Source organism: Osmerus eperlanus, chromosome 6 (genome assembly GCF_963692335.1).
Source record: "Osmerus eperlanus chromosome 6, fOsmEpe2.1, whole genome shotgun sequence".
In the NCBI taxonomy this organism is placed as follows: Eukaryota; Metazoa; Chordata; class Actinopteri; order Osmeriformes; family Osmeridae; genus Osmerus; species Osmerus eperlanus.
The window spans coordinates 14,454,729-14,523,377 of record NC_085023.1 but is presented as its reverse complement, the minus strand read 5'-3'; the positions used below and the strand labels follow the sequence as shown (position 1 = coordinate 14,523,377).

Sequence of the window (68,649 nt, the reverse complement as noted above, 5' to 3'; positions counted from 1 at the left end):
GGTACCTGTTCCTACCCGTGGAGGTGGGAGAGACGTGGCCGCGACGAGTGAGGAGACAGAAGGGGAGGATGTGGAAGAGAACGAGTCTTGTAGGTCCCGAGCAAAGTGGTAGTCATAGTGTTCCGGCATCTCCCAGGCCAGGACGTCTTGTCCACAACGCTCACAGGTGAGCAGGTCTTCAGAGACGAGGCTGGAGGGAAGCTGGGCGGGGGCGAGGGAAGCTGTGGGAGGGGAGGCGGGGCAGGACACAGGGGAGCCTGACCTCCTAGTGAGGCTGCCTAACAGATGACCCTGAGCGGTTTCCTCACTTAATGCTGTGCCATTCTTTGAAAGTGACCCACATTCCAGTGTGTCTCTGTCATTTACTGTCATGTCGTGTCCTGCCGTCTCACGGCCACCAATGTGCTCGTCTGTTCCAGAGTTGCTCTTCTCCAGCGTCTTCCTCTGGAAGAAGGAGGTGATCGAGGCCGAAGGGGGGGAAGGGATGGCGACTACAAGGGGAGGGGGAGAGGACGACCTGGAGGAGGAGATGGTAGAAGTGGAGGATGATTGCCCGGACACACAGCCCTCAACCCCAGAGGAAGGCATGAATGATGATTGGAGAGAAGTCCCAGAGCCTCCACCACCCTCCTCCACGTTCCCCTCCCCCTCTTCTTCTTCTTCTTCCTCCCTCTTCTTCCTTTGTTTCTCTGCAGCTCTTTGGAAGAAGGCTTGGATGGCACCTGGTCTACCAGGGCTGGAGTCCGAAGAGGCCTGGGTGGTTTGAGTGGAGGACAACTTACTCTGCGTGGATGTGACATCACTAGACAGGAAACCAGCGATTCCCCCAGACCCTGCAGAGGGCGCGTCATTGAACTTACTGGCGGAGAGGTGGAGCAAGGTGAGGGGCGGAGTCCTGATGATGGAGGGAGACAGAGATATAGAAAGAGAAGAGGGTGGTGTCAAAAACGTGACAGCTGAAAACTGCGTTTGCTTTACAGCACTGAGGAAGAGAGTTCATGTGTTACCATGCCGCCTGGTGATTTCCCGCCGTGTTCAGACTCTTGATGATGGCAAAGCTGTCGGTAGAGATCTTGGTAGCATCGTAGCGTGCTAACGCACAGCAGCGGGAGAAGCTGCTTGGCTTTTTGTCCCCCAACTGCCGAATACCCACTGTCAACTGTTTGGCCACTCGACCATTCTGTCATGAGTCACAGAGACAGAGTTCATTCTTCAGTTGTTCTGAGAGTGACACAGACACAGGGAGAGTTCAACCGAGAAAAGATCAGTTGGCGAGGTTCTCACCATGTCTTTATCCTTGGTCAGCCTCTCCTCCAACTCCAGAGCTAGCTGGTAGAGCCAGTGCTGCACCTGAACACACAGATCAAGATGAACAGCTGCAGACATCCACCACACATTTGCCAGGAATAAAAAGGAACAGGTGAGGCATGATGGGAAGCATGATGTATTCATGTACCTGCTCTTTGGTGACAAGCGATGTCCTCCCAGCAAAGTTCTTACTGCAGCCAATAGACTTTGGAAGCTGCCTGGGCTTGACTGCCTCAAAGTCGATCCCCCGACACATGTCATACAGCCATGGTCTGCACACAGGACACATCTCATTAGACTAGGGGATGATGATGGGTGTTTGTGTGGGTGGGTGGAGGGGGAAGGGTTTGGGAGAATGAGAGACTGTTAGGACAGTGGGGTAGTGAGGGAGTGGTTCCTACCCGGTCTTGTCCCCAAAGCTCTGTCCAAGCTGAGCCGGAGAGAAGCGGGTCAGATCTCCCATGTTTTCCACCTTCAGAGTCTCGGAGATGGAGGCCCCTAGTTTTCCTCCCAGATTACGACTGCACATAAACAACAGCACATACTACTGGTATCCATTCGATAACATAATACAACATAGTACAACACCACATAAGAACTCACATCTTGCCAATGGGGAGAGAGTTGAAGAGCTCAGGTACCGAGTCTAGAGGCAAGACAGTCTGGCGGTTGGGCTTGTTGAGGCCACAGGCTAGTTTAGCCAACACCTGGACAGAGATAAGATGGCAAACATAAACCAAAGGACCCCGTGGATGACTGTTCCTGACTACAAACATGCCCTCTCCATGTGTGGAGTGGCAGAGGGTGCACTAACCTTGTTGTGGGATATCCCAGCAGAGCAGCGGAAGCCTGTATGCTGCTCCACAGCTGCTCTCATCTCCTCCACGATCACAGCCCCCACCGCCAGCTGCAGCTCCGCACAGGGCAGCCCCAGGGCCCCAGCCGGAGGGACTGGGAGGGAGCCAAGCCACTGCTGCAGCCCTCTGGACCTCTTCGTCTCTGTGAACAAGAACCAGAGCGTTTTCAGTCGGCTTAAAGCTACTGTATGGGTGGGCATGGGTTGTCCCAGTTTGAGTCTACCCCAGCACAGCTAAGAGCACCACATTGCAACCTCCTATTTTCCACCTCTCCGCTAGTAAGTTTAAGTTTCGTTTCCTGTCCAGTGATGTCACATCCCCCCAAAAATCAGGTTCTTCATCAGTGCCAATCAGACAGTAGTTAATAGCCACAGATGTCAACATTTTTCCAACCCACCTTTATCTGTGCCAGTGTCCTCTGGGGCCCCCTCCTGGTCTGAAGGATCCTGTGGATAGCCCTGAACATGGGTGGCCTTCAGCAGGCCAGGGTCTACATGTAGATCTGTCATGTCCTTCAGCCTCTGCTGCACAGCAGCTGTCAGATCCATGTAGGCTTCGTCTATACTGGCCCTCTCGATTACAGCAAAACGAGACATCACCTCTATCACTTCCACACTGGCCTCACGGTAACTACGCAGAGAAAATAGCATTGAAGCACTTCTGAACATGCTATTGGGTCCTTTGATGGCAGACGGTAAGAGGATATTCAAATGAAGAGGTCTGTTCTGTTGGTTTAATTTACTAAACAAGCTACATTTAGTGAGACCCATTGGTGGGTTTAAGGCAACTTACTGAGTGAGGTCTGCTTTGCCATGAGACTCCCTAACCCGCGCCACCTGGAGATCTGGGCACAGTATTTTAGCATCATCAGCCCACATATTCCTTGTCACCCCATGAGCCCTGGCCTCATAACTCACCGCTATAATACTGGGGGAAAGGAACAGAAATATGATTTTCGAAAATGTGAAAGATTGTTCAGGACAAAAGAGATATGAAACGTGCTCCTTTTTGTTGGCCAATATTAGCTAGAGAGTAGGCAAGGTGGGTAAGTTGCCGACACAGAGATGCTGAATTATATGGTCCATGCAACTTGGAGAAATGCTTTTAGCTATGCCTATGTCTGACTTAAACATGTCCCCTTGTCCTGTGCATAGACCTGTGGTTCTCAATCCTGGTCCTTGTACTCCCCTGCCCTGCATGTTTTAGATGTGTTCCCTCTTCCAACACACTTGATTCAAGTGAATGGGTCAATCAGGTGTTTTGGGGCAGGGAAACATAAAAATAAAAAAAACATGCAGGGAAGGTGGCACACGGACCAAGATTGAGATCCACTGTCATAGGGTAAGATTATAGGGAAGGACCTTAACAAAAGGTAAAAACTGCTTTTATGCTAATGATAACCGCATTAACTGCAGTGGCCATAGAAATAGCATCTTTGTGTCAGAAACTCACCTGCCTCCCTTCCACGTCTTGTATTGGGCAACCACACATGGGGTGTTCTTCAAGGCTGGATTCAACCTCTGCTCCACCTGGACGTAGAAGCAGTCCATGTCTACCAGCGCCACAACCCTTTCCTTCCCGTACTCCATCCTTATTGGTATGGAACCAAGAGCTTGTACAGACTACAACAAAGCAATGCGTAAGAGATATTGTACTCAGATCAGCTGGCTAAATCGTCAGTGCAACAAGCTAGTAGAGCTAGCTAGTAGTTTGAGTTGCGGAACTCAGATCGTAAAAAGCCCGCTAGCTCTAGACTCAGCGTCACTAGATAACTTCTACCAGGTTTTAAATTATGTTTTTCTTTCGGTTAACTAAATCATATGCAATGTACGTGCCACTCGGATACTGTGAAAACGATGGCTTCCGTCTGTTAAGCTAACTTTCGCGGAAAATAATCAAACCTTTACGTCATCAGTAATCGACTGGGACTGTCTGGTCATAGACTTTATGGGTCTGATCCCGCTCGCTGTTTATCAATCCGAAGAACGTTCTTGCCAAGCGTCTTGCGAGAACGGTCTTGCAAGACCGCGAGGATGGAAACGAATTGAGATACGGGTTTTCTTGGCTATTGCGCAATACATACATGTATATATATATATATGACTCAAATCAGACAATTATGGAAACAAACAGAAGGGCACTGATAGCAGTGGCAGGGTCACTTTACTTGAAAGCTGAGGAGGAGGCAGCTGAGCTGAGGCGCCTGATCCAGAGGAGGAGGGCCAGAATGAGACGGAGGAGGATGGCGAGGCTTCGTCAAATGCTATCACTTATCTTTCTAAATGTAAGTGGTCGAATAGTAACAAAACCATTTACTTAGCCCTTGTGCTGCCTTCGGGTTACAATGACCCGATGGTTCACAACGACCCATTGTTGTGTTGCGACAACTTTATACCCAATACAAAAACAAATTATTTTATTTTAACCTTCGCGCTGTGGGGGGTGTGAGACAGCCCGACGGTTAAAAGAAAATGTTTCACTTAATTTTTGTATTAGGTAAAGTTGCTGCAACACGACGGTAGATCACAATGATTGATGGGTCACAATGACCCTAAGGTAACACAAACCTTAATGGAAACTCCAACCATCTAATTAACCCTCGTGCTGCCTTCGGGTCACATGACCCAAAGGTTCATAACGAACCATCGTTGTGTTTACCCAATTTTACCCAATACAAAAACAAATTAAAATAATTTTCTTTTAACCTTTGCAATGTGGGGGGTCTGAGACAGCCTAGCTGTTAAAAGAAAATGCTTCACTTTGTCTTTGTATGCGGTAAATCTGTCGCAATACGACGGTGGGTCACAATGACTGATGGGTCAGAATGACCCGAAGATAACACAAGGGTTAAGTAAATGTCTTACTGGATTCCAATTGGCAATTCCACGGGCGGATTCATAAAGTTGTAAAGGTTTGAATTATCTTGGACCAAATGTTACAAAGAAATGACAATCAACCACTTCACAATGAGTTAAGGTGTTTAATATTATCAGTAGTATTATCAGTTATGAATAAACAACACAATGTGGGATGTTCTAAAACCTTTTATTGAACAAAATTGTGAACTTTTATCTCTCATTTTATTTTTAAATAGGATGGAACTCCACAGAACTATGCTCAAGTAAATTACCAAGTGTCCATCATCAAGATAGTCTTCTCGGATGAAGACACCAAACCAGCCTTCAGGCTCGCCAGGGCCACCATCCAACTGCTGGTCCAGGTCCTGCCGAGAAAGAAAAGGCATGGTTGGAGCCACGAGATGGAAGTGTACATGTTTGTTTACTGGCTTGCATGTGGTGCTTCATACCGTGTGACATCCAATGCCTTTTCTATGCCAGTGGCTACAGTGTGCAGAGCTGTACACCACGTGGTAGAGGAAATGATGACAATCCTTCACCGCATCATCAATTTCCCCAAGGCCGATGAGATGGAGGGGGTGGGGGCAGGATTTGCTCACCTGGCCGGCCATGAAGCCTTCCGCTTCGCTGCAGGAGCCATTGATGGGTGCCACATCAGAATCGGTCCACCTGCTATGCCACAACAAAAGAGTCACTTGAACCGCAAGCCCTTTCCCATAGTTATCCTGCAGGGCATTTGTGACAGCCGTGGAAAGTTCATTGACGTGTACATTGGCAACACAAGTTCTGTCCACGATGCCCTTGTCCTGCGGAGATCCCCAATGTTCAAGGAGTCCCTTTATCCCCCGGCTGGTTATTTCCTCCTTGGAGATGGTGGATATCCATGCCTGCAGAATCCTGTGGCTGTCGTCACCCCGTTTCGACAGCCTATAGCTGGTAGGGATATTTACTGCACCTAAATCCAAAGTTGCCAACACCTGCACAAACACATAAATAACACAGTAAAAAACAACACTACCAAATAATGTAACCGTATAACATTTCTACACCATTATGTGTACCACCAGGACATGTTGAGGCCCGGTTCAACAGCCACCATGCCAAAGCAAGGTGCGTAATTGAGCGCACTTTTGGCATGCTGAAAACTCGCTGGAGATCCATCTTTCTGAGTGCTCTGGAAGTGCGTCCTCTGTTTGTCCCCAAGGTGGTTGCTGCCTGCTGCGTTCTCCACAACCTTTGTGTCTCTGTGGACGACATCTTTGAGGTGGACCATCCTCAGCATGAGGAAGAGGGTGACAATCCAGAGGACTGCGCAGAGGAACAGGAGGTGTCTGGCAACAACCTCCGGGCTAGACTGGCTGCACATCTTTCTGCTCCTACAGAACTACATGCATCTCTGCAGGAGCATGATTACATTCAGGGGATAAAAACACAAGACTGTGCCAAGTAGGGCGAGGGGTAAACTTTGAATGTGTCATATTTTCTATTATTTGGTTTGCTTTCATATATAGCCTATTTAATTATTGCTTCTTTACAATAAATGTTTGTAAATTAGTGTATTATCTTATTTACACTATTGAATGAAGTAATTTTTTATGCCAAATCCATTTTGAGACCCTTGGCATTGCTGTGGTGTTCCCTTCTCAGCAATACACATGTTCTGTCAGTGCTGAATGTAGGAGGTTATTAACTGTCTTGTGTAATAATCATAAACCTTACTAATCAGAAGTTTTTATTTATTATATTTTGTCAACCAATTTTTCAAAAAGTGAGAGGAATTTTTCGCTTCTGGCAGCTGCTGCCCTCTCCCTCTCCTCTTCCCTTTGAAGAGCCTGGCTCTCTCTCTCCTCTTCTTTCTCCGCCTGCATTCTCAAGAAATCCAGGAGTTCACATGCCCTCTTCCTTGGCACTGGCTTAGCTCTCTTCCTGGCAGGGGCAGAGGAGGCCACATCACCACCTGCAGCGGATGTCATGTTTGCAGCAACTACCAGAGGTGGATTAATAGAATGCTGTTCCCGGAGTGCTACATCCATTGAGGCAAACCACTGCCAGGTGGCAGCAGTGACCCCCCCTGTGACCCCCCCTGCCTCCGCCCCTTTCCCTGAGGGTGGGTCCCTCAGCTCCTTTAGGAAGAAGTCCAACAATTAAGTTGCAGAATTGTTAGGACCTTAGACATTTGTGTATATAATTTTAAATATGAAATCATGAGGATTTTATTTCTTATTTTTAACTAATGAAAGCACTAAGCTTGTCACAAATTGCCTGATATGTGGAGGTACTAAAACAACTGGTGTTGGAAACGGTACAACACTTTAATAAGAAACATCACATCTGAATTTACAATTATTTTAAATTACCTTGTATTTTTCTTTCAAGTTGTTCCATTTTTTCTTAGCTTGTTTGTCTGTAATTTGAAACTCTGCCTGATTCACAAAGGCTCTGGGAAAATCAAAGTGGAAGTCACATCAACAGTTCAATTCACATTCTCTTCCCTCTCTAAGAGCAATTCAGGGAAACTGATAAATATTAAGCAATTCTATCTATAACTATTTTGGTTACTTGTAAAAACTACTGAGCAAAAACTAGTAAGTAAGTAAGACTTTATTTATATAGCAGATTTCATACAAGAATTGTAGCTCAAGGTGCTTTACATAAAATCAATAAAAACAATAATACAAGTGATAAACAATTCAAACAAAAATAAAAATCCCAATAAGATCTCTGTTCAAGAGAGAAAACAACTTTAAAAAGTAGGAAAACCCTTTTGAGATAAAATTACTTAAATGCTTCGGTAAAAAGGTAGGTTTTAAGCTGTCTTTTAAAAATGTCTAGAGTGTTTGCTTCCCTAATATTTATGGGTAATTTGTTCCATAGTTTTGGGGCGTAATTGACAAAGGCCGAATCACCAATCTTCTTATGACTGCTTCTGGTGACCTCTAATAGGCCTGCATTTGATGATCGCAGTGTTCTAGCTGGTGTGTAGTTTATAAAGGAGTTAGCAATGTAGCTAGGTCCTTGTCCGTGTAGAGCTTTGTATGTGAGGAAAAGGACCTTAAAGTCAATTCTGAAGGTAACAGGGAGCCAGTGTAAAGTAGCTAGGACAGGACTAATGTGTTCTCTCCTTTTAGTTTTGGTTAATAATCTAGCTGCAGAATTTTGAATGAGCTGTAGTCTTTCAGTGGTTTTCTTGGGAAGACCAGTGAAAAGCGCGTTACAGTAGTCCAGCCGGCTGGATATAAAAGCATGAATTAACTTCTCTGCATCATTTTGGTTTATGAATGGTCGTACCTTCCTATTCCTCTATACCTCTATTCCTCTATACTTACTCCGCTATATTCCTCAGGTGAAAGAAAGCTGTTTTGGTCACTTTATTAATGTGAGAGTTGAAATTCAAATCTGAGTCCAGGATTACACCGAGACTCGTCACCTCTGGTTTAAGACAGGGGGTTAAGCCTCCAAGATTCTTAATAAGCATCTCTCTTTTGGATTTGGGGCCACATAGTAGAACTTCGGTTTTGTCTTCATTTAATTTAAGAAAGTTATCATTCATCCATTTGTTTATTGCCAACAGGCAGTTGGTAATGGAATTGATGGCCGTTGCATCGTTGGGTTCAGTGGATATATATAGTTGTGTGTCATCCGCATAGCTATGGAAATCTATGTTATGTTCTCTGATTATGTCGCCGAGTGGTAACATATAAAGAGAAAAAAGTAATGGACCTAAGCAGCTTCCTTGAGCAACCCCGTAGCAGTTCTCATGTTTCTTGGACCTATGGTCACCTAAACTAACATAAAACTTCCTTCCTGTGATATATGATTTCAGCCAGTTCAATACACTATCTGTGAACCCAATAAGCTTTTCCAGTCTATTGATTAGGATGTCGTGATCAATTGTATCAAATGCTGCACTGAGATCTAACAGGATAAGGATAGAGACTTTATTTGCATCAGAGTTTAGTCTGAGGTCGCTAATTATTTTGGTGAGAGCAGTTTCAGTACTGTGATATTTCCTGAAACCTGACTGCGAGACTTCCAGGATGTTATTTTCTTCAAGAAAAGAATTTAATTGGACTAAAACTATCTTTTCCAGTACTTTACTAATAAATGGAAGGTTTGATATTGGTCTGTAATTTGCAAGTAGACTGTTATCCAATTTGGGTTTCTTTAATAGGGGCTTTACAACAGCTGTTTTGAAGGCATCTGGGAAGACACCAGATCTAAGGGATGTGTTTATAATCTCTAGCACCGGACCTGAGACACTATCAAACACTCGCTTAAAGAATGTTGTGGGTATAGGATCAATATCTGAGGTTGTGGAGTTAGATTCGCTGACAATTTTGGAAAGTTCACTAAGTGTGATACAGGTAAATGTGCTCATGGTTATGTTGCAGAATCTACTGATGTCAGTTTCGACCCCACTATTAATAATACTCGCTCTGATCAAAGTTATTTTGTTCTTGAAGAACAAAGCAAGCTCTTCACATTTAACTGCTGAGGATGGAGGTGGGGCAGGGACAGTGTTTAGCAGCTGGTCAATGGTGGAGAAAAGAACTCTGGAATTTCTGGCATTTTCTGTAATAATGTTGGAGAAATATTCTCTCCTTGCTAGACGGATGGTTTTGTTATAGGTGGTTAGTGTATCTTTGTAGATATTGTAGTGGATAGTGATCTTTGTTTTCCTCCATTTTCTCTCTGCTGCACGGCATTTTCTTTCTTTCTTATTTTTATTTCTCAGCCATGGGGAGGTTCTGCTTGTGCACTTCTTTTTGGTTTTCAGTGGTGCAACAGAGTAGTGAAAGAGAAACTAATATGCTATCAGGTGCCTGTTTCCCATCTGCTACCGCAATGTACATCATGGCTAGGATGACTTTTTTGTATAAGTGAACCATGTTATATTTGCTAAAATTATAATCTTTAGAATCTCTACTCACTCCCATCCCGATTTTGATGAGTTTCTCTTCCCAGTGAAGAGAGACTCATTCGCCCCCCTCCACTCAATGAGGGCTGTAATCTCCTCAGCAGACCCTGAATAAAATATTCACGTGAATATATATCTGTATTCATTATATGATCGATATGACATTTGAGAAGGGAGAATCAACTACAAAAATTAGATAAAATCTAAAAAACGTACCTACCTGTAATTTTACGTTTTCTGTGGCCCATGCTAACTTAGGTAATGTAAACTAGATCTGCACTGCACTGAGATGCTAGCTAGGTTATCGTATAGTCGGAGCAAATTTACAAATGAGCCCTTTCATCAATAAAATAAGCACATTTTCGGCGACTACACTGACCATTTCTCTTCACATTTTAATTCAGATGCTGATTTACACGTACCATTTAGCTGAAATATGAATAGTAAAAACTTACAGTTATGTTTGTCCGCCTCTCCTGACATCTTGCAATGACTTCTGTGAAATCAGTTGCGTTCTCGCTGGCCAAGTTGGGCTGTTTATCAATGCTAACGTACTTGCGTTCTTGAGAAGAACGTTCTTGCTAGGCGTCTTGCGAGAACGGTCTAGCAAGAACGCGAGGACGGAGAAAGATTTGAGACGCGTGTTATTGCAATGACTTCTGGGAAATCATGCGTTCTCGCTAAGTCACCATCCGATGCATCCTCGATAAAAGTTGCGGATCAAGAACACTTCCGGGTATTTTTGGTGTTCTTGATGAGTTCAGAGAATGTCTAATAAGACATTATTATTAGTAAACGGGCTCTGGTGACTTGTGTCTTGTGTTCTTTGGATTGGAACGTACTTGGGTAATGAAAGATGACGTAAAACGAGTTCGCAAGAACACAAGAACGGAGAAAACGTGGATTGATAAAACGGTCGGTCCCATTGGTCGGTCCCTCAGGTCAAGGCGCAATGATATGACGACATAGTATATGCTAAAGATTGGTCAACGATTGACAGCAGAGTGTACAGAATATCGACGATGCTGATAAGTGGACTATCTCTGCAAACTACCAAAGGAACAACCTGCTTATGCAGCGAATCGAGCATTTAGAATTGTATCCCTTGTCAACAGAGTTTAACTTGGAGGTGTAATTTCAACATGAATGAGCCAGAAGGACTACGGTTCAGGAGGCTGAACAGACCACAAATTATCACTGACGAGCTACAGGAACCTCTCTACAAGGGCACCAGGTATGCTCTAGATGCCTTTAACTACATAAAAAAACATTTAATTGGTAGGAAACGGTAACCATCAAATCATACTTCAAACGCTCATAACAACATCACCCATTCTAGCGTAGCTAGACGCCACTTAACCAGGTAGGAGAGACAATGTGCGTGTATAGTGTGCGCGGTACATTCCAGTAATATTCCGTGTATCTAGGTCAGTTTTGTTTTGGCAGGGACGTGTCATATATGAAAAGATACTTGCAAAAAAGGTATATTTATTATTGTACGTTTTTTCTGCATTCACGTTGTTGGAAATTATTGTACAACCTTAGAGAACACGTAGCCTAATGTCGTTTGCTTTTGTGCCATAGCCCTTGTGAAATCACTATGTAAACTGTTCATATTACAACTAAATGCATAAATGTTTAGTTTTTTTCATCAAGCTCATGAAGCACATAGCCGAATTACTCTTTATAAATCGCTGGTTTGTCTTCCCACAGCACATACAGTGGAAAAGTCTTTCGTGTGACATTGCTGAGTCTTGGAGCGTTCCTGCTACTCCCACTGTTGGCAGTCATTCTTCTCCTAGAGTCCCCTATCCAACCAGAGTTGCTCAGGTGAGAAAAACGTAGCTGTCGGTAGCTAGCAGGGCTCCAGACTAACTTGTTGCCTTGGTTGCACTGGTGCGCCTAACTTTTTTATTTAGGTGCACCAGCACAAAATTTAGGTGCACCCAAATTTTTCCTTGCGTCGCCACAATTTCAAGGTCACCTTTTTATCACGCTCCATATACATTCATATATATTATGTAAATGATCTTAAACAAGAATAAGTTGTAGGTAAATATTTTTTTTATTTGAAGCACAATCATACTGTATATATATATATATATTTTAAGTGCTTCACTGAGCTACCAAACTAAAACATTTTAAGCAAAATAAAACATTTCAAAATAGAAAGTGCTACAGTTTAAAAGTGCTTCCCTGAACTGAGACCTAACATTTCATGGCTCAAAGTCTTATAGCGGGTCCCACCTTGCTGTCCCATGCCCTTCAGATGGCCAACACCTGTAATTTGGCCTTGTTGCCCTATGGCCTTGGCTAAATCATCTTGCCACACTCTCCCTAGCATCAAAATCCTAGCTCCATGGGTTAGCTCCATGGCCCAGCTTCGTAACTCAGGGGTTTTCATTTTTACAAGGGGCCACATGAGAAACCTGAAATGTGTTGGAGGGCCTCATCAATTTGCTCACTATTCATTTTCTCCCATTGTAAAAAGCAGTAAAGTATATATTTTGATTAGCTGCTACTGGTTATCAGAAGAATAAGGATATTCTGTAAATATTTATATAAATATTTTAGATTTTGGTGTAGGTCAAATAGGAAAGATTATAGAAGTAATAAACAGTATAAACAACAACAGTGTTTCATTTTATTTGTAACCAGTTAATCTTCACAAACACTGAAAAGTTGTTTTGCAGTATGTTAAAGATGTGGAATTGATCAACTTTATACAAAAAGCAATACGTTTTTTCAGTTCATTTTGTTCTGTGAGAGAAATCCACTGGGCTTAAACAAGCGCATCGAAATCTGTCTGAATGTCTGAGGTGGAAATGCGAAGGACAGCTGACAGGTAATGATCAGGGTCTGCAGTTCAACTAGCAAACCATCAGCCTGCGCCCACTGAATCAGTCAAGTTCTTATTATGTCCGCGTTAGTTTTTTTTTCTTCACAGCTTTCACTTTGACCTCAGTAAACAGATACTTAGAAGTCCATGTCTTGTTAAAAGTTAATCAGTGGCAAAGTTTTTCATTTTCGAGGGCTAACCAACAGCTAACTCTCCTGTCGGTGAGGTTGCGCAAGCGCACATATGTAAATCGCCTGATCACTGTAGTCTTTCAGGACTACATATTTACTACCGCTCAACACATTTTATTTATTTTAAATTTTTGATTTACCTCACGTGGGCCGGATTGAGACAGCCTGTGGCCGGTTATGGCCCGCGGGCCATGCAATGCCCAGGTCTGCTAAACTGACTCTCTGGTGCTCAGGTCGTAATTTCAATCACACAGCACGGAGCTACAGGAATATCTGGACCACAGCCAATCAGAGGCAAAGACCCGCCCCATCTCTGTCTCTGATTGGTTTAGACCACGATATGATCCAACCATGAGTGTCAGTTCCGTCTTAGGATAACAAACGCTTCGTTTGTGGAGAGACAGCGGATGCTGCGGACACCTAGGTGCACCGGTGCGACCTAGGAAAAAATTTAGTCGCACCCGTACACATTTTGGTCGCATAGTGCGACCAAATTGGTCCACCAAATTGGTCGCATAGTGCGACCAAATTGGTCCACCAAATTGGTCGCACTCTAGAGCCCTGGCTAGTCTGCCATCTTTCAGGTTTGAGCTTGCCTTACTGCAAGATTTAAAATAATTCATATTTACAATTCATGCTTACTCATCTACTGCCTAATGCATGAAAGCTGTGCTTCTGATTGGCAGCAAAGGCCCACTGGAGGTCTCTGCTGAAAATTATGACCCTTGAGAGAAATTGATGGAACTGATGAGTTGTTAATATGTCTCATTTACATGCCATTGTTTTAAATAGTTTTGATGAAAAAGTGCTAATACAGGACCAATATGATCACCATAAATTAACCAAATCTCAATTTGATATATAGCATCTGTTTGCTCCCATGTGACCTAACAACCCCTATCCTCACATAACCCTTTCTCTCCATTAATGCATTCTCTTTTAACAAAACACATGACTCGTACAAGGTCCTCAACTCGGTCTCAAAGATGATTTAATCAGATTTTATCCAGTGCCCTAGAACCAAGTAGTTTACTATGCATCTTCCCCTCCTCATTTAAATTCATTTCTCAGTGCTGCATCCCTGAGCCTAACGATCCATTTTGATGTCCTGATGCCAAGCGTCCCTTTCATGTTTCTCTGCTGCCCCGGGCGTCTGCGCTAGGGCAGCCCAGGACAGGGATTTAGTCTATTCATTGTCTACGTTTTTAAGGTATACATAACATAATAACATTGTAGGGTACAAACACACCTCATGCATATTACTCAAGTCGGCACAAATGAAAATGTCACACTGGACAAAAGGCAAACAGTACAACATTAAATGCACAGAAATATTTGAAACCACAAATAAGATCTGAAAAACTCATTGTCTCTAACCCCTGCATGGCCCATCCTGGGATAATTGTCTTGGATTACTGCCAAGTCATTCCCTGAGCAGAGGAGATGGGCCTGCAGCTTCCTTTAAATACACTTAAATATTTTAACACGTTGCTGTTCTATTCCTGTTTTCCTTAGTCTTAGTGAGCCACCCCTCATGGTGGGATGTTACGAGCCTAACTTTAAACTGAGAGAGGCACAACGGCTGTTTGAGGACCAGATCGTTGGCCCAGAGTCCATCGCTAACATTGGAGGTCAGTGTGCTTGGGATCTCAGGAGGGGCTGGCTTGTCCTGCTGGAGTCTGACCCGACAGTCTCTTTCACCTAGTTTGTTCTTGGCAAGAGCCGTGACATATCTCCGAAGCTAAAGTTGAGGAGGCTGGACTGTCTGAGTAGCTGGCATGCTTTGTTTGACTTTTTACACATTTTTTCTACCAATGCCTAGACTAGGCACACCAGCACTCTGCACCAGTGTTGCACCTGCCACTTAGTCACTCAGGCTTCAAAGTAAACCACAGTTTTATTCACCAGAAGAGCTGAAGATGTCTGTTTTGAAGGTTAAACATATAATCTTCGATCATCGAACATTTTTGTACCCCTAGTCCCAATTTGCTTAGTACATTTTTTTAAGGATTCATTTGAAACAGTCAATCATTTTTTTCATACCTCAACAACAATAGCCAATCAAACAGCCTTTAACCATAAAATATGGTTTCTGAATGTGTCAGTCGGTGTGTTTGTCTATAGATGTTCTGTACACTGGTACGTCTGATGGGAAGATACTGAAACTCGATGGTAAACGAAGCCATGTTGTGGCCAGGCTCGGAAATCCACCCTGTGGTGAGTAACTGATCACATGAACCCTCACTCTGTGTTGCTTGGATTTAATGTCAAAATGTTTTCATTTCACAACCTTATCTCTACTTGCTACAGACAGTGACATGCTTGTAGAGCAATATGACCCCACATTTTTTGTTGCCTAAGACTGGAATTGCAAATATGAAGTCATGAGGAAGTGTCAACACATTTACTTTATTTCCTTTAGTCAGCGAAGAGTCAATCTTTAGCAGGTGAACTTGTCTCGCAGGTGCACGAGTCAATGAAATTATGAGGACGGAACATTAACAAACCTGTATAACTGCTTGCTGCTCAGTCATAATTAAGGACTGGATAAGAACAAATAATAAATGTCTTCACAAATGCATGTATCAACGGCGCTTTGTACTACTGTACTAGCCTTCAAGCGCTAGTGAATTCATACGTCTGTTGTCCGATGTTAGGTTCCCGTGAGGAGGAACCCACCTGTGGAAGGCCTCTGGGTATACGAGTGGGTCCAAATGGGACCCTCTTTGTAGCGGATGCCTACCTGGGGCTGTTTGAGGTCAACCCAGTTACAGGTCAGTGGTGCCGGCTATTATCCTGGGTCATCATCACTGTACTGGGCTATTGTATTAACATGTTTAAATAAATAATGTAATTATAATGGGAAAATGTTTGAGGGTGTCAAAAATCATTCAATGTTTCAATCCTCACTCTGAGTCCATTAATTTCCTGTCAAAATGGTGGTTCCCATGCTCAGATCCCATGAACAGATTGTACTGCTTTCTGACACCAGTCCTTCTGTTTTATCTGTATCTGAAAAGGTGAGGTAACTACCTTGGTGCCAACTGGTCACATGGTCGGGGGTCGGAGGCTCTCATTTGTCAACGACCTGGACGTCACCCAGGACGGGAGGAAGGTGTACTTCACTGACTCCAGCAGCAAGTGGCAGCGCAGGGACTACCTGTACCTCATCATGGAGGCCACCGCTGATGGACGGTGAACTATTTGCTGAACTATTGCTTCATTTTTGCTAAGTCATGTCAAATGCAAAAATACAATCCTTCCAAAAAATGTGTTTGGATGCTTTTCACGATGGCTCTAATGTAATTTAGTAAAAGATAACTTTTGTCTTGTTATCCAGTGTGCTAGAGTATGACACAGAGACCAAGGAGGTGACGGTGCTGATGGAGAACCTCCGTTTCCCCAATGGCCTTCAGCTTCTCCCTGATGAGGAGTCTGTTCTAGTGGCTGAGACAACCATGGCAAGAATACGCAGGTACAGCATAGTCAATCCACATATGGAGGAAAGACCCAGTCCAAATATACAGTATGTAGATCAGATGCTTGGATTTGAAAGCATTCGAGCTGCTTTTATTTAATTTGGTGGGCCGAGGTTCAATTTCTATTGCTTTCATTCCCTAGCTAAATCAAGGACAGCCCATGTGATGAACGGTATTTAAAAGCATTTAAGTGTTTGACTCAGGTCAGATCCAGGGGGAGGTTTTCATAGGAACTGTTGAAGAATCACCCCTCGTTATCTCAACTCCATATAAAATGTCAGGCCCAAACACACTCATCTTATCTAAGATGAGCATCTTGGTACAACATCTCCTTGCTCTGCTCCTACTGGACGCCATACAAAGGCTAACTAGATTAAAAAACAGGGATTTCAGATGAAGCAATGTTTTTTGGGGGGGGCGGGGGGGATTCTGGCTCTTTTCTGTGTGTTGACAAATTCTGGTAGTTGTTTCATGTTGCGTCAGAGCGTGTGCAGTTGTTGTGCATCCTGTTTGATTTCTCTCCAAGTGCCGCCTGCAGGTGTTGTAGTTTTTCTCTTCAGTTTTGGTATTACTTCCTATACCCCTGTGATATTACACTTTTCCAAATCGGTAGGGGAGCACTGTCAATCCTCCCTGCCTCGCCTGCATGGATGATGCAAAGGCAGCGTTGCCAGGGTAACAGGGCCCTTCAGCAGGCCATTGAATGAGACCGATAAATTGCCTTGTTTTCTAATAGCAATGTCACTAGAGGGAGGGATATCAGATCTGTGTGTGTGTGTGTGGAATGTGGAAGCTGTTAACTGAGTGGGAGGTGTTCAATTATTTGTTCATTTCAAGCCTGTTTGGCCGTGAAACAGTTTGGGATTGTTTTCTGTTCACTCACGGGGCTAAATGGAAATTGATGGATTATTGATCATTGAGATAGAGCTTTATATTATATATAAAAAATAAAATAATATATATATAAAAAAATTGGCCTTTAGCTTCTTGCAGCTTGCAGTAATTCCTCCCCCCCAGAACTGGCATGGTACAGAGGTAAACTCCCCTGGTTTTTCAGGTTCTCCCAAATACTTAGGAACTAACCGGCATGTTAGATGGGTTTAGTTGTAGGCTTGCCAGTTAGACATTTATCCCCCGGTCTCCACCCCTTCTCGCAGGGTCCACGTGTCAGGCTTGAATAAAGGAGGCATGGACACCTTTATTGACAACCTGCCTGGTTTCCCTGACAACATCCGACGTAGTTCGTCAGGAGGTTACTGGGTTGCCATGTCAGCGGTGCGGCCCAACCCTGGATTCTCCATGTTGGACTTCCTCTCTCAAAGGCCCTGGATTAAGAAGCTCATCTTCAAGGTAGACCTGAACATGATCCGTTGTTATACCCTTATTGTCCAATTAGGTTGATTTTTTTAATGTTGTGTTGTGATCCTCTAGTCACATTAAGATGTCAGCATGTGTGCGTATGTAAGGAATATTATTGGTCAGCAGGGATTTGAGATAGGAATGTTTCCTTTTGCTTTCAGAACAGGAAGTAGAACGAAAGTTCTCCTTCACTGTCGTTTCTGATGGATTCCTTTCCGGGTCTCATGAACCGCGACTGAAATCTCCCCTCCCCCCTTTTCCTCTCCTCAGATCTTCAGTCAGGACGTGATGATGAAGTTCGTTCCTCGCTACAGCCTGGTGCTGGAGCTGAAGGACGGGGGCACGTGCGTGCGCAGCCTCCACGACCCCCACGGCGTGGTGGCGGCCTACATCAGTGAGGTCCACGAGCACGACGGACACCTCTACCTGGGCTCCTTCCGCTCCCCGTACATCTGCAAGCTGGACCTCAGCAAGGTGTGAGTCCAGAACAACCCGATAGTGTCCGAGAAACGGAGCCTGCGCCGTATGTATTCCTCACATCCACCGAGACTGCTCTATGCCTACCTAGACCCTCCTACTGTCTCGAGGGAGAGGTTTTACCTAATCAACAACCAGTAATCAAATCGGTCTGAATGGCTTAATGCTAGATATGCAACGTTGTATTGCTTCACACCAGCTTGTGGCACACAGGTGTTGGTAATCATTAATGCACCCATGAGGTGTTGGGTGGCCATATCTCGCCACTCATATCCGTTAGATATTCCCATGACCTATCAACCCCTCTTTCCCAGTTGAAAAGGAACCCTTTTTGAACTGGTTTAACTACTGTGTGGGCTAAATATTTAACCCAGAGATTTTTTGTGATTATTGTTCAAATTGTGTTCATGCTCTTGTTTTGAGTTTGTGTCACAAGATGCCAAAGTGGGCTGATGTTTGTTTTAGTTATTCATCTTTATTTGCACTGAGTTGTGTTGTTTTGCACAGACCTGTCCATCTGACCTTTAACTGCAGCATTCTGATACATATCAGATTTTCTGAGATCTAATTTTATCTGTTGAAAGGTGAGGTTTTAAAGAACATCCAAATCACGTATGTCAAGAGCCTCATTGAACAAATGTATAGTTTGATTTCTTTTTGACTCTCCCATTGCTTGTTCTACATGTAATGAAAAGTTTGAATTATGTGAATGCTTCCATTTGACAACTGAGGTCTGGTTTTGTATATATTGTCAGCTGTCTTATTTTTGCTCACTGTTGAATGCTTCCGAACCTCTGCTAAACAGACAATGTGATCTTCCTGAGCTTACTTTGAATAAAACTAGCTCTGTTTTAGACTAATATCTATTCTGAAACAAACCATTCAAAAAAAACAATGATGCGTTATGAAGATCGGCTTCTTGTAAGTGAACTGACAATAATTAGTTTGAGAAATAAATATCTAACGTGTCTCATTCGCCTATGTGACATGGATACCGAACTAGATTATGTATCTCTCTCCCTGTAGGTGAATTGCTCCTTTGCGTCAGTGCCTTCCTTCTGATCGACAGTACCTTAGACTGAGGGTACATACGGTATATAACTGCTTCAAAGAGCCTGCTGTGAGGAGCAGGAATGAAAGTGCAGGCTCCAAATCAGGGCCTCTTGGTGGAGCTGCAGGAGAAGGCTCCCTCCCTCTCCCCACTTACTGCAGTGCCAGTCCCTCTGCCCCTCTGCCTCTCCTCCAGATCAGACATTGCCCGCTGCGCTGGATTCTATGAATTATTAAGTCCCTTGTATCTCAGACGATTAGATACAAGCCCAGGCTTTTCAAAGGTTCAGTTCACCGAGTGCGAAGAAGAGTAAGATAATCCAGGAAATGAAAAGATCCTATGGAGCAGACATCTGCATGCTATGTCAGGGCAGTGAACAGAAGTTTTGTCGGAGGTCTGTAGTTGTGCAGTAGCCGGACAGACTCAAAACAACACAGGCTTAAGCTGACTGTTGGGCAGCCAATGTGACGATACTGACAACATTTTGAAATGGTGACATTTTGTTTAAACACGCATACATGGTATTTCGAAAGAACACGTGAAACAGGATAAAGAGCAGTCAGGTTGTTCCTGTCTTAGGTCGACACAGGAAATAGGTGGTCTTCATCAGGTGCAGCCAGGGTGTAACCCAAACCTCGAAATGGCAGTCAAAGGTCTGGAAAACAGCAATGTTTACTCAATAATATCATCTGTTCTGATCTTCCAAATCATTGGTATTTACACGGTTGCCAAGATGCGCTGCTGTTAAATATAAAACGGAGACTGTACCTGATATAATGAGCCATCTGGTTGGAAGTCACAGTTGACTAGATCCTCGTCATGTTCATTTTTGCGGCACACAGTGCGGGTGACCTCTACATCGGCAATGTACCGGATCCCTTTTACAATCTACAACAGGAGGTCCGGTTTGTAGAGTACAAAATACAGAGCTGTATGCAGTGAATCTGTCAGAGAATGATCATCCCATACCTGTCTTTGTGCAGCATCTATAGCAGAAGGTTTGAACAGGAAAAGATCATTGGACTGGTTGTTAAATGCGTAGGTCCCAGCAAGCACAGCCTTCTTAAGGCCTGTGTCGTTCTTGCTGATGTTACTGGGGTGGCCGGGAATGAGTCGAGTTGTATGACCGAGTGTTACACTTTCTAGTAAGAAAAAAAGTTGTAAATAATGTGACAAAAATGTTTAGTGTGACACTTCAGTAAACATGTTGACAGTGCTTATGTAAAATCAATTGACTTCTTCTTACAAGGCTTGTGCCTCAACAAAAACTAAAAGCTATACTGTATTTACTTGAATGTGAAATATGTGAGACCAACTCACTGAGAAGTGTAGATTTTACCACCTAGAGTCACACAGAAATTTGACTTCCCATCTACAAAGCTTAACGTGCCGTAGTTCAGAAATTGAAACTAAGCTAGGCAATAAGTGAATACCAGAAATACAGCCCGCAGCAGATGAGATGTATTTGATTCGAGAAAAAAGTAAAAGACAACTCAAATGTGTCAAATACTTACTGCATGGAATAAGAACTTGTTCACAATCATGCATGGTTCCACCATAATACACACTGATTCAGTTGCAATCTAGTTAAAACTGACTTGACAACCAACTGACCAATACCAAACCAAGGGGTCACACCCTCAAACTGAATAGAATTTACACATAATCTATATTCAACATAGCCAGTTCCATATTATTCAGATGAGTTTGGAAGTAAAACTTACCCAGTACATTCCAGCCAGCACAGAAGAAAAGGACAAGCAACATGTCCCTTGTTAACCCCATCACTCTTAAAGTTGCCTCAACACTGCTGACTGACTTCCTGTAAGGCAACACTTTAGCCACACCAACAGGCCATCTAAAACTCGGTAGCAGAACCTCCCATCCACATACACACACATACAATGCTTGGTGGTCTCAACCAATTAACTTACAGGTGCAACCAATAAAGTTCACGAAACAAAAGAAGTTGGCTTGGAAGGTCTGACACAACGTTCCAAAATGTTGGAAATAATTTTGCTTTGGAATTTTGTGGCACAGACCTTCCAGGCCAACTTCTTTGTTTATATAGATATTGTTCTTAGTAAGTGAAATTAAGACGTGTTAGCAGTAAGCTCCAGCCGCAACATTCAGATTATTTGAAAGAAACATGAAGAGCACACACCAAAGACAATTTTGTGTGTGTTTATTAAAACTGCTTTCACAGTAATGTTTATCTGATAGATAAAGTAGTTTAAAGATTGCAGAAAGGCTGCATAGAGGCTGGGGTTTTGTCACACCACTTCCTGTGTTCAACTGAAAGCCACAAAAGTAGTTTCAATGAGACCAGTTCAAGGTACCACTTCAGCTTTTAATTTCTTTGAAGTGCCCTTTAAAATAAGTACATTTTCTATCCCATCTTAAAAATTAGATGGGGATATCTGGACACTGCACTATAAAACCCATAGTATGCATTGCAGTTCTTAAACATACCTACATTTACTATAAAAACATAAATTATGTTGAAACCAAATCAAATGATAGCTTGAAGAGCTTGACGGTAATTTCCAGTTAATAATGTCTGCTTTTCTGGTTTGTTCTAGTACCGTCGATAAGACAGGGAAGCATCTGTAGGATCACTGTTTGAAGTACCGCTAACGGCCAGCAGGTGGTACTGGTTTATCTCTTGGAGAAACTCTGTAGCCGACTGGTTTGAATATCTACACCACAGTACATTTAGTCATTTAGCAGACGCTCTTATCCAGAGCGACTTACAGTGAGTACAAGGACATTCCCCCGAGGCAAGTAGGGTGAAGTGCCTTGCCCAAGGACACAACATAATTTGGCACGGCCGGGAATCGAACAAGACAGTATATTGGCATTGTCTAGTGGAAATGCATCTAATGCATACTCTGCATGCATTTATACATATGGAAATCTGAAGACCAAACATAGTCGCTTTGTTCAGACATATTACCCTATAATAACCAATTTTCCACGATTGTCTAATGTTGTACTTTGACTGGAAGGTTCTTGTAACCTCTGAATATGAGTGTATTCTTCCCTACATCACCAGCTATCTTTAGAATGTGTATATAAAAGGTCTTCAATGGGAAAGTTAAGACTTTGGCCTTAATCAATTCTTTACAATTCGTCTCCTCCGCAGGGATGTAGATGTTGCCAGATGTGGAATCCAGAGGTTGTTAATAATGGATTATGTTTACGGAAACTGCATCCGCTAAGATGATTCTGCAGTGGGGGGTATAGTAGACACAGGATCAACACATTTTAGCCTACCTATATTAGCATGATAGTTCAAATGTGACCAAATACCTAATTTACCATTGTGAATATCTAAATACCTCCACAATGTTGTGTAATGAAGAAACTGTCTAAACATTGAATATGTCTTCACAGCCATGTCTCATGTCACCAACTAATCCTCTCTCAACTTGGTGTTTCAATTTTCCTTTTAAAGTTTCCTTTAGCTGTAGATGGATGTGGATTTGTATGGACTATGACTAGTACTATGTAACAAACTACATTTATAACACTCAAACTGTCCCTGCCCAATGAGGAACAATGAAGACCTTGAACAACCCTTCACAGAGCTAATGACCCAGTCTTCAGGTTCAGGACAGGAGTGCACAAAAGCTTTGAAGGACCCTTTGTTCCACTGTAAACAGCTATTCTGTGGTAAAAGCCTGTGTACATCATTCTTGTGTACGTCAGTTGGGAGAGGAGGGTTGCTGTTTTGCTGGTGCACTCATGTTGAAGCCCTGTCATCAAAGTCCCTGCCCATCTGTTGTTGCGTACACACTGACTTGAACTTTGTCTTATTTTGTTTTTCACAGCTACCCCCTCCTGGGAAAATCCAGGGTTTGTCCGCATGCTGCGATGCTACGAAACTAGTTACAACTATGCTACTGCAGCCACTGAGCATTATTCACACGCTTCACTAGCTGTGGATTTAAATCTGTACCCTAAGTACTTACTACAATTTTTTGCCAACTAGAGGTTTCATTCAGTGTAATTGCAGACGAAATAACCAAAATAATATTTAACAGGGTTTAAATGTTTGACTTGTTATGTTCTTGTTACGTAGACATGTTCTGACTTGCAAATGACTGATGACGAAACTCTAAACAGTTAAATAGAGTATTTCTTTCCCTTTTTTACCCCAAACGTTTTTTTTTGACTGAGTATGTCACACATATCACACATAGTCTAAGTATAATACACCACTTGCTTATCTGCCTCTAGTGGAATTAAACTGAAATTGAGAAGTTACCTGGGATAACCCATAAAGCACTGTTGTCATGAATTGATTAGCTTGATGGATCGGCCCTTGTCCTGCTAATGTGGAGCATACAGTAATGCTTTGATCTTGAACAATTCTTGAAATGTTGAAATTACTGAACCAATGTGCACATCATGTTGTCACTGATGTATTTCTGGGAGACTGAGCGTTGTCCTGTCTCACATGCCCTTACTAGTGGCTGAGGTGAGTGGGCAGGCGTGGCACCTCTCAGTGGTATAGTATGTATACAGGAGCGTGTGACACTGTGACAGGAGAGGGAAGCAGCAGAGTGATGGGGACCCAGGAAATGTGTGTGATTAGTTCCAAGGTCATACTATACACTTGAAGACCTGCCAGAACCTCCGAACAGTTACTGCTCGGATGAGTGGTCACAGTTTAGTGTCTCAAAATGTTTTACACTGTCACCAAATTCACTCAAAAGACACAAATATTTAGGATGAGCGACTGCATGTTGTGTTACATTTGCTCTGAGTCAACAGGATTAATCTGACAAGGGGAGGATTTATGTCACACCTCTATAAATAAGGGCTCTCACCAGAATCCTTGTAATAGCCTATTTTAAATACTTGGAAACCATTTATTTTACAGAGAAAGACTCAGAACAACATACTGTACAGTAAACAGTTTTGTGTTTTTGCTCAGGTTGTGCAGAAAACAGCAATGCCTTTACATCTACTTCATCATTCAAGTTGACATCAGACAATGGTTGAATCAAATCTCTTCAAGCCACGTTAATTAATGTTCAATAGTCCCTGGTTAACAAAATACCATTATCAAATCACGTTGTTTTTCTTCTTTCAACCACAGCTTTAATCATAGCCTGTAGTTATGAGACCTCATCACCAACGTCATACATCACTGTGTGCCCTTTGAAATCCACATCATAGCGGGAGTCTGTTCATTTTGTTCCTTTTAAAAGCATTATGCTGCATTTAAGGCTGTTGGCATTTATATTCTTGTTTAAAAGGCTTTCTTGTACCCTGTGATTCCTGATACTCTGTCTACCATTTATGTCTGCTTTACGCTCACTCAGGAAGCTTTTTCTATCAATAATTGTGTGCAAGGTGCATGTGGATAATCAAATTACCCAGACATTAAGGATTTGGCATTTTGGAAACTTTACCTGCAGGGGCTTTGTCAACGTCACAGTTACAAAGTCCCTAGAAAATTATCAATGGTGTCTAGGCAACATCTTATAGTGGGGACTGAAACATGCTCTGTCTTGTGCCATGACTTGTGTTTAACATCATCGTTCAACAACTGCTGACATATTCAAATTTTCTTGAGATCCACCACAATCTTGGTGGACACTGTCTGCATGTATGTGATGCCATTGTTGCACATTTATACATTTTAAGAGTATTTGAAAAATTCAGGACTGAAATACCACCAATTGTGTTCTGTTTCTTGGCGTACAAATTGTGTATGTCAATGGAGTGGCTTTCTGGAGTGTCCTTGACTGACTGTGTGTCTGTTTGTGTGGTTGACGTTTGTCATTGACGTTTTCTGGATAATGGGAAATTAAATTCCAGCTATAATACAATTTCATAATACAATGTCTTCTAGTCATTTCTCTGTATGAAATAAAATTTAAATTTAATATGATAATTTGTTATTTATTACAGGTTTAATCTACAAATACAAGACCTTAAAACCAACGTCAATGACCAAGCTTCAACAGTTCGATTTGACGGCTATCAAATAAAACACTCCCCTCCACCCAGCCTCAATGTCATATAAAGGTTCCTCCCCTATTCTGAAACTGTCCCTCACATTGGCCGATGACAAGAAACGCTGAGGTGCATGTCGTCCCTGCCTCTCAGAGATCAGCCCACACAGCTCTCTGCATCTCTCACGCACTAAACCTTTCAGAAAAATATATAACTGCTCAGAAATGTCATTTTTCTGTGTATTGATTGGAGCAGGTTTTTACTGCAGGTTGGGCTGTGAGATTCACTTCAGGCTCTCTATAATGTCCCATAAAATCCTTCATTGGAACTAAAAGAAAAATGACATAATAATGTGTTTTAGGGGTTAAAAGAAGATAATACTTGTTGTGAGACATTGTATGACAGTCTCCCTTCCTTGGTTTAAAATAAAATTGACCTCCACCCACATAGCCCACGCAAACATAAAAGCACATGCACCCTGGCTGATGCACCCTTTCCTTCTTTGTTCTATTTTTACCCCCGAAGCACCTGAGTCATGGGCTTTGGGTAAAGGTAGTATGCATAGGCACACTGCCAGACAGGGCTGGTGCTTGGTTACCAATTGCTCCCCTGTGGCTGTATTTTCGATGTATTTTTAACCCCCAAACTGTAGATCATCGTTACATTATCATATTAATATATATATGATATATCATATCCTTACTTCTTCTGAGTTGTTTGCCCATTACTCTATACTGTGTTCATCCTCTGAACACTCCTTTGAGACACTGACAGCATTGTGATGTCAGTGCAACACTGAGCTGTTGTGCACACACGTAAACACGGTAAACAGTGTTTTATTTCTGTGTGGAGGGAGGCCATCTGTGTTCACACTGAGGGCTCACCATATTGTTCCTTTGCACACACAAACACACACACACACACACACTTCATGTAGACCCTGCTGTGAAATGTGTGAAAACACCATGGCAATAATATGTTCATCATGCACCAAATTAACTTTTGATTGCCGCCAGGATCATTAGCACAAGTGGATCAGACATAATGGCAGTTTAACTCATTGGAACATCTTTCGGTAGGTAGATTATAAGTCAGCTCAAGTAAATAATGTTGCTCCCAAATGTCTGAGTAGTTCGACAAACACGATGTTACAGTACACTTAGCTAACTGCAAAAAATCATTGTAAGTGAAAAGATGTTGAATGCAGTTCAATCTTTCCCCTGCAGATATAATCATTTCCATTTAGACAGCCCTTTGGATTTTGTGCCTCAGTTACAGGATACCTGTTTAATTTGAACAGAACACACTTGACCATCAAATGCCATCTTCCAGACACTCACCAGCACATGCGAACCCCCTTCTGTGGGGTTTCATGTGTTCTGCCCAAAGCCTGATTTAATCCAAGGCTAGCATTTTGATTTACCTCTACATATTCCTTACAGAACTTCTAGAGTAGATTGGGCAATAAAGATGGGGGTGATTTGTGATTTATTACATTTATTTGACATTTTTCTTGACATAATCAACATTATGTTATAAAAGACTTGGGTGTGCTGGTGAGTCACTGTCTTTCTCAAAGGAGTTATTGTGTTTGCGTTTTTCAGACGGAAACGTAGTACACTCATCCAGGATTTGAGAGACATCTTGTTCTGCTGTCTCTTTTTGCTTCTGTCACAACAAGGCCATTTGTCAACAGGTTACAATGCATGCCCAGTGAAAAGATAATGCTTTCTCAAATAAATCTGGGCCATATCTCCCCATCTGACATGCCTGATGGGAACTTCACATGCATCCAAATCTAACCAAGCTTGAATGACAGTACTCTCCTCCTACTGTACCTGCAGAGCATTCATCAAAGAGAACTGTCTTGTTTTGTCATTCATTTGAAAGGATGTATGTGTTGTGGCATGTACTTGAACCACGTCCAGCAAGTGATCCTCTGAAAAGGATTTTGAAAAGGATTTTGAAAAGGATAAAGCTGAAGCTCATTTCTCACCAGTTTAAACAAGGACATACTGCATTCTGTTACCTGGATGTAACCTAGCAACAGCACCCAAGCAAGCAAAACAAGATACTTAACCCTTGTGCTGCCTTCGGGTCACATGACCCAAAGGTTCACAACGAACCATCGTTGTGTTTACCCAATTTTACCCAATACAAAAACAAATAAAAAGCATTTTCTTTTAACCTTCGCAATGTGGGGGGTCTGAGACAGCCCGACGGTTAAAATAAAATGCTTCACTTTGTTTTTGTATGTGGTAAAGTTGTCGCAATACGACGGTGGGTCACAATGACTGATGGGTCAGAATGACCCGAAGATAACACAAGAGTAAAAAAAAAAAAAAAAACTATTCCTCAGTTGTGGTCTCCGAACTCAAACCTGCTTATCATTTCATTACCATTAATAACAGTCTCATTTTCAAAATGCTTTTGAAAATGAGACTTGTTTGAATGCTTTTTTGTGTTTCAGGGAGCAATGCACTGAGGAATACTATTATATCAAGCAATGGCTCAGCTGAGAGTAGAATTCCTGCCTTGTTTGTCTAGAAGGTGAAGGTAGTGATTGATGACTTCTGGGTGTTGATCTGGGGTCTCTGTTTCGCCTCCCCAGCCCCCTACCAACTTTATTTGTGATTTCAAAAACTGAGAATCTGCATTGATCATAGGAATTTTGCCTTCTGCTCCACATACTCCAGCATTAATCCTCAACTGCTTTCAAGCTGTTTGTGGTTCATACACACAACACAAATATTACTATAATTACACTCACTCTGTGAGAGCATCATGGGAGGTAAGTGGAAATAACCGCCGTCCAACTGTTGTTTAGGCAATTTGCTTGAAGCAAACTGTAGAGGATAAAGCTACAACTACAGATGATTGCTGAGGGAAGTCTAACCTGGTTGTTTAGGATGAATGTGCATGGGCTTTTAAAGGCAGCCATGTTGGTGATGATAAGGTCAATAAATGTCATTCTGTGGCTGAGAGCTTATGGGTCAGTCCCTCACACAGGGCTGGGATCTCACTGTTGAGTAACTAGTGACTTTCTGCAGTGGTTGATGGATTTTTTCTTAATCCATATTCTTGTCATCATCTAGCAAGGCTATAAATGCTCTGCTTTAAATTATGCATAATGTATCACCCCCTACATACTGTAAAGTGCATACTGTAAGCCGATGACTTTGTGCGGATTGTGCTCGGAAAATCCACGTATCCCCTGATTCTGTGTCTGGAATGCGAGCCTTATGAGAAGACAAAGAGGATATGGCAATGACATTGTTGTAGCTTCGAAGATGTGTATACTTTTTGTATGCCACAATTTGCTCACGCTGTTCTGCAATTGGACATTATAAGGGGGTGCGCGTGCAGGCAACGATCTGGAATGTGAATGTGCAGTCATCATGCATCAAGCAGGTTGCTTCCTGTTGTTCCATCTTCCTGGATGATTTTTTGAAAAACACACAAGAAACAGAAACTGCCAAAGACATCACACATGAACTTGACATGGCTCCCAGTGAGGCTGTATGGCATGAGAGAAGGTTCATTTGATCATTTCTGGGATCACTTCCGACCCATTACACAAAAGGGAAACCATGTTCCTCAAAAAGCAATAAACTGTGTAACGCACTAAATGCATTTCCGCTATCAAACGATGTTATCCAACCTCTAAGTATACTGTTTTACTGTTTTAATGCTCTTATAAACTCTGTCCCTCAACTGTGCTCTGCTGTTTAGTGCCTTGTGTTTCCTGTGGGCATGGAAGCATGGGATGTATCCAGTATTATGTCATTACTTCAGAGACTTTCATAAGTTGGTGAGTCCAGCCAAGAAATAGAGATGGTGTCTTCTGAAGGAAAACAGAGACTACATATGGTAACGAGCCTTGGGAGATGTGTCCTTCCCAGAGCGCCCAGCATTTGCATAGCAATTAGCAATTAAAACGTCATTGTAATTCCATTTGACTGCATTAAATGCTCTTGAAATATTCCTTCCTCTGCCAAAAAAGAAGCTCCATACTTTTTCTTCATTCTTTTCTTGAACCCCCCTCAACCCCAAACACCACCCCTATTCAGACTTCATTGCTTCATTTGAGGATGGTTGCGTGTGCCAGGCCTTTTTTGGTGTTTCCTTAGGCTCCAGTGGGTAATATGAGCTAATGGAAGTAGCCGGTAAGCAGAGCGTGGCTGTGCCCCCCTTAACCAGGTGGAAATGTGTGTCTGCATCATTGGCTAACTTCCTCATTAGTGTTCCTCAGGAAGCTGCTGTCTGACCTAGCCTATGGTTCGTTTCATTCAGTGCAATGTTTGGATAATGCTGTAAGACATCACGCAACAACTTCTATCAAACAACTGAGTCATCCTATTCCAAAAGCAATTTAAAAGACATTTTTAACTCTCGTCTAGAAATTCTGCAATCGAAGAAGTCATGATGATACTATAGCTTTTTGAGTGCTTTTAAAAAGAATTGGTGACATACCCTATCTCACAAATTACCTTACGTACGACTGAGAGTCATCATTTTCTGTCAGCATATAGTCTGACAGGTATGCTGTCTCACAAGCCCAGAGTCAAACGCATCTGGGTTTTCAGCTGTGATTGCAAGAAAGGCCTGGACAGAATTGTCTTTATATTGTTTCTTTCTCTCTATGTCTCTCTCTGTCTCTATCTCTCATTTGATAACAAATCATGTCCATAGCATCCCTGTGAGAGTGTGTGCTCTGTAAAATTGATCAGTAGGATGACCAGTAATAATTTGTTTATTTCACATTGCAGATTGTCTGGGTGGCTTTGTGTAGCTGCAACGTTCAGTAGTCTATGATGGTCACTGGTTCCTGTTTGTCTGGGATCACCATTGGAAAGACACAAGGGATCAGTATGTCCTCTTGTCTCCAGTTGACCTAGCTTGCTACCTCAGCACTTTTCCTCACCACTCACCCATCCAGAGAGTTGTTGGCCTCTGAGAGGGAAGATTAATTCATTATTCAGAGATGAGAGAGCGAGAAAGATAGAGAGTGGGTTGAGTCATTATGGCTCCATGCTACAGCTGTGGGCTCTTTTACATTGATGCCCCACTTGCACATTAATTAACATTGAAACCACAGAGAGATAGCCATTGAATAGGGCGAGGCCAAAGCATTGTTACTCATTGTAGCTATTATGACAGGCCAGAACTTGATCAGATTCGATGTGAACAAAGAATGATTGAGTTTTAGATGGAACATTGAAGTGGGTTGTTAAAATGTGGTACATTGTCATCAGATGTGGCCTTCATCTTCTTTGATTATTTTTTGATGTTGTGAAACACTACACTATGCGATGGCCCTCACAGGACACACAATCCCCATCTTTTCCAAAACCTCAACACCTTGTCTATCTTCAGTTTCAATCATCTTCCACTATCAAAGCTTCCCAGCAAATACTTCTTCAATCTGTTTGGGTGATATCTATGCAGCAGAGCCAGCTCCAGTGTTTCTGTGGATAGAAACTCAATTACTGTTCATTTCTAATTAATGGACTTAGGGTGAAAAACAGCTGCCGCGATTAATCAGCTATGATGCCTCCTGGCCAGACCATGCCCAGGCAGAACCCATAACTACTGTTAGCCCCTTTCCATTTATTTCGTTTTTTGGTTGACTAGCCAGGTATTTCTTTGTCACGTCATTTGTACAAGTCCCTTTTAAAACATCTGGAAGTGTTGACCATGACGATTTCGATTAACTCTCCGACTTTGAGAGTTTGACATGAAAGACAGCAGGGTCGTGCTAATCGATGTTTTGAATGACTTATCTGCTTTCAGATTGTACCCTGCCAACTCTGATAAGAAGCACAACAATGATGGGACCCTTTGTTTGGAAAGGAGGTTTTGAAGCTGACAACCCAACAATCAAACGCTAAGGCGGGCCTCAGGAGACACGGACTACAACAACAATGATCAATGATCTTCCTCCCATCCAATTGCCTTAAGGGGATGCTGACGACAATAATGCATATAAATGGACTGCTCAATCATTATCTCCACAAAATCAGATGTGTGCCAGGGAATATAAACATGGATGCCACAGAGCATTAGCTTAATTACCAATCACCCCCGCCTGGTCGCCACCTATCAAACACCCACCACCATTTAACCTCGATAAGATGTGGATGTGGCCTAAAACTGTGGACTTACCACAGCTGTGGTTTGTGTTATGTTTGTATTAGGAATGAAGGAAGCTGCCAGCCCCGTAGAGGGCCATCTGACAGCCTGCTGTGCTGCGTGGGAATGAAGAGAACTTGGCATTGTCGATACGTTAAAGGTCAAGACTTCTCTCTGGTGATGGAGTGCAAGGTGGCGTTCCACGATCGTGGCTGCAAAGGAGAGTTCGTTATGGCAACATGGTGTTTGCTACCTAAACAGTAAAGCCGTTGTAGTATCAGACTACAGGTTGCTGTGTCGTTCAGATCCGTTTCTTTGTGTCAGCCTCTCGACCGCGCTGCCAGGAAGCAGGGAGTGTTTCTTTGTTGTCATCTCTCTTAGCAGCTTGGCTTTAGCTGCCTTGGCTGAGTCCTCTGCCCAGTGACTCACTGTGAGCCTTTCAGCTGATCACTCTCGTGTGAATCGGGATGGAATACACGGCCTTCAGGATTCACTTAGCGGGTGTGCTTAGGCCAGTTCCACACGCTGTCCGTCCGTCTCGGCGCCAGGCTTGAGGTTACAGGGTGTGAAAACAAAACAAAGAGAAGGCGTTCATCCTCTGTACACATGCCTGTAGTGTGCCACGGAGGGAGATGTGATACAACGCACCCCACCTTCACCCCTCATATAAAGACACACACACACACACACACGTACCCTCACACTCTTTCCACCAGCCCCCTTTCTCCCTCCTCGACATGGAAGATCTTGGCGAGCACTTCAGGGCTTCATTAATTACCTCCGACTGAACATCCGACCAAGGCTGAATGTCTCATTAGCTAGAAAGCAGCCCAGTCCTCTCTCTCTGATCACCTCCATAGGGTCCTACCTCAACCATGGGCTTGTATTGAAAGACAGAGAAGGAGGGAATGGATGCAGAGTGCCATTACGGCACCAGCCGCGTCATGTTAAATAGATGAATCATCTCAGCTGGCTGCAAAGCTAATATTCCTGACAGGCAGTGAGTTGCTACTGCTATGAAATATGCACAAGGTGTGCTGAAGGTAATTAGTCATTTTGGGTGGAGTGGATGGGCAGGCAGGCAGAGTGGAGTAGGGTTTATAATTGAGCTGACTCCCATAAGCACTCAGTTCTTTGTTTCTGTTCATTGGGTCTTTGTGTGAGTTTGTGCAGGTACAACTTTTCTGTCAGTGAAAAAAGCAATATTCCTTGCAGTTAATATTACATATTGGTGGATAAAGCAAAAGCTGCAACCTAAGTACAGCTATTACTGACACATATGTTACAATTAGGGGTCATGTTAAACCCATATTGACATTACTGACATGAAATGATAGTCATGTTAGATATTGTTTAAATGAAATACAACATTTAATTAGCAAATCGAAAAAACACTGATTGAACTCTTAAAACTGTGACATAGCAGTATACAGCAGCAACATAGATCTATACATCAGTTTCAACATCGCATGTCTTCCCTTCCTGTGTGTCTTGTATAAACAATAGTAATCACAAGGTATATACAGCTATGGCTCCTGCAGCCCTCAAGGACTCTTCCCCTATTGATTTGTGCATATCAACACCAGAGTATCTCTGCGTAAGCAGCTTCTGTCAGAGGAGATGCAGCCAGGTGCATTTTTTCCAACTGACAGAACCAAAACATTGTAAGGTTATCCCTCCAAACTGTAGGCGGGTGACATATACTGTATGTGATATTGTTGTGCTGTAGGGATGCTCCCATTATAAAACTGACAAGGAGACAATACAAGCATGGCGGCTTCTCACACAGAAACCTATTGCCCATACATGGAACTTAAAACAATACGTTTTAACAACCCAGTGTGAGTAGGCTAAAGACTATGTACACACGGATTTGCACAACCAACAAAGTCTGATATGCTATGGAAATGTTCAGGAGCAGTGTAAATGAAAGTGGACTGGGTGTGTAAATAACTGACAGCATTAGCAGCCCTTTAATCCACTCTCATAATTCTTGACAGGAGCTGCCAAACATGAGTGATAGGGTGGTGCATATATCAGGCCATAAAACACCCAGCTCCACAACTCACTGGTCGAGTGTTTAGAGAGAACATCCTGTAAACATATGCTCTTAGGACGGATACGTTGTCAACATGTGCAGTTTTATGGCAAAACCGAAACACAACTCGGAGAGACATGGCTAAAACAGAACCATCTGTCGTCATGAGGAGAAATGGCCAGAAACAGTTTACAGTTCATGGGACGGTTTGTCAAAATAAGAGAATAACTTGACAGTTAACAGACGGTTTTCGTCCATGTCACATCCCCTCTCATGTGACATACAATGAGTATGTCGTTCTTCATCGAGTCATGGCAGAACTCCACTGTCCTGTGATTTGCAGAAGTGTTTCTGATTGCCCGTGGGTGAGCCACACCCCTGGCACAACCAGCCAACCATGCAGTGTGGGGGGGGGGGGGGGGGGGGCGTGGGCTTGGCAGTGCAAGGTTACAAGTGGTGGTTTTTGGAGAGGTATGCAATGAGGGCCACCGCCACGCCCACGTAGATGCCTGTCCCAATGGTGATCGACAGAACAGCCAGGAAGAGGGCTCGCCGGGAGCTGGAGCTGGCCAGGTGGAAGTCCCCTTTTGACACCGCCTTGTTCGTCTGAGAGAGAGAACAGGAGACAAGAAGGGAAGAAGGGAGGGATAGAGTCAAAAAAGAGAGAGAGAGGAGAGGAAGAGATGGAATCACTCGACTAATGTTGGTCAATTATGAAGCCAATAGACACATTTTCAGGCAGATGGCTGGGAAGGATGGATATTTCAGGGAAGCTCCGCCAAAACGTGGCATCCCGCGAATGGCTGTGACTCGACGCCTCCAGAGCCTCAGAGCCTTTGATGTCCAGAAGATGATATCAAGATAATATGGAGCCACTCTGATATGAGTATTTCAGTCTCAAAGCCCTATAGGGATCGGTTCTCCTTCCCTCTCTCTGCCTCTGTGAACTGGAAGGATCGTTTTTCCGTACTACCTTGCATGGGGAACAGATGAATTATATAATGTAATAGGAAGTTGGACTATTAGTCAGCAGACCTTGGTTCTTTCATCTTCTGCCTCTGGACAGCCCTCCTAACAATGTTAAGCATGCCTGTTTGAACTCAGATATTAGTTTCTGAACCACCGCTCCTAGTTTAGAGATTCCAGGCCAGGTTCATAACAAGGTAGAGACTAGGTCTCCTGTTGTGCTAGGCCCAGTGGGGACTAACGAGATGGGAGATGTTGAGGCCTATTCATGTATTATGATCCTACCCAGACTTTCATAACAGAATGTAAGGATGAAAAAACACATTTCGAGCACAATGATGCTTCTCTACTGTGGTCTCCACTACTGTTTCTCTTCTAATCGATCTTGGATGGTTGGACAGAGATGGGGTAGTTATGAGTACAGCACAAACCGCAAGGTGCTCTCGTTTGCTAGTCCAATTACATCTGACTGTTGTCTCTTTTTCTTTTTTTCCACCACGATTGTCTTCCTACCAAAATAAATATTTGTTTTCTGTAACTGTGGCACCAGGGAGAGGGTGAGTCAGAGGAAGCGTGTGAGTGAAAGACAGACAGACAGACTGAGAGTGAGAGGTGGAGGATAAAAGACGGAAAGGAGAGTGATAGACAGGAGAGTGAGAAGGACATTAGAGGCCATTGAGTGCTCTGCCACAACAGTTCTGGCAAAGATTATTGGTATTCAACAGCATTGAGTTCCCTCACTAAAACCAAAAAGGCCTGCTGGTGTGAACGTGATCTGTGACGGGCGGCTGAAATATTCATGCGCGTAGCCAAGCTCTGAACCCTGGGGAGCAGGACAAAAATGTTTGCTCGCTCGGCAGCAGCACACCACCTCCTAGAGACAAGCAAGTGACTGATAGATAGGAGAACATATTAAGGGAGGAAAGAGGGGTACAGAGTGAGCAGCCAATTAAAAACCAAAAGAGGAATGTCCAAAAGAGACTGTCTTTAGAAAGATTCCTGCACATGACCATCTCATGACCAGATTCTACACTTTCCCTGGCTATTATAAAAAGGTTTATTTTCCTTTGGACACTTAGATAGCTCATCCATATAAAAACAACAGTGAACTAATAGGCACATCATGAAAATCTGGAGTCATTCTGGTCAGCTACAATGGAGCTTTAAGCTGTTCAAGGTCACACAGTTGGGGCTAATTGCATCTTTGGCCCTGGCTGCTTGGAATTGCAATTGGTGCAACAGGTCCTTGTTTTACATGACAATGGCCCGATCATGTGTGTTCTTCAGAGTCTGAGCCAGAGGAGGAGCGGTTGGGCTACTCAACATGCAACCTCATTCCACTGATTCTATTTTTATACCAGCTTGAACCAATGACGCTCAATTGCAGGGAGTGACGTCAAAGAGCTATGCATCGGCCTTCTGTAACATTAGGTAAGTTACCTTTCGGAAGCTGTAAATCTTATATTTCAAAGAGATTCACTTTCTTTTGTCACTAATGCCAAAAATGTTCTTGGGTGCATTTATTCCAGTGTCATATAGCAACCTCGGCCATTTCCATGGAAACATATCTACAGCTCTGGAAAAAAAATTGAGACCCCTGCACCAAGGAAAATTTGAATGAGGAATAGAAGAGTTCAATTTAAGAGGCCACTGCAAGTTGAAGTGTTCCTCATTCAAAACTTTACTTATTTGGAAAGAAAAGAAAAAGGTGCAGTGGTCTCAATTTTTTTCCAGAGCTGTATGTGGTTTATCTTTTTGCTGTCTCTGGTTCAGCAAAACTGTCTCCAAACCTCTGTCCGAAGATGATTCTAAAAATAATGCTATTTTCACATACTAATGGTTTTAAAACTTTTCCCATACTTGAAATGCAGTTTGATGGGAATATGAGCGCTGCAATATTTGAAAAAGGTATCTAATTTTGGGGTTGCGATTTGGTTGCTGAAAAGTTCAGGTACACTAAAGCTGTGCACTTAAATGTAACAGCTTTCCATTGATGTTTCTGAGTGCTATGCCCACATATAAAGTGACACAGGCATGAAGAAGACAGCAATAACAAGGATCCCACTATAACAAGGGGGCTGAGTCGGTTTTAATCCCCTCATTTTCATATATCCCAAAATGCCTCATACTTTGTGAGATGAAAAATAGGCATTATATCTAAATCCGAAAGCCAGAAAGGGATCATGAATTTCTCACATCTGTAAAAAGATTTTGTTTCTCTGCTGGCTTATAAAATGGGATCAAGGTAATTCTGACAATTATTTGATGTTGCTGTTGTTGTATCGACTCTCTCTTTATCCCTCTCTTTCTTTCTTTCTTTCTTTCTTTCTTTCTCTCTCTCTCTGTCTCTCTCTCTCTTCTCTCTCTTTTGTCTCTCGTGCACACACACACGCGCACACACACATACCCCACCACACACACACACACCCCCCCACCACACACACACACAAACTCCATCCAACTGTCCAGCTCAGGAACAATGCAACCATGATTCAAACTAAAGGCATCATTCACTGCATCTGGATGCCCGGCCCACAGTTAATCTGAGTTTGATCGCATTATTTCATAAAGAGATCAATCCCACCATCCAAAATGTAAGCCTCCGTAGGGACCATGTTGATCAATAGCAGAACGGACGAGCCTAACTGCTGAGCGCATTACAGATTTACTGAAAGACACAGCTACTCATTCCAGCCTACAGTACATAGCACTGTCATAGATGGGTCTTGGCTACGGAATGAGGAACGTTTCTGATCTCCTGTCAAACTGTCATCTAAAACCTGAATCTACTGTGATTAATGACATTCTGTGTTCGACATGTCAGGCATTTAACTAGAGTAGCGGGGTCAGAGGATCTTGTCAGAAGCAACACTAATGATCTTGAATGCACCACCGGGTCATGAAGATACATACTGAACATACCATTCGCTCATTCACTCAAGTGATCTGAAAAGATGGATTTTGATCAATAAAACGTGTAAGTGAAACATGCCTTTGTTAGATAAGGAGCAGGTCATCTTCAAGTTGATTACTTCAGATGTGATACAGTCAGACAGTGATCCCAATCTCCACGCCTAATTATTCTGCTTCAACCACAAGAAACAGTTCCATTTGAAACCCTTGCTTCCCTGCAGCTAATAAGCATACTGAGTATGCAAATACAATTAACAAGCCTATTGTTCTGCACAGGACAGAAAGCTGTTATTTGTAATTACTGGTTCAGTTTAAGTCTGCATAATTAATAATAATCAAACCCAAGCACAAACTAATTAACCGTACTGTAGTTCCTCTGATGAAGAGAGGAAAGAAATCCTAAGATTGCTTTTTAGGCGATTGGAACACACACACACACACTGTCCAGTTATTGTATTTGACACTCTCAGAAATTAAGTGTGTTTCTAAGTAAACTAAATCTTGAACTTCTGGTAGCACAAAACTCCTTCACTATCATCCACAGGAGTATACATGTGCTTTACATACATGGAACTATCGAGAAATAGGTCATTGTGGATATCTAGGGGCGCCGCAAGAGCCAGGAACATGAAAGAGAGCAAGGGAAGAACACAGGAAAAGCACATCCATGGTGAGTAATAGAAAAAACTGTGTTTTGTGGAACATGCCCATCTCTTGCCTACAGGAAGGTATTTGATTCGGCTTATTCCATACAAGGCATACTCTGACACTCTATTGAGCCAAAATATTATGTAAAGAGCTTACCCCGTTTGTGTTGGAGCATGCTCTAAAAGCAGTGAATCAGATTATGCACACTGGTTTAGCAAAAACAGATTGTCACAGTTCAGTATGGGAATATTGAAGAACCACTTCTTGAGAAGCCTTTAACTGCCCATGTGTTAGTAGGGTTGAGTGGTAGCTAGAGTTATACAGAAAATAACCAATTAAGTAATTCACTCACAGAAGGAACTTTCCAACTGTAGGTAAAATCCTTTCTTACATATCCAAATTATTTCCAAGAAAAGCAATGAACCAGAATGCCTGAAAGAACTGTTGAATAACAAATGCAATTGGGCTTGAGGTTTTCAAGCATGGTCACTTTACCAGACGGAATTTGGACACTTGCATTATTTATATCCGTCATCAAGTAACACGTGAAAGCCATTATCACAACTGTTACATGTAGTTTTTATAAACCATGTTAAAACCTATTAATTTTATTTTAAAACAAACCTTCTTCAAAGTGTCTGTTCAGATTACAACCCCATTCTAATGATCTCTGGAAAAGGATCAACAAGGACAAATCTTATGGAGCAGTTCCACTGAACAAAAGCAACCTGTCACTCAATGCCTAAATGCCCAGTCTGTGCAATTTAGTATCCAGCTGATTGGATTGTGCTCTTTTGTTTGTGAAGTTCAATCTGTGTTTGACCAGTGCTCTCATATCTTAATGAATCTGTGAGTTGGGGAATGGACTTTTGCATAGAGATGAAGCTGCCCAACAAACAAGCAAACATCACCCAGCATTATTTGATGACAGTATGTGTACATAAAGCCGCAAAGATAAAGACATCCCCACATTTGTTTAATCTGGCTAGTGGTCAAAAATTATGTTGATTGTTATTGTATGCCGCAGCAGCTTGTGTTTGAAATTGGATTTGTATTGTATTTCTTTACTGTCAATTTTCCATTCAAATTAACCATCTTGACATATGTCCAGAAAATGCATGTTTAAATGTCACACACATTATGCATGCAGGTGTGCCAATTAATTATCAACAGACAAGTTATGGAAATATCAAATTTTACATACCAGCTTCTCCTCATTTGAGACATACTACAGCTTGCATATGAATGTCACAATATAATCTCTATTGGTTCTTCCTGGGTCTTGTAAAAGATGAGTAGTACAGTAGTGGATGCATTATGCATGACTAATAAAGCTGCTTCACTGAGGCATGGGACTACAGGGTCCTCAGAGAGTAGTGATCATCCACTGTTCTGCCTCCAGGAGCGGGACTCAAGGAATAGGACTCTGCTGAGATATTTTGCTATCCAGACTGAAGGTCAATTCAGGACATCTCTATGCCTTTTCTTTGAGAGGAGGTGCAGGGACTGGAGTTTTGAAAGGATGCATGGAGCTAATCCTTGTGCTCTGTCTTTTTGGGTAGTGACAATGCAATACCATTCAGATGGAGAATAATGGTGGAGAAGATGGACTGCATTTATATACCGCTTTTCTACCTTAGAGGCGCTAAATGCGCTTTTCATTTTTTGCCTCTCATTCACCCATTCACACCAGGAGGAGTTAGGGATCGAATCACCAACCTTGCGATTAGCGTTTGACCTTATCTACCCCCTGAGCCACGACCGCCCATCATGATAAAGGTTACAAGGTCGGGCTGGAAAGCTTATTGGGTCAAAGTGAATAACCCTGTGAAAAAAACAGAGAAACTGCAAACTTACTCTATGAAGGAAACAAAAGTGTATCTGGTAGGTTCACAGATTCACGATTCACCCAGCAACTTTGAAGCTGATAGATTGTTTATCCAATAGAGGATGGGGGGGTCCCTTGCAATCTAGCTTGTGAAATCTAGATTTGTCACGCTTTTTATCCTACCCCCTGTCACCCCCACTGAGCTGTATTGATTGCTTGGTTCCTCCTCAAAGGAGGAAATTAATTGGAGTCCTGAGCAGTACAAAAGGTAAAAGGGAACCAATTAAAATGTCTGTGGCCTTTAAAGTCACTCTATATATGCAGAAACCAAAGTGCCGAACTGTAGAACAATTCCTGTATTAAGACTGTGTTGATGCTTTCTGCTAAGCCTGGAGAGTGTGAAGCAAATCTCAACAAGTCCAAAAGCAGCCAGTACCTGATTGATTAAAGTGCCTTTGGTGATTCATGTCTGAAATACAAACCCTGGAGGGAGCTGCTGACAGGGAACATATTAAGCAGCACATGTTGTGTGGGTGTGTTGGGTTATCTTTAGCATGCACATGAATACAGATATACCGTACTGTATCAGAGAAAAACATATACTGTAGTCTGTTTTGATTGTGGTAAGTAATCTATCTTGAGTGTGTTATCGCTCCACCATTATAGTCACACATTTTAAATTCTTATGTCATATTTCGTTAATCTCTGACACGTTTTTACATATGAGTCAACTAACAGGGTTTAGCAATTGTTTGTATCAGCCAAATATTAGTTTTGAGGTATTTTATGGGATTTTTTAGTTGTGGCTTTGTCCAGATGAGATATTAAAAGGTGTTTTATCTAATGCACGATTACTAATTCAATGTGATACGGAGCTTCCCAGGGGATTGCAAAATCTTTGAATAGCCTCACTGAATAGCTTATCAGTAGCTTGAAGCTTCTCCAAAACCTCCCACGATGACAATGTGGGTTTCTGTTGTTCTAATTCCAAGCCTGCGACATGTTTTTCTTCCTCTCCATGGCGGCTTTGTAGTTGGATTTTTGGGGAATTGATTTTAGCGTAGGCTGTGTTGCCCATGCCAACCAAGCAGAGTTTTATAAAGATGGAGAATAAGAGAGGGAGAGAGGGAGAGAGGGAGAGAGCGAGATGTATGTGTGTAGTCGTGACATGCAGACAGTCTACAGTGGCGCAGAGTGGGTAGACAGCTGCTGTTGAAATCGCTCCCATGAAGAAAGCTGAGGCTTGGACTGAGAGACAGTATCATTGGGATATACAGAAATAAGGGGGAAAACACCTGTCAAAAATCATAATCAAGCCTGAAGCTATCTGAGTTCAATTTACTGGTGTAAAGACACTTTGAAGTGGTAAAAAATAACTTGCATAACAACAATCAGGATATGATGTTGTGAGTTTCAATATGTTGTTTTTTTAACTGAAATGCATGCCAGAATCCCTCATGAACGCTTCACTGAAATTGATAAGAATCCAATCTCATGGCCACATTGCAAAATACTATAACTGTCAAGAGGCAAAAGTCTTTTGAGAAAAATTCGACTTTGCTCGGCAACACAGTTTCAAATTCTAAACACATCCACCCTTGCCTCGATTTCACTGCCTTTTGGTTTTCATATTTTTTCCTGAAGGCTTCTATCACTCTCAAAGCTGCCATGGATGACCTGTGATGTGAGCTGCTAAAAGCTGGTGCTCATGCAGATCTCACCTTTACTGTTCTCTACCTACCAGGGGGCAGCCTACTGGGACTCATCTGAGAGTTGTCCTATTTTCTAAAATGCTACACTGGAATGTGGAATTTAGCTCATAAATAACAACTAACAAAGGCACACTTCTCCTGTGTCAGACACACAGTAACGATAAAGAAATATCGAGATGCTTTTCAATTTAAATCTTTGTATCTAAGATAACTGGTTTGTGGCTCTTTGTCGCAGCTATGGCCATGCGTATTGAGCCCAAAGAGTTGCTTGTTCTCTCCAAGCAACATGAATGAATAAAGGATATGCCATGTTCTTTCTGTCCTTTCTTTTCCCCAAATACTTGTATTATGTACAATTTTACATTTATATGTTTTTCCCAGTCTCAGTTAGCTTATGTAACCTGAATACCCTTACACTGTGACCCTGATGTGAGTATGGTGTGACCCAGTGACCCAGAGCAGTTTCGCTCACCTCATGAGACAGGTAAAAGGCAGCGATCCCCAGGGGCCAGAAGCAGCAGAGCATGGAGAAGACACTCAGGCCAAGGTGGTCCCTGGGCGGCATCAGGAGGAAGTTGTCCTCACTTTCCGAGTCGCTCGAGTAGTCACTCTATAAAAAGCAAAGACACACTGAGGATGTTCAAGAGGGACAAGCGGTGAAAAGTAAACAATGAAGGGTTCCTAGACATGTACAACTCTTCACATTCACTCGAAATGGCCTGAAGGTAAGTGAGTTAAAAGGTGTGATCGTTGATATTACACAGAACCTCCTGGTTGTTACATAGTACAGATGGCTCAAGTTTTTTTTCCCTTCTCATAGGTTAAGAAAAGGCACCGACAGCTTGCACAGCTGGGCTCTCTAACAGTCAAGAATGCCCAGTACATATGTTGAGGCCAATAAAGGTCCAAAAGAAATCATTCCAGCTGGAGAATGATGAGCCACAATCCCTTCCTTCTCACTTTCCCTCCATCTCTCGCTTTCTCTTTCTTCCTCTCCATTCCCAGCTGGACAATGATGAGGAGCTCTCTCTTTTTCTCTCCCCCCTCTCTTTTGTTTTCCCTCTAAACTTTATCTCTATAGCCAGATGGACAATAAAAACAGACCTTCTTCTACATCACTCTTTCTCTCAGTCTATCCCCCCCACCACATATCATATCATGAAGGAACTCAACAAATCATTGCACAACTTCAACCCACCAGCTACTTAACTTCCAATGGCTTGGAAGCAAGATGAGGAATACATAAATCTCTAATCTTATTTCACACAGTGCCTAAATTGGACTGTGATTCTGAAACAGAATTAGACATTTCTCGGTATAGTTAAATCAAGATGTCAAGACCCCAATAGGTTGGATTTCAAAACACAGCTATTTGGCTATTTTGTTTCAAAATGTAGGAATACCCAGAAAAGATAATTGTGATAGAAGTAATAATGGTGCAATTATTTTAAGTAATGTTTAGTTTATTATAAAAAAATGTCATCTTCCACAGGTGAAGTATATTCATACGGACAGCTCTGTTAGATCTACAAAAGGGAATCATGTTATCTTTCGATATGTCAGCCTAGTGTAGCTAATTATTCTCAGGGGTGGGAGTATTTGTTGCACAGGGATTATTCTCTGGTAGTTCAGATTATATTACATTGTTAGCAAAATCTAAGAAGAAAATAAGAAAACACCCTCACGTTCTCGTACATAGCTGTAACTAATATGATGGTCATACTGTCTGTTATTAACTTACCTGAGTAATACAAGTCTGGTAAATACACAATACATTGCCACTCCTGGATCAAACACCCACAATATCCATGACAACCACACGGAGCGAACCTTACTATTGTTTATATTAGAGATGTGAGTAGATCACATTGAGTGCCTAATGAAGTAAGAATTGAAGGTCATCTGGTAGATAGATCCAGGGAGATATGCTGGTGAAACACCCCCCACATGGCACCACCTGGCCCCATAAAGAACCTCTCTGTACCCCTGGGCCAGACCCGAGCCCTCCTGAGGAGGGGTATGCATGGGCCGTGTAGCTCTATCAGAGCAGGTGGAGGAGGCAGTTGAGCACTACAGGGAACCAATCGTCCAGACTGTCCCTTTCTTTTCAACTGTTTTTCCATTTTCTTCCTGTAGCATCTCCTTTCATTTCCTTGCCCTCTATTCTGCTCTCCTCTACTCTTCATTCGGCTATTTTACCCCAGAATAAAAACAAACCTCTATCTCTCCCCTGTGCTATCTCTACTCTCCCGGCCTCTCGGTTTTCTGTACAGAGCATTTCCTTTTGTGGAGCCAGCTTTAGAAGGGTCTGATAGCCCAGCTCAAACAGTGTGATATTTTCTCCTGTTCACTAAAGAGATTTTAAGCAAAAAACATTGAACTAAGATATACAGTAGTTTGAATTCACAAATAGTCATATCATCTGGTTTGCTTCGATTTAGGTCAAAGTGCAATGCATACAATTAGAACTATACAGATGCAAACCCAGTCTTATACATCAATTATAAAGAATAATCCCCAACTGTATAATCTTACCTCCAGCTCCTGGAACTCATCATCGTCGTCTATGTCATATGACAGGGTGTGTATCTTGGCCTCCTCCACAGAAAGATCCAGGAACTTCCCGTCTGCAAAAAGAGCGTCCTTGGGAACCGAGGCAGAGGAGGAGCCGGAGGCCAGGTCCTCAATGAAGGTAGTCTCGCAGCAGTCCCCACCCTCTCCCCAGGCCCGCAGCATGTTCTCAGAGTACAGGATGAGGTTAGGTCTGAAGCGGGGGTCCATGCTCTGGGGCAGAGCGCTGGGATTGAGCAACTGTGGTGGACCCCGTCCTCCTCCGCTCCCATTCTGCTCCTGCTGGGGGGAGAGGTTGACCACCACGTGGCCTTGGTAATTAGGGGCAGAGTAGACAGACATCAGTCCCTCCTTCGTCTCCACCATCAGGCTGTGGGTGTTGATGAGTCCATTGCGCTTGCAGGGTCCTGCCTCCCTTTCCCCGGTTGGTGATGTCTTCCCTGGGGTGAGGGACTCAGCCTCTTCAGCCTGGGTGGACCCCAGAGCCTCGGCCTGTGTACCCTCCATCCTCTGCTAAAAGAGCTGGATTGTCTGAGAAAATCCCCTCCTCGTTAGAGGCCTTTCTCATAGGGGCCTTTGAGAAGGCATAGGATGGCAGGCTTCACTCTCCTGTGGGAGGTCAGATTTAAAATGGTTAAAGAGGGACTTTGCATTGTTTTCCCTTCAAAAGCGGCATAAACACAAAGCCCTCACCAGTGCTCCATGTTTTCAGATTCATGCCCAAAAAATAGATAATAAAAACACAGTGTCTGTCTCTGTGTACCATATTTTCTACCTTTTTTTGTCAATTAGTTGTCAGAGCACTGACTAGCAATTTGTTTGGTAAATTCAGATCGTTTGTGGGCAAGGTCAGGTTAGAATTTTTTTTTTAATGGAGAGGTGTGTTTTGTCAATTAACCTCTGTCATTTCTATGAAGATGTAATGGCACAGATGACAGTTCGAAAACATCAACTCTGCCAAGCGTTAAGTATTTGTAGTATATTGCAGTGTTAAATTAAGTATAAGGCTTAATTTAATACTGAGCTCGCATAAGCATTTGAGTACATAACTAGTGTAAGAACATCCTTTGACAACTCTTTAATGTTAAAGGCTAAATAGCAATTGTGAAGTGACTGTCCTGTTATCAATACAAAAGCCCATGGGATATATATTTTCATAATCAAATGACAAATGGTGGCTTGTCAGCTGGAGAAGAATAGAGATCTCGAGAGTGCTCGTTCTGTACGGAATAGGCACAGATTATTCCATTGCATTGTCATTATGTTTTCTCTTGTCTTTCATGGCAGAACAATTTAATTTGGAGGTAAAAAGGGCTACCTAACAACTGATCAATTGTAACTTTTGCCTTACAAACACGAGTGAAATGTTTTCCCAGTAAAACAAGCTACATGAAATACATAAATACGTAAACAAGATATAAGGGTTAATCTGTGTGTCCCTGCTCGTTGACGAATACTTTCTGGACACAAAAATGTGATCCAGACAAGATCATAATAAAAGAAAAGGAAAAACAGGGTGCTGTTGCTGTCCGTGGTGCTGACCCCCGCCACTCACAATCATTATTTATCAAAAAATTATGTAGAGATAACCGTTATACACGTTCCTCTTGCACCACCACATATATTTTTTGTAAAGACATTTCAATTATATGTTTTAGAAGATTCAAGTCTCAGTTAGAAGTTTCAATTCCAAAAACCTCAATATGTTATGCAGTCTTCAGTCAACCTTCTTGTGAAAGTGGATGAAACGGTTGTGATCTCCGCAGTCCCCTGTCATTGTGAATGTATATTAAAAATAAAATTTTCCCATCCACAGAGTACACTATATGATTGTTCTGGATTCTTTGCATGTCAAACTCATAGACTCATCGACCATAAACTCATCGCGATGTTCGTGTAGCCTTCTTGATTTAATATTGGTGCAATAATTTCTTGCTGTAGCCTTACTTAGGCTACGAGTTCGTGATCTGACTGGCAACACTTACCTTCCAAGGTGAAAGAGCGTTCTGCGGTGTAGACCCCGTGCAAAACATCAGCGGACACATGCAGGTACCAATCATTTACCGGTAGCCTACTTCCTTCGCGTTAGAAATCTGTATCCTCTTTAGATCCTTTACTCTGCCTTGTCTACAAAAAAAAACTATTGGACTGAATTCTCAAGTGTCCTGTGTAGGCTATGAGCTATTTTCTTCCACTTTTGCTGGTTGGAGAAGGAGGGAAACAATTAGTTTGGAGGGTGGTTATGTGCTCCGTTTCTGGAATTGTGTGCATTTTTGCCCGTTCATGTGATGTGAAACAATTTAAGAAAACCATAAAGCCTATTCAGGACACCGACCAGTGGATCCGATTTGTGGAATGCAGCAGCGCCGCTGAGTGATAGTGTCACATGTAGCTGGGGAGTGTAGAGTGCAGTAGCGATGAAGTAGCGTCACATAAAGTAGACATCCCCATGGTCCTAAAGCACGGGTTGAGTTAGTCTTGAATGCAATTCAAAAACACGAGTAACGGCAATTGTCTGTGTTGATTCATGTAAGTATCCATGATAATTAACACTTTGATCACAACAAAGTGTTATTTTGCTGGGTATATAACATATACTACTGTGCATATAACATTTTGGTTTGACACGTTTCTAAATAGGTTAGGCTAAGTAGTCTGTACGGGAATGAATGGCACAAAATGTGAACACAGTGTTATGGATCCTTGGTCTGAACAGTGACATGAATCTGTAAGTTAATATGAAGTTCAAATACAAATTCAAGTAGGCAACAACATTTCGTAAAAATATCAGTTGTTCTTGCTATGGTAACGTACCTGTACAATAAACTATTCTGAACACATAGTCTACACACCAAATAGCTGACGATACAATAGTAAGAGTACCGTGGCTTCCCTTTTTGAATAATGCAATACTGCCCTCGGGTGTAGCAGTCAGGCTGATGTGACTGAAGTAGTTCAGGCCGACAATGCTCGTGTAATTCTAGTTCAGGAAAAAAAAACAAGAGTAGGCTAATTGTAATTGTACACACTTTCTAAAGGGAGGTAACACCTTTGGTCTAATGTAGGCACATCTGACAGTAATGTAGCCTCTTTCAGCATTGGCCAATACATAAGGAAACCTTTTGTGACCATTTAAGTTAGGTCTATGTATCTGTTTCCATTTAATTGCATAGACAGTCTATTTCGAAATCACGCCACTGAATTGAAACACATAAAATATGCAGAACAGAATCACAAAAGAAAGTAAAGAATTTTTTAATGCAATACTTTTTCAAACTGAGATTAATTTGGAATCGGTCCATTTATAGCCCATTAGGACGCTATACTAGGCCTACTCTTGTGACAAAATTCTGTTTTGGGTGCATTTGTAGTGAAGACCCTGTCCGGTTGGTGGCAGTAAACATTTGGGAAACTACGTCACCACATGGCAGAAGAAGAAACCAAAATTCCTGCTGTTACCTGTCATCGTGCGCACTCAACAGTACCGAACGTTGGCGAAAAATATCAGGCAGGCTGGGAAACGATACATTACAACGGAGAAGAAAGCTCCATCGACTGAGGAGGGAGAAATTAGAGAGGAAGGGGAAGCCCTGTGACATTTCAAGTAATGCGGCTCGCTTTCCCTTTTCTATGTGATATTCCGTAATGCTGATGTTTTTAGGCCGCACTGTTTCAGTTTCCATAGCATAGCCTGTTAGCTAATGCCAGGTAATACGTTACAGTAGCTAGCCAGCAAATTAGCAAGTTAGCTACTTATTATTATAGCTAGCCGTTAGCTATGCTATAGCTAGCTAGTAAGTTCCACTCAGTCACTGTTCCGCTCCTCGGCTTCCAAGGACAGGCCCTATCGGGGATGGTGACTAGTCAGTTCGCTTAAAATAAGTAGGCTAGCTAGAAACATGTTATCGGTAGGTAAGGGTTTCTCAAGGGCTGACGCGCCCAATGTTGTTATTGCTAATAGCTGATTTAATAGTATGAAACTTAACTGGCAAGCCATGGATTGTACAAATTACAAAAGCTGTGAGTTTAGAAACGCCTACCTCATCATGCAGCGTTCCACGTTTACCAATTGTTGGCAAAATTACGCCCCACTGCCTCAGTGATTTAAATTGAGATATTTTAGCTATTAATTCGCTCAGTTATTACGGATCATTGTCATTCTGTTAAAAAGTAGCGAAGAAGTCGCAAACTCTCAAATCCAGCAATGAATAGACAGATTCCAAATAGTTTGTGTGCACTGTGACGGGTATTTTGACATTGTAAATGAGACGGTTGTTTTCATTCTCTTTCGAACTTAAATAGCTCTAAGTTGATCAAATTTAAGATTTCGCATAATTCGATAGCTAGCCAAGTTAGCAATAAGTTTATTATCTCTAAAGTAAGACAAAAACGTGATCTCAGCCCATATGGTTTGCACTGCATACTTCTGGTAGCTCATTAGATAGTCTAAATACAGGAAATGGCCTTGGGCTGTAAATTAGGGAACGTATTAACAATTGTAGTTACTTTAAAAGGATGTCTTAGCCACGCTCGCTAGCTAGCTTACGTTCATGAGCCATCTCGTTTCCGTCACCGTTAGCTACAAACTTGAGGACCTCAGCAAAAAAACACATTAAGCAACTGGTAAGCTAGTTACCATTCAAAAAAAGAGGAAAGGATTGTTGAACATAACAGTTTACAAAACTGTGGGTTGGCTTTGCTGATGACAGATTCTTAGAGAAAAGCTGTATTTGAAATTAGGCTGTTTGGTATTGTTTAAAGGCATAGATTTACTTAACTTTCACAAATTAATTTTCTATATTAGCCTGGCGTGGAGATGGTACATTGTCACACAAAAGTTTGCATTGTTTTATCTGGTAATTTCGATCGTAATGAGGGTTCCAATTGGGTAGATTGAGCTTGCAAGTGAAGCAGGTTTCACATAATCTACTTAAAAAGTTAATTATCACCAGGTGTCTGATGTTGAATTACTCAAGGTTAAAAAATGTTTGTCCCAGGTACCATGGTGCGTGAACGGCGCAATGGGAACCTGGTTGTCCAGCTGGGGCCGAAGCAGCAGGCCTACCCGGAGGAGCTGATCAGACAGCGGCGAACTCATGAAGGTCTAACAGAGTACCTGATTCGCTGGTGTCTGCAGGCTATAGATGATGGCAGTGGCTCCAGTGGAGGCACCAACGAAGCCGGTGGGGGAGGGGGGAGCAGCTCTGGCGTGGGTGGCTCCGGTGGCTCAAACTCAGGCGAGAGCAAGACCGAGAACATCCTGATGTGGATGTCCACTGAAGACGTGTATGCCAACTGCCCGTCGCTGCTGGGCAAGCGCAAGGCCGATGCCAAGCGGACCCTCCTGGAGGAAGAGGAGAGGCCCAGCGGACAGTTCCCCACGGATGTCACTTTCGACGAGGTGGAGCTCTCTGACATGAAAGACGACGTGAAGAATCTCGTCTGCAGGGCTCGCAAACAAATGGCCAAGAAGAGCGACTTTGCCATCAGCATCACGCACACCATCCACGTGCTCAGTGCCTACGCCAGCATCGGCTCCCTGGTGGGGGTTTTCAAGGAGACGGGAGCCCTGGACCTGCTCATGGAGCTGCTCTGCAACAAGGAGCGACAGACGCGTCGCAGTGCTGGGAAGATGCTCCGGGCCCTGGCCTCGCACGATGCAGGTACAGCAGATTTTGATCGATTTTAAGCGCTTTTTCTTTAACTATATTTGAGCATACAGACTTACTAACGCAAGTGGTTGAAGGGATTGTCGTCGTCTGTAATATGTGAGGCACTCTTGATTCCTAAGTCCTGACTTGGTGTGTTGGTGATACATGAACTATTCGAGTGGTGTTCCCCTGCCCTCTTACTCTCCAGAGTGTTTCCTTCCAACTTAACACTAAGAACATCAGGATGAGTATGTAGGTGATACATGGGCCTACCTGGCTTGTGTTAAGTGTTTGCATAGTGACAGCTAAATGGATTCTGAGGTACTGCAATAAATGAAGGTATCACCCCTGCTTTCATAGTGCAATAGTCTAGCTAACTGTGTGGTGTAAGGGCCTAATGTTATCTGTATGACCTTTTAGCTATAAGGCTTCGAGATTCCAGTGATGCTCCCCCTGTTTGGACAGTGTTTGGAAATAATAAAGTCTTGCTCATTTGCATTGGCTGTAATGCATAAGGAAAAATGACATAATGCCTTTTTCCTGAACCTCTAAATGCCTTATGTGGTGCATTTTCTCTTGGTTTGTCTGACAGTATGATAGGGTATTGCGTCTGATCTAGTGTCCTTGAGCTGTCGAGTATTCTCCATGGTTTTCTTCAAGAGTTCTCTTCCCTTTCCCTTGTGGAGAAACCACATCCTCCAAAGTGACACTCACTGTGTTTTCCTGCTTGGATTGTTAGCTGAATTTATCAATGAGGAATCACAAGACAGGGTTAACATACTACTGTGCAAAGTTCCCGGTTTCGTCATTAGATGAAAGTTGTCCTCTTGGGAAAGGGAGTTAGATTGTGGAGTAGATGGAGTCCGCTGCCTTTCCTACTTTGCCTTTCTGCAAGGTTCATCAACCTTCTGGACTTCAGAAATGGCCTACCTAGGAAGGGCAAAGACTGTTCACATGGAACCTGAAATTTTCCAGCTTGATCTTGTTCTTGTTACTCTGTCATTGATGAGTACACATAAGGCCATGTTCTGGTTCCAGTCAACTATGGATTATAAAGTTGTGACGAGTTCAACTGGCTGATTTCTCAATGTCTTGATCTGCCATCTAATGCTCCAACCCCATAGCTACACACACTTGGCATTCATTTGAAACTGCATGTTTCTCTCACTCTGCCCACAGGAAGTCGTGCTTACGTGCTGCTGTCGCTAAGCCAGCAAGACGGCATCGAGCAGCACATGGACTTTGACAATCGCTACACTCTTCTGGAGCTGTTTGCAGAAACCACGTCCTCTGAGGAGCACGGCATCTCCTTTGAAGGGATCCACCTTCCCCAGGTAGTCCACCAGCCAAGCATGATGTGTTGTCGGTTTTGCCAGTTTACCGGTTGTATTAGCCAAGTGTATTGGTCCCGCTAACCTTTTTTTAGTTGACTAATAGTACGACAACTAGCTAGTGCTCCTACAGGTTTTAAAAATCATTTTTCTCCGTTCTTCAGATCCCAGGGAAGCTGCTGTTTTCCCTGGTGAAGCGCTACCTATGTGTCACATCCCTCATGGACAAGCTCAACACTGCAGGCGTGGAGTCCAGTGCGGAGCGGCAGGACGCCGGCCCCTCCTCCTCCAGCAGCCACCAGACAGAGCAGCTGCGGGTGCAGCGGGAATTTGAGTTCACGATGGCCATGGCGAACCTGATATCCGAGCTGGTGCGGGTCATGGGTTGGGACCGCAACCGGCAGGTGCCCCACTTCGCCGAGGGCCCGGCCCAGGGTGGGGCCTGCGGGGAGGAGCAGGAGGACGAGCCGCCGCGCCGCATGCTGCGCTCCATCTTCCAGCCTCGCTTCTCCGCCTCGTCCATCACCGCCATCTCTTCCGCCGCCGCCGTGGTTGCCACGCCTCCCAAGAAGAAGACGGGCAACGGCTTCAAGACGCGCACGGACTTCGCCAGCCGCTCGGCCTACGTGGAGTACGTGCAGGACAACCTGAAGAGTGGCATGCTGGTCCGCATGCTGGAGGACTACGAAGAGGTCAGCGCCGGAGACGAGGGAGACTTCCGCTATAGCAACGATGGATCTCCGCCGGTACAGGTAGGAAACTACAGACTTGACAGTTCCATGGCAGACATGAGTGTGGGGGTGGTAATGCTTATTTCTAGATGGCGTGCTATATAGAGAGTATGTGTGCTATGCCCGTTGCCTTGTACGTTTCACTTTCACTTCTGGCTTCAAATGACCGTTGACGGATCAGATGTGTACCGTCTTTGTGGCTCTGTGCCAAGCTTTCATGTATGATTAGATTGTTGAGGATTCTGGGAAATGCGGTTATGGCTATTGGTCATCGTCTGTTTGAATGACTTTCGGATTATTTCTCCATTGTTCACCACAAATGCATTTATGCGAAAGTGATGGGATTCGTGGAAACTTTGTGGAACCCATGTTGTCAGAGGTCACGTAATGGGATAATATCCGTTTACGACTGCTGTGTTTGTCACTGCTGCTGCAGGTGTACTGGAACTCTCTGTCGAGAACCTACTGGGTGCACTGGCACATGGTGGAGATCCTGGGCAGTGGTACCAGTGGCCAGGCTGAGAAGGAGACCCAGGAGAAGGCCTCCTCCCTGACCGAGACCCTCAAGCTCACCACGGGTACGTTGAGACAGCGAGGACATCAACACAACTGCAGCAAAATCAATTACATTTCAAATTCTGCCTGCTGCACAAAACAGGAATTGGGGTGGAATCCTCACAGTCGTTTTGGTATTTCTTTTGTTAAACATGGCTGTATAAAGGTTGTTGTGTACAGTGGTTCTGGTGTGTGTGGCTGCATTGCAAAAGCAAATGTTGTAGTCGATATCCCTTTAAAGCCAACATATTTGGATGTGAACTTTGACCTTTCAAGTGGGTGTCAATATTTAATTTAAAATGACCCTGATTTTGAGATATATTTTTATCGATTGACTGGATTGCGTCTATGGGACAATGGAAAAACAGCATTTCCCTGGAAACTGATCTATTTATGTAAAGTTTTTTTGTAACAAAACCTTGACTGTCTGAAAAATACATGGTTCCGATGCACCTTAAGGAGTTTGAGTCTATGTTGTTCAAGTTTAATCGAGCTTTTCACTTACTTTGACCATTTGGCCATGTTGCTCCTTCTGTGCAGTGAGCCAGACGTTCTTCTCCAAACCTCCTGGCGGGCTGTATTCGCTGCCTTACTTGGCTGAGGGGCTGCAGGTAGACAGGACCTGCCTCAGCCGGGCTGAGTGGTGGGAAGTGTTATTCTTCATCAAGAAGCTGGAACCAAAGCAGCAGCAGGAAGTCAACAACATCCTGCGCCAGAATCTGGACGACCAGGCAAGTACTGTCTTATTTTATACACCGACCCTCAAGAAAGTAGCCGTAGGTACTTTATTGTGTCGGTATGTAGGTACAAGAAACACCGGTAGGGAGGTACTGTATTAGATCTGTTCTGAGGCATCGATACCTGCCTCTTCCTCTTACACCATGCTGCCCTTGCATTTTTTGTATTTTTTTTTTTTTACATTGTTCTTACTCTTTTATGGAATACACTTGGATTGATTTTGACTTACCCCTCACCCTAACCTCCCGTCCTTCTCCACTTTGTCTCTCACCTCCTGTCTTCCTGACCCAGATATCAGACCTGGATGAAGTTACTCTCATTCAGCTGCTGGTGCCAGGCGAGGTGGCTAAGAAGCTGCTCCTCTACCTAAAGCAGACCCTGCAGGCCTCCTGCCTGGGGGATTTGCTGTGCTCCCACACCTTCTCCAAGTATTACCGGCGCAGAGGAGGGGGAGAGCTGGAGGACGAAGAGATGCTGGTCAATGGCTCCTCGGGCCTGGGAGGGCAGGGCACTTCATCTTCCTCTTCCACCAGCGTCTCGTCCTCTTCATCCTCTTCCTCCTCAGCCATGGGCTCTGTGTCTAAGAAGCCCAAGAAGGAGATCCCTGCAGACTCGGGCTTCGCCAGCTACGACACAGAGAGTGAGCTGCCCGACGATGAGACCAAGTACCCTGAAGACCTGGAGGAGAAGATGAAAGGTGTGTGTGTGTGTATGTGTGAAAGGGCAATATGATCACACAACTGCATTTCTTTGTGTTGGGTCACCCAACCTAATTTCGTCCTAACCCCATTTCCCCCCCATCCCTTTGCAGTGTTCAACAACCCTAAGGTGCAAGGTAAGAAGACAGCCCTGGAGAAACTGGGCGAGGTGGTGGACATCATGAAGAAGGGTGGCTCCGAACCAGGTCAGCAGCTGGCTGGCATGAAATTTATCGTCAAGGTCCTGGAGGAGGAAGGGCCTCAGGAGAGAGGTGGCCTCAGGGCCGACGCCCAGACCATCCGGTGAGACTTTTCCCCATGAATTCAACAGTTCCTCGTTCCACTTCTTTTTTTTTTTTTTTTTTTTTTATGTTAACGTTTTGGTTTAAAGTGTGTAAAGGTGGAAATTCAAGTGGCACTGTGTAGATGTAAGTAGTCGAGATGTGGGTTTATTACAATTTATTTAGATTATACAATTACGTAATATTAAACAAAGCTTTGCTGATCAGTCATAACGAAGGACGTGCTAACCACAGTTCGTTCGCCAGAGTGATAAAGAACAATCATAAAGCTTGTGCTTTTATACACTTAAAACAGATCCCCTAATAAATGTTCAATTCATCAATGCAGTGGTCTCTGTGATTGGCTAACACTGGTCAGTGACAGTTAAGACAATATAACCCCCCAGGTCAAGTGACCAAAGTCTTTTGATGTCACGGCTCTTTCTCTAAATGAGGACAGTAAAGATACCCTTAATGAAACACAAACAGGACACAGGACACAATCTCCTCGGCCAAAAGGTCAGGGCTGCTAGATCAACTGATCCATCTACCCATCTCCCTTTAGGCCACAGAACTCAAACATCCCCCAACCTCCGTGCCCCTAGCTTCTCAATCAGGCATCATAAACCAACACCATAAATACCTTAAGACCAACTGCAACATCCATTTGTTTAAACACAACCTCAGTCTATTAAAAATACATTCTTAGTAACTATATCAAAAAATGCCATCACAAGTGACTATGGTGTTAGAATAACATGGGAAATGTAATGTGAATCTCCTCCACCTCAGGGACAAAGTCCTGAAATTGCTCGTGGAGATGCTGAGCGGTCAGCCCAAGGAAATCGTGGTCAGCAGCCTGCGACTAACCCGTGCCCTCATGCTCAAGTATGAGTGGAGAGTGTCCTTTGCCACGGAAGGGGGCATCAAAGCCATCCTGTCCTGCATGCAGGAGCACCCCACCGTCACACAGGTCCAGCAAGTCGCCCTGGCGGTGAGTCTTGCCTTCAATCACAATCTAAAGTTTCCTTTCGATTTCCGAATGTTCCTGTTCCCAGAGAGATAAGCCCATTGCGTTCAGGACCTTGCATGTCGTCTTCAGGTCAGGATGTTAATTGAATCCACCCTGAACACCCCCCCCCTCCCCCCCCTTTACTTTCTCCAGACTCTGAAGGTCATCACAGGTGCCAGTAAGCATGACTTGAGTAGCATGGGTAGCTGCGTGCCGCTCTCCGAGTCTGGAACCCAGATGATGCTGGAGATCTTCGCTAGCATCGGCTCGGCAACACCGCAGGGTTCCAAGGGACTGCTGGGTGCCATCCCCGCCGCCATCGAACTGATGCTCAACACGCCAGGGTATTTAGCCTGACCACCTCCATCCTCAAAGGGGAACGTTCGGCCCAACCCGAACCATTTATTCACTTCAGTAAAGAATACATTGTAACAATTTGAAAACAAAACCAACTCTTTTGAAAGGAAAACATTCATGAATAGATGTTGAAGGTGTGAACATCTGGGAAGGATTCTATCCCTAAAAGAAAAGCGTCTCTGTCTGCCCTTAGGTGTATGTTCTCGGTGAGGAACGGTCTGTTGGTGATCATTATGCTGATCTCGAGTCACAAAAGCTTGGCTGAGCAGCTTGTGGCCTGCGACGTCAGCACCGTGCTCAAGAAGTGCCTGTCAGCCCCGCGGCCAGAGACCATGCTGGCCATCATTGCTCTCAACCACATCTCCATGGTCCACAAGCTGGAGAAGAAAGGTCGGACACTGTCCTCTCCTTCAGTTCTGCCGATGCTGGTTCGGGCAAAGAAAGTCGTTCTTGATTCCACCTTCCATTTCTGCTGTTCCAGAGTCCAAGGAGGAGCTCGACTTCAAGGACACGGAGCTGAAGATGCTGGTGGTGAGCCTGAAGGAGATGACGGCCACCAAGGAGGTGATCCTGACGCTGGAGCAGCTGCTGTGTGACTGCACGTCGCAGCTGGAGGAGGAGCGCAACCAGGTGACCCGCAGCAGGGACACCTACCAGGATCTGGTCCGCCTCATGGACCAGCACCGTGCCGACCGCGCTGCCCAACTCTCCATCCTCAGGTAGCTACCGGCTCTGAAAGATAGGAGAATATGTCGGGTTTGTTTGTTTTTGAGGGTTCATTTGTTGTCTATCATGGGCCATCTTTCTTTATCTAGGATACTGAATAAGTTCTTGGACAACTACCAAGAAGATCTGCTTCCGTGGCATGAGAGTATTGAGCCTTGTCTGTCCTCGATGACAGCCTTCATCAACGACCGGGAGGTAGAGGAGAATCTCCACTATAGTAGCAGAGTAAATATTCTCACAGGGTCACAGTTGAGGGAGCACTGATCAGGCTAACGAGGGCTCATTTCTTTCAGGTTGTGCAGCTTTTCATCCGATTCCTCTACCGTCTGGCTTCTCTGAACAAAGACTATGCCGTGGTGATGTGTCGCCTGGGGACCAAAGATGCCCTGGTCAAGGCCCTTGACAAGCACAGCACCAACCTGCTCATGGTCACAGAGCTACGGGACCTGATTATTGACTGTGAGAAGTACGCCAGTCTCTACAAGAAGATGACCACAAGCGTCCTGGCTGGATGCATTCAGGTTCCGTTTATATTTTTTTACCTATAATATAGATTTCCTTATTGTCTTGTCTGTTACGCAGTATTGTTGTGGTTTTGTGCCACCTATTCCAAAGTGATATGCCACTGATGCACTATATTTGCATTATATTTCCTATGTGTGGTTAAATCCTCAACAGATGGTCCTTGGCCAAATAGAAGAGCACCGCCGCAGCCACCAGCCAATCAACATCCCTTTCTTTGATGTGTTCCTTCGAAATCTGTGCCAAGGTAAGGCCCCTTCTAACCGACGCACAGAATAACTTCAGAGTTCTCCTGTTTCTGAACATGTTGTCTGTTCAAGCTTTTAGGAAGTTGTTGCTTGTCTTCACTGTAAGTAATCACTAGACTTGTAAACTGTTCTTGCATCATCTGACCATGATGATAACCTCCAGGGTCCAGTGTGGAACTCAAGGAGGACAAATGCTGGGAGAAGCTGGAGGTGTCCTCGAATCACCATCGAGCCAACAAACTCACTGACAAAAACCCCAAAACCTACTGGGAGTCCAATGGCTGCACAGGTTCCCATTTTATCAACATCTACATGCACAAAGGGGTGGTTATTAGGTACGTCCCGGCCTCACTCTTGGTTAAACTAACCAAAACGTAACTAGATAATAAACTAAATATATTTTCAAATGATCTTGTCTTTGAATGCATGCATGGGTTTAAACTAAAGCACAACTTTTCTAACTGGGTTGTAATGTCTTGCTGTTATCCTTTAAGGCAGAAAGGTGGATTGATCATAAAATGCATCTCATTAGTTTTTCGAAGCATAAAAATAATGTGTTACGGTTATGAACGAATAATGAAAATCCTTGTTCTGTCCTTGTTTGACCCAGGCAACTGGCGGTGATTGTGGCCAGCGAAGACTCAAGTTACATGCCTGCACGGATTGTGGTGCTGGGTGGAGACGACCCCACAAACATCAATACGGAGCTTAACACAGTATGTTTGGAGTCTTTTTTTGTTTGTTTCATCCGATACATGTCTGGGTTGTGATAGTAGCTCAGGATCTTTTGTGGTTGCAGGTCAATGTGCCTCCGTCAGCCAGTCGTATTGTGCTGCTGGAGAACATGAGTCGCTTCTGGTCCATCGTGCAGATCAGGGTCAAGAGGTGTCAGCAGGCAAGCCACATTCATTTGAATATCAAAACAGTGCACACTGAGCTGAAAAACGAAACGTATCCTTTTCATACATTGGGCGTACCTTTTTTTTTTTTTTTTTAAACGGTCCTCGAATGTTTGCCTAACAGCTCTGTTTCTCTCCATCAGGGTGGCATTGACACGCGGGTCCACGGTTTCGAGGTGCTGGGTCCCAAACCCACCTTCTGGCCCGTGTTCAAAGAGCAGCTGTGCTGCAGGACCTACCTCTTCTACACCACCAAGGCCTACACCTGGTGCCAGGAGATCCTGGGGGACAAGGCCCAGCTACTACAACTCTTCAACAAGTAAGAGCCCTACTTCCACTCTACCACAGCCCTGCCCACACCACATCTATGCACCCGTAGATATGACCAATACCGTTGGCCCGCCTGCACGATCAGAGCCTGGAAGCGTGTTCATATCTTGACCCGCCGCGTCTCCCCACAGACTGAACAGCGCTCTCCGACACGAGCAGATGTTCGCCGACCGCTTCCTGCCCGACGCCGAGGCCGCCGAGGCTCTGGGCCGCACCTGCTGGGAGGCGCTCATCACCCCCATCGTCCAGAGCATCACCTCCACCCGTACGGCAAACCTCTCCTTATCCGTACCTCCTCCACACGCCTTGCGTCAACAATACATCGCTTATCGTACACTCGACTCGCCCCAGGTCTTGTTGGAGCTGTGTTGTTCCTCATATGGACTCTTCCCCCGCTGTGTGTTGATGTGCTGAACAGGAACCACGGCGGTCAGCCCCCTCTCCTGGCTGCTCAGCGAGTACCTGGACAACGCCGAGTCGGCCCGGCGCTGCAAGAGCCGGGCGGCCATCTTCAACTCGCGGGTCCGCCGCCTCACCCACCTGCTGGTCCACGTGGACACCAGCCGGGTGGACACGGAGGAGCTCAAGCCGCCCATCAAGTCCAGTGAGTCCCCTGTCACATCCTGTAACCACCCTGTTAAGTCAACTTGACTAGTTAAGTAAACTTGATTCTGGCATGCGTTTTAGACAACAGGGAAAACCTGTACTGTGTCTCTTAGTAATTGGCATGCCTTCGAGCCTTGAGTCAACATAAATTAGCTGCAGTTCGTCCATAGTAAAACAGAAAGTGATTTTAGTAAGATCCCCGGTTGTACATAAAAGGACATTCTGAGTCATATTATTTAGTTCAGTTAGAAATTTGCTAACGACAATCGTAGACACCACCTTACGTCTTCCATTTTAAGGCCTGTCTTTTGTTTTCAGAAGGTATCAACCGAAGCAAAGATTTGAAGAGTAAGTAATAATTAGAGGCTGATGTACTGCATTGTACTTTTTTTGTGTTTTTTTTTCTTCAGCTCAGTGTTTATCCTCATGTTGTACTACTAATGACCTGAGCATTGCGCTTTTTCTCCTGCACACGCAACCCACCTGTTTGACCTTTCCACATATAATATCAGGAGGTTTTTAATTTCTTTTTTTCTTTCAGTTTTTTTTGGCTGCTGTTTCTGTTCATCACCCTGACAATACTATCGGAGCTTTGTTTGGGATGCAGGGTTCGATGATGGTGCTTGTTGTCTTTCAGATGGCAAAGAAGGCAAAAACAAAGATGCGGCCGCCGCCTCTTCCTCCTCCTCCTCTTCATCGGTCAAGCCCAAACTGAAGAACACCAGCAGCATCGCAGGAATAGCACTGTGTTGGCAGGGTGTGGTGCAACGCCAGGTAAGTCATTATGAGTACCTCTCTTCTACCAAACTGATTCCTTGTTGGGGGAAAAACAAAATCTCTATATATGTATTCTACAATGCCCCACATTGGCTTTGTTCCAACTGTTTTTTTCATGTGTGTAAGTATGTCCTTAATATAAAATCATTAACATATCGCAACAAAATGGGTAGAATATTAATGACAAAAACATTCTTTACTTGTGTCTGATCATTTGCACAGGTAAAGAAGTTCCTGGACTCCACGTGTAGCCTCCCAGACTTTGTGGAGCGGTACAGGAACATGTACCTGCGTCTTAAAAACGCCATGGAGGAGCTCTTCGGTCAGCAGACGGCCTTTGCGCTGGCTCTCCGCCACGGCTTCTCCGCCGCTCTCCTCCAGCTCTCCATCCTCACTGCCATGCATGTAAGTGGCTAAACAAGCTGTGGACCAACAATGTTGCATCTTTCACGGCTTTCTCCTAAGTACTTCCCCTACCCCCCCCCCCCCCCCCCCCCCCCGATATTTGTAAAGGGGATATGTTCCCAGTTGACATACCTTGTTAATCAAATCCCTTTCTCTCATTCTGTAGGTGAGTGAGAGGTTTGCCCAGTACATTGACCTGATGATCCAGGACAGCGGAGTAGACTCTGGCAACGTGGAGACACTCAACAAGCTCCAGCAGTTCCTGGAACCCATGCTCTTTCTGTCTGGCCTCGAACTGGCCAACACTTTTGAGCACTTCTACAGGTTTGCGAGGGGGAAAAAATCGCCACGGTTACTTTCGCTAAGGAAATTGAAAACGGAATGAACATGCATGATAAGGTCGTTTGTCGCTGCCGCCCCGTTCCCTCCGCAGGTACTACCTAGGGGACCGCTTGCTGGGCCAGGCCAAGGTGTGGCTGGAAAATGCCGTCATCGAGCACATCGGCACCTGCTTCCCCAACCGCTTCCCCCAGCAGATGCTGAAGAACCTGAGTGAGTCGGAGGAGCTCCAGCAGGAGTTCCACCTGTACCGCCTGCAGCAGCTGGACAAGACCCTGCAGGACACGGACGAGGAGGTGAGACCAAGGGGGGCGGCTTACGTTGACAAACGTTGCAAGCTCATTGGCTCGGGTCTTTGTCCAGCCAGCTGGTCCCAAGCGACACGAGTCACGCACTCGTATCCTTCGGCGGATTAGCCTCGCGTGTTGATGGCTATCGATGTGCTGTGTCAATTGTTGTTGTCCCTCTCTCGCTGTCCCCGTGGCTGCCGTGCAGATGATGGAGGATCAGTCATCGGAGCCGGACGAGGAGAGCGAGGTCAAGGTGCTCGTTCTGTCTCCCCGCTGCTGGGCCGTCTCCTCCCCCTGTTACCTGGACAACCCCGGAAGGCACCTCCCCCAGCAGCTCTGCAGCTACCTGGTGGAATTCACCGACTTCTATGCCAACAGTTAGTCCCCTTATTCACCCAAACATCGTTTCATTTCCGTACAGTTGCAGTTACCTCTCTCGTATTCTTCTGGCCGTATTCTTTTTTTCCCCATGAAAAGGATCAAAACGTGATCCTCTGTCTGTGTGCAGGTCAGTGCATGTATGAAATGGCCCACACCAAGCCCCGGCGTCTCCAGTGGACGTGGCTGGGCCATGCAGAGATGACATACGGCCCCTGTACCATCTACGTGTCCACCCTGCAGATGTACATCCTGCTGCAGTTCAACCACCAAGAGGTAACCTGACACACCCGACGCTCGGTCGGTGGACACACACACACACACACACACGTGCGTTCCGTCATGTTCTGTGGTGAAATGAGAGCGGACAGGCTTTGTGACGTCCCTGTGCGTTGCTCAGGATGTGTCTGTGGAGGCTCTGCTGCAGGCCACGGGGCTGTCGCCCACCGTCCTGCTCCACGCCCTGTCCCCCCTGACCGCCGAGAAGGGCGTCCTCACCCACGACAGGCCCGACAGTGACCCCTCAAAGGGTACGTGTTTGGGATTGTCGAAATAAATACTTGCGTGTTTTATTCAAGCGTGAGCTATCCATGAACAAGACTTTTGTGCCCCCATTTTTGGGAGGAATAATTGGTGGAACCAAGAGGTTTTTATTGAGCATGTGTTTTTTTTCTTCTCCAACCACAGGAGTTCTGAAGTTGAATCCTGCTCTCACCCAGGGCAAGGACAGCCACAGCTTCTGCTACCTGCTGCCCAAGCAGACGTACCTGAATGTGGACGAGGACTCGGCCCGCTCGCTGGAGAGGAAGAGGAACTTCATCTACTGCCTCATCGTCCAGATCATGAAGGCCGAGAAGGAGATGCACATAGACAACCTGGTGTTCAAAGTAAAACTTGTTTTCTTACCCCTTTCACACGTCACCCCTGCTTTTCCATAGGGACTGGTTCTAAAATCAATGCTGCCGTAAACGTACTTGTGGCGCGTTGAAGTACATGCATGTACATTTACTTAACGGGTGAGGTTTCCTTGTAGGGCCGTCGCCAGGCGCCCGCGTCTTCATGTTTGGAAACGACCGACCAACCTGTTGTGCCTGTTGTGTCCTGGCGTTCCTCAGGTGTTGGACACGTGCCAGAAGCAGGAGGCGGGCCGTTTCCCTGGCGCCGTGCGCTTCAGCTGCACCACCACGGACGTGCTGGGCTGCGTCATGCACGTCATCAGCAAGGGCTACGTCAGGCGCAACGAGGACAGTCCCCACATTGTGGAGTTTGTGCCCGAGGACCCGTCCACGCCCCAGAAGGGCCAGGCGCACTTCTCCTTCAGCAAGACGGATCTGAAGAAGACCTCTGGCAGCGGCAGCAGCAGCAAGGCTGACTTCAGGTGTGCTGACGACCCTTGACCCTAGGGGGGGGGGGGGAGGCTGGGTTAATTTATGTGGAAGACCTCGGAATTGGTCTAGGATAAATGTTGGCCGTTGGGTTCAGCCTTGTTTTTCAATGAGAGGACAGGACGACTGCCAAAATATCCCGCAAGAATATTCTATACACTAACAGGCTTTTTTCTCGTCTTAATTTGTTTTTCATTTGTAGTCCCTCCTATGATGCTTTGATTGATAATTTCTAGAGCAAGCCAGTGGTTGTTTTTTTCAGCCCTGGTGTTGACACACTGTGCCATATGTTCTGTACTAATTTAGCTTTTAATTGCACTTTGACCCACACTGTGGTTGCATGGCTATGCCTTAATATCGGTCTGGATTTTTGGTTTCAGGATTATCTTGCACTTACACTTTTCATTTTCATCTCTCAAGTAAACCAATAATGACATTAGCAACGATTACCTACAATTTGCACACAGCGAGATGCAGGCATAATGCAACATAAATGTTTTATAACCTAAACAAAGAAAATAAAGAACACTTAAAACTTTCAACCATGTTTGTTGCTCTCTTATTTTTGTGTGGTTAGAATGGTGGTTAGATTCCAAAAGCTGTCACACTTACTAGAGCCTATATTAATTTGGAAGCTTTCTGTCAAATCCCAGTCAGAACTAACAAAATAAATACTTTCCCTAGTCATGATGAATCCTATGTGCACTGTAATACTTGAGATATATTTTCCCACATCCAACCTTCCAAGGACCTCTATAGCTAGCATCATCAAAATGTCTGTTTCCTTTTTGTCTGTTGTGACGGTTGTGTTTGCTCCTCTACAGCCTGGAAGGCCTGGCTGTAGCTCCCCAGTGTGCAGAGGACGGCGTCTTGGAGGCCGTCCTGTTCTCCATGGGCCGGACCATGAACCAGGAAGAAGTCAGGCAGCTGATGCAGCGCACCGTCCAGCAGGTCGCCGGGACCCTGAGCCTGGACCTGGACCGGGCCGAGCACCTGTTGGTGCACTGCAAGTGGAACGTGGACGTGTTGATCCAGCGCTACTCCGACGATCCCGACAGCGTGGTCATGGCAGCTGGGCTGAAGGGGAGGAACCCACAGCCGCCCGCCACCCCTGTGTCCAGCTGCCCTGTGTGCCTCATCGCCCAGACGGGGGACACGGAGGCCGCACCCACTCTCTGCTGCATGCACTACTGCTGCAAGGTCAGTTCAACCTCTTGAATTTCTTCAATCCTAAGCAGTGATTGATTGATCTTGGAAATTCCGTACGGTGTCTGTAGACATGTTTTCCTTCTCGTTGATGTGTGCTTTTTTCCCCCCGCCACTCATAGTCCTGCTGGCAGGAGTATCTGACGGCAAGGATTGAGCAGAACCTGGTGATGAACTGCAACTGTCCAATCACAGACTGTCGGGCACAGCCCACCTCTCAGTTCTTCTTTAGCATCCTAACAGACAAGGATACCATCTCCAAGGTAGGAGGATCAATCTAATCTTTGGTTTCCATTAAAGGAACAATAGAAATGATTTTAGGTTCTGTCCCCTATAAACATGTTGTGTAAGCTAGTGAGGCCCTCACATTTATTTATCACCAGTACATTTATATCTTTTGGAGCATGCCGCTACTTTCCATCCAGTTTCCTTTAGCGAGGCGTGCCTTGACTTATTTTGTGAAATCACTGGCAGTCAACTTGAGCTTGAGGAAAGCGTGGATGTTCAGACAAGAATTTCTCCTATTTGAATGTATTTTACAACATTACATATTACACAACTAACCTCCTGACAACACATCTTCTGTCCTCTTTTGCCCCCCCCCCCCCCCCCCCAGTATGAGAACGCCCTCCTGCGTGGCTACGTGGAGTGTTGCTCCAACCTGACCTGGTGCACCAACCCCCAGGGCTGTGACCAGATACTGTGCAAGGAGAACATCGGGAGCATGGGCACCTGTTCCAAGTGTTGCTGGTCTTCCTGCTTCAGCTGCAACTTCCCTGAGGTCAGCAAATCTATTTGATAGACAAAAGAATAAATAGTCACAATTGCAATTGGTTAATGAGACACCCATGGAAATATTCTAACATCTTGAGAGCTGACCTGGGCTCTCCTCTATCTCTTCCCCAGGCCCACTACCCAGCCAGCTGCAGCCACATGTCCCAGTGGATGGATGATGGTGGCTACTATGAGGGTATGAGCATGGAAGCCCAGAGCAAGCACCTTGCCAAACTCATCTCCAAACGTTGCCCCAGCTGCCAGGCCCAGATAGAGAAGAATGAAGGTTGCCTACAGTAAGGACACAACCTCCATTAGTGCACATTGAATGTCGTATAGTTTCAATGGATGGCCATCTTAACTGATGTCTCCTTTGTACTTATCCAACTCCCTAGCATGACTTGTGCCAAATGTAACCATGGCTTTTGCTGGAGGTGTCTGAAGCCATGGAAACCAACTCACAAAGATTACTACAACTGCTCAGCCATGGTGAGTTCTACAGGTTTGATTAGACATTGTGTGCAATTCCTCCAGAAAGATCTCGAATGACTTCATAACTACTGCGTGTGTTATCACTGGCTTTAACGCATGTGATCAAACTGCCAAGGCCAAAATGTTTCCAAAATGTGTTCTTTTTAAGGCTGAAGCACTGTAGCTCTTTAGGACACATTTGTTCAAACTACTCAACCGCTGCCTTTTTTGACAAGAAGAAAATAATGCTCACTTACCTCGTAAAAAATGTATCAGGTGAGCAAAGCTGCCAGGCAAGAGAAGAAGTTTCAAGACTACAATGAGAGATGCACTTTCCACAATCAGGCCAAGGTACACGCACACACTTTCTGGGCCCTATTCTTTTATACAGAAAGATGGTTATCCTGAATAATACCATGATTAACTTGACATTTGTTGATTCGATTAAGGACTTTGCTATCAATCTGGAGAACAAAGTGTCAGCCATCAATGAAGCCTTGCAGATGAAATCCTTGACCTTCGTCATCGATGCCTGCAAGGTCCTCGCTCAGGCTCGCAAGGTAAGCATCTCATGATTAGCAAGAATATACATATTAGATTTTTAAATTGTGTATTTAAATACACAAATGTCTGGTCCAAGTATTTTCCTTAAGCAGTTGATGAATATGTTTAATACCATGTTTTGTTACCATTCACGTACAGTACACTGTATTTGTTTTTTGAGCTACACTAAATTGGACCATCACACCTATATGAGCTTGTTGGATATCCCATTGCAAAACAGTGGGCATTGTTTGGAGTTGGCCCCCCTTGTGCAGCTATAACAGCTGCCACGCGTCTGTGAATTTGCTTTCATTCAGCCACAAGATCGTTAGGGAGGTTGGGCACTGAGGTTGACTGACTGAAACACCAACAAACACATTTGGGATACATTCTAACTCTATCTGCAAGCCAGGTATAATCACCCAACCTCCATAATGTTCTTGTGGCTGAAGGGAAACATCCTGCCTCAATGGTCTGACATCTATTGGAAAGCCTAAAGTGAAGGCTGTTATAGAAAACACGTTTAATCGACTCCATATGAATGCCCTTGATTTTTAATGAGAGGTTCAACAACCAGGTGTCCGTATACTGGGCAGTGTCCACATAATACCCTAATACTGGTCATAAAGTACATCAGTCTTTTATACAGTTGTATCATTGAATAATTCTGATCGTTATAACTTTGCACTAGGTGCTGGCCTACTCGTGTGTGTACAGCTACTACAACCAGGACACAGAGAAGATGGATGTGATGGAGCAGCAGATGGAAGCCCTAGACCTTCACACTAATGCCCTACAGATCTTGCTGGGTAAGACCTAAATGAATCATTTCTGCAGGCCCCCCCTCTAGGGATGGAATGGCATCACTCAGGGTAGCTTTGATGATTTGAGATTATGGTATCATGCTACTTTTATTGTCCTTTTTTTAAAAAGCGTTCCTGATTGGTTTGTTTGGCCTTTCAGAGGAGACCCTGCTGCAGTGTACTGATCTGGCCTCCTGCGTCCGCCTCCTGAAGCCTGAGCACCTCAACACTGGACTGGAGCTCATCCGCCGGATCCAGGAGCGCCTGGTGGCCATCCTGCAGCACTCCACCCAGGTAGGCCTCCACCCGGCGTCACACTCTCTCTCTCTCTCTCTGACCTTCAGGTATCGCTTTTGCCACTCATTGGATGCTTTGTCGCTCAATCAACAGCAAGTCTTGAGGGTTTCCTGTCTGGTCTCTCCAAACACAGGACTTTCGAGTGGGGTATCAGTCCAAAACAGGACAAGACCAGGAATCTGCTCAAGCTTCAAATCTGTCTAATCACACAGACGCCAACAAAACGTAAGGCATGGGAGGGAGGACTTCCTCCTTTTATAATGGTGATACTGCTTTTCCTCAAGTGGAACGCTTTAGATATGACAAAGCTCTCTCTCTCTCTCTCTCTCTCTACTCAGGGCCAAGTCTGATAGGGCCTCGGAGTCCGGGGATTCCGACAACAACAACAACACGGGCGAGGATGTGGGCGACGAGGCCGAGGAGGACGACGAGTACGATGACGAGTACGTCCCCGAGTGGCACGAAGACTACGACGAAGACGACATCGACGAGGACGACTTCTTCTCCGACGACGACGAGTCCGAGAACCTAGAGAGGGACTTCAGTCCCTTTGACTAGACACCTTGACACACAGTAACATGAAGACGCAGACAAAAGTCAGTCCCAACTGTGCAGGCACTGTATCCCCATATGAATATATTAGATATATAAGAATCGAACAGTACAACGATTATACAAGACAGGGAGGTAGACGTTTGAGAGAATAGTCTGTCTGTGCTGACTTTGACCAGCTGCACGAACATTTTACACTTTCTGTACTTCATCTGTCAATTCCATAGGTTTGTTGACTCATAAAGCCTTTTCTTGTGTTCCTTATACATTTATGCCGCTGATAAGGGCACAATTACTTGCGTTGATGAAGGATCGTCATAAGTGTAAACATTATGTGAATATGCTTGGGAACAAAGCCCATAATTTTTGTTTAATGCAGATGCTGCTGCTTTTTGATTTACTTTGGCAACTGAATGAAGGGATTTATAATCCAGGGTTGGGAAGACTGTTAGTCTTGGTTATAAGTTGATGTTTATGTCATCATATACTGGCATATTGATTTGGCTCAGATAATTTTTCTTGCATCACATACAGGTTTGCCTTTTCCTTTTTTAATACGTGGGTATGCCTTTATTACGAACAATAAAGAACACATTTAATTGCTCTAATACGTCCATGATACGTGAAATACGTAAAATACTGTATTCCTGATCTACATCTTGGTTTGTGTTTAGCATTCTGGTAAGACATTGCAAAATACATTGTTTTAAGAGTGTAACTTTTTCATGCAACTGCGTTAAAGGGCTACGAGGGATAAGACCTAAATGTAACATTACTAAATAAAAAATGTGGTCTGGACTTGAACAGAGAAATTCTGGAATGTTATCTGGCTCTAGAATCTCTGCAATAACATGTTGAAAGTATGAGGTCATTGTGGTGTTATTTGCTAAGCAAAATTTGTGTAACATGCTGTTTTGGGGGGCGGGCCATTAGGTAGTTTTTGGACATGTCAGTGTTCATCTCTGTATAGGCTGAGGCGTTGAGGTATCTGATATTTCAACACCTCATTTTGCTGTAAGTGGGAAAAACCTATATTCATGTTCTAAAATGTTATATCTTTCTGATCTTATCGTTGAGTTTGTTCGACTTCGACTAACTAAATAAAAGCTTTTTTTCCGCTCTGAAGTGTGAATGTATTGGTTTGTATACAATTATAAGTGCTGCTTTTCTTTGGGCATACTGTACGGATGTTTGCTATATTAGATTGTACCAGATTGTACCATCAAACTTGCCTCCCAATGGTATTTCCGGTTTTGTGAATTCGCCTTCAAAATAAGAGCATGGCCTCCTTACAAGTAGAACCAATTTAAAAAGCTTATTTTAATCAAATTATTATAAAATAAAATATAGTCTGGTTATTTGTACTAGGCAACCAGTTAGTTCCTCAAATACACATAAGGTACATTAACCTTAAAGCTCTCCAGTCTTCTGATTCACCAACATAAATTATGATTGGTTGAAGTTAATCCTGCATTGTATTTCTTTTTTTTATAAATACACGCTTCTATGTTTTATCTTTACCTTATTGGGCAAATAATGTTTAGCTTTGACATCAAAATAAAAAGGACAGTTTCCTGACCTTTATTTTGAAGTTGCCTTTTAAAGAAATCAGTCGGAAATGAGATCCTT

General features: G+C 44.0%; 6 protein-coding genes and 1 long non-coding RNA gene across 12 annotated transcripts in view; 3 read left to right on the top strand and 4 right to left on the bottom strand.

Moving 5' to 3' along the window:
- polh (polymerase (DNA directed), eta) overlaps positions 1–4,004 on the bottom strand; it is a 4,170-nt gene extending 166 nt beyond the window's left edge. Inside the window, exons 1-11 of one of the 2 annotated variants that reach the window (XM_062463777.1) lie at positions 3,618–4,004; positions 2,958–3,092; positions 2,563–2,795; positions 2,123–2,307; positions 1,912–2,015; positions 1,710–1,829; positions 1,457–1,580; positions 1,285–1,350; positions 1,008–1,180; positions 861–895; positions 578–753 (exon numbers count right to left, since the gene is read on the bottom strand). In XM_062463777.1, coding sequence (XP_062319761.1) covers positions 728–753; positions 861–895; positions 1,008–1,180; positions 1,285–1,350; positions 1,457–1,580; positions 1,710–1,829; positions 1,912–2,015; positions 2,123–2,307; positions 2,563–2,795; positions 2,958–3,092; positions 3,618–3,754 — 1,338 coding nt within the window. In that variant the 5' untranslated portion in view covers positions 3,755–4,004 and the 3' untranslated portion in view covers positions 578–727. Of the gene's footprint in view, positions 896–1,007; positions 1,181–1,284; positions 1,351–1,456; positions 1,581–1,709; positions 1,830–1,911; positions 2,016–2,122; positions 2,308–2,562; positions 2,796–2,957; positions 3,093–3,617 lie in introns of both variants that reach the window. The other variant, XM_062463776.1, reaches the window with a different exon arrangement.
- Positions 4,005–4,179: 175 nt separating this feature from the next.
- On the top strand, positions 4,180–6,473 carry LOC134022329 (putative nuclease HARBI1). The gene is made up of 3 exons (XM_062463773.1): positions 4,180–4,449; positions 5,260–5,959; positions 6,091–6,473. The coding sequence occupies exons 1-3, from the start codon at positions 4,249–4,251 to the stop codon at positions 6,471–6,473; spliced, it is 1,284 nt and encodes a 427-aa protein (XP_062319757.1). The 5' UTR covers positions 4,180–4,248.
- Positions 5,202–10,824, bottom strand: LOC134022332 (uncharacterized). Its single transcript, XR_009930636.1, has 6 exons — positions 10,397–10,824; positions 9,955–10,048; positions 7,381–7,462; positions 5,794–7,146; positions 5,473–5,695; positions 5,202–5,388 (listed from the first exon to the last, which is right to left on the bottom strand). It is a non-coding gene; the product is annotated as an uncharacterized LOC134022332 (long non-coding RNA).
- Positions 10,825–10,887: 63 nt separating this feature from the next.
- apmap (adipocyte plasma membrane associated protein) lies at positions 10,888–19,250 on the top strand. The gene is made up of 9 exons (XM_062463774.1): positions 10,888–11,175; positions 11,655–11,771; positions 14,487–14,602; positions 15,096–15,188; positions 15,629–15,745; positions 15,992–16,166; positions 16,312–16,446; positions 17,608–17,800; positions 18,080–19,250. Exons 1-9 carry the CDS (start codon positions 11,084–11,086, stop codon positions 18,287–18,289), a joined length of 1,248 nt encoding a protein of 415 aa, XP_062319758.1. The 5' UTR covers positions 10,888–11,083; the 3' UTR covers positions 18,290–19,250.
- A 569-nt stretch (positions 19,251–19,819) lies between these two features.
- LOC134022331 (cystatin-F) lies at positions 19,820–21,203 on the bottom strand. The gene is made up of 4 exons (XM_062463775.1): positions 21,062–21,203; positions 20,307–20,479; positions 20,106–20,225; positions 19,820–19,992 (listed from the first exon to the last, which is right to left on the bottom strand). Exons 1-4 carry the CDS (start codon positions 21,120–21,122, stop codon positions 19,897–19,899), a joined length of 450 nt encoding a protein of 149 aa, XP_062319759.1. The 5' UTR covers positions 21,123–21,203; the 3' UTR covers positions 19,820–19,896.
- Positions 21,204–32,792: 11,589 nt separating this feature from the next.
- LOC134022328 (synapse differentiation-inducing gene protein 1) lies at positions 32,793–46,488 on the bottom strand. Of its 2 annotated transcripts, XM_062463770.1 has the most exons (4): positions 46,101–46,488; positions 44,080–44,724; positions 42,017–42,154; positions 32,793–34,083 (listed from the first exon to the last, which is right to left on the bottom strand). In XM_062463770.1, exons 2-4 carry the CDS (start codon positions 44,620–44,622, stop codon positions 33,925–33,927), a joined length of 840 nt encoding a protein of 279 aa, XP_062319754.1. In that variant the 5' UTR covers positions 44,623–44,724; positions 46,101–46,488; the 3' UTR covers positions 32,793–33,924. The 2 variants fall into 2 exon arrangements, with proteins under 2 accessions (XP_062319754.1, XP_062319755.1); XM_062463771.1 differs by lacking the exon at positions 42,017–42,154.
- A 1,047-nt stretch (positions 46,489–47,535) lies between these two features.
- Positions 47,536–68,141, top strand: LOC134022327 (cullin-9). 4 transcript variants are annotated; one of them, XM_062463769.1, is made up of 42 exons: positions 47,536–47,719; positions 49,113–49,778; positions 50,946–51,100; positions 51,262–51,849; positions 52,265–52,406; positions 52,924–53,114; positions 53,413–53,818; positions 53,933–54,122; positions 54,893–55,094; positions 55,266–55,456; positions 55,663–55,859; positions 55,951–56,188; positions 56,285–56,390; positions 56,489–56,716; positions 56,874–56,964; positions 57,129–57,300; positions 57,576–57,681; positions 57,765–57,860; positions 58,008–58,183; positions 58,326–58,459; positions 58,613–58,798; positions 59,119–59,148; positions 59,438–59,574; positions 59,800–59,982; positions 60,149–60,306; positions 60,416–60,617; positions 60,817–60,988; positions 61,120–61,265; positions 61,390–61,519; positions 61,677–61,876; positions 62,105–62,367; positions 63,199–63,574; positions 63,703–63,843; positions 64,197–64,361; positions 64,487–64,650; positions 64,750–64,843; positions 65,102–65,176; positions 65,275–65,385; positions 66,060–66,177; positions 66,332–66,465; positions 66,602–66,693; positions 66,807–68,141. In XM_062463769.1, the coding sequence occupies exons 2-42, from the start codon at positions 49,118–49,120 to the stop codon at positions 67,024–67,026; spliced, it is 7,767 nt and encodes a 2,588-aa protein (XP_062319753.1). In that variant the 5' UTR covers positions 47,536–47,719; positions 49,113–49,117; the 3' UTR covers positions 67,027–68,141. The 4 variants fall into 4 exon arrangements, with proteins under 4 accessions (XP_062319753.1, XP_062319750.1, XP_062319752.1 ...); XM_062463766.1 differs by having other exon boundaries at positions 47,590–47,719; positions 59,122–59,148; XM_062463768.1 differs by having other exon boundaries at positions 47,590–47,719; positions 66,562–66,693; positions 66,807–66,947.
- The last annotated feature ends 508 nt before the right edge of the window (positions 68,142–68,649 follow it).

Excerpts from the sequence above, each read along its gene's own strand:
- LOC134022329 (XM_062463773.1), top strand. The coding sequence starts at position 4,249 with ATGTATATATATATATATGACTCAAATCAGACAATTATGGAAACAAAC. Across the intron at positions 4,450-5,259 it reads TATCACTTATCTTTCTAAAT|GATGGAACTCCACAGAACTA; the intron begins GTAAGTGGTCGA and ends ATTTTTAAATAG. Across the intron at positions 5,960-6,090 it reads GTTTCGACAGCCTATAGCTG|GACATGTTGAGGCCCGGTTC; the intron begins GTAGGGATATTT and ends GTGTACCACCAG.
- apmap (XM_062463774.1), top strand. The coding sequence starts at position 11,084 with ATGAATGAGCCAGAAGGACTACGGTTCAGGAGGCTGAACAGACCACAA. Across the intron at positions 11,176-11,654 it reads CCTCTCTACAAGGGCACCAG|CACATACAGTGGAAAAGTCT; the intron begins GTATGCTCTAGA and ends GTCTTCCCACAG. Across the intron at positions 16,447-17,607 it reads ACCATGGCAAGAATACGCAG|GGTCCACGTGTCAGGCTTGA; the intron begins GTACAGCATAGT and ends CCCTTCTCGCAG.
- LOC134022331 (XM_062463775.1), bottom strand. The coding sequence starts at position 21,122 with ATGGGGTTAACAAGGGACATGTTGCTTGTCCTTTTCTTCTGTGCTGGC. Across the intron at positions 20,226-20,306 it reads TAGATGCTGCACAAAGACAG|ATTGTAAAAGGGATCCGGTA; the intron begins GTATGGGATGAT and ends CTCCTGTTGTAG. Across the intron at positions 19,993-20,105 it reads CAGATGGCTCATTATATCAG|ACCTTTGACTGCCATTTCGA; the intron begins GTACAGTCTCCG and ends GCTGTTTTCCAG.
- LOC134022328 (XM_062463770.1), bottom strand. The coding sequence starts at position 44,622 with ATGGAGGGTACACAGGCCGAGGCTCTGGGGTCCACCCAGGCTGAAGAG. Across the intron at positions 42,155-44,079 it reads ATGAGTTCCAGGAGCTGGAG|AGTGACTACTCGAGCGACTC; the intron begins GTAAGATTATAC and ends TGCTTTTTATAG. Across the intron at positions 34,084-42,016 it reads CCTTTTACCTGTCTCATGAG|ACGAACAAGGCGGTGTCAAA; the intron begins GTGAGCGAAACT and ends TCTCTCTCTCAG.
- LOC134022327 (XM_062463769.1), top strand. The coding sequence starts at position 49,118 with ATGGTGCGTGAACGGCGCAATGGGAACCTGGTTGTCCAGCTGGGGCCG. Across the intron at positions 59,983-60,148 it reads CCATCCTCACTGCCATGCAT|GTGAGTGAGAGGTTTGCCCA; the intron begins GTAAGTGGCTAA and ends CTCATTCTGTAG. Across the intron at positions 63,575-63,702 it reads GCATGCACTACTGCTGCAAG|TCCTGCTGGCAGGAGTATCT; the intron begins GTCAGTTCAACC and ends CGCCACTCATAG.